The sequence below is a fragment of the Myotis yumanensis genome, unplaced genomic scaffold, assembly GCF_028538775.1.
Source record: "Myotis yumanensis isolate MYYU_CA2020_CCGP unplaced genomic scaffold, mMyoYum1.0.hap1 SCAF_14, whole genome shotgun sequence".
Classification (NCBI taxonomy): domain Eukaryota; kingdom Metazoa; phylum Chordata; class Mammalia; order Chiroptera; family Vespertilionidae; genus Myotis; species Myotis yumanensis.
In genome coordinates, this window is record NW_027223765.1 from 7,073,178 (window position 1) to 7,144,599 (window position 71,422).

The 71,422-nt window shown below is 45.7% G+C and overlaps 2 protein-coding genes and 2 pseudogenes across 7 annotated transcripts in view; 2 read left to right on the forward strand and 2 right to left on the reverse strand.

Annotated features, from left to right (window-relative positions):
• Positions 1-8,704: 8,704 nt before the first annotated feature.
• On the reverse strand, positions 8,705-9,215 carry LOC138992326 (DAZ-associated protein 2 pseudogene; annotated as a pseudogene).
• An 819-nt stretch (positions 9,216-10,034) lies between these two features.
• Positions 10,035-29,964, forward strand: CX3CR1 (C-X3-C motif chemokine receptor 1). Of its 3 annotated transcripts, none has more exons than XM_070391569.1 (2): positions 10,035-10,079; positions 26,996-29,964. In XM_070391569.1, exon 2 carries the CDS (start codon positions 27,005-27,007, stop codon positions 28,073-28,075), a length of 1,071 nt encoding a protein of 356 aa, XP_070247670.1. In that variant the 5' UTR covers positions 10,035-10,079; positions 26,996-27,004; the 3' UTR covers positions 28,076-29,964. The 3 variants fall into 3 exon arrangements, with proteins under 3 accessions (XP_070247670.1, XP_070247668.1, XP_070247671.1); XM_070391567.1 differs by lacking the exon at positions 10,035-10,079 and adding an exon at positions 17,175-17,257; XM_070391570.1 differs by lacking the exon at positions 10,035-10,079 and adding an exon at positions 24,811-24,818.
• A 26,609-nt stretch (positions 29,965-56,573) lies between these two features.
• On the reverse strand, positions 56,574-59,243 carry LOC138992594 (mitochondrial import inner membrane translocase subunit Tim17-B pseudogene; annotated as a pseudogene).
• A 7,132-nt stretch (positions 59,244-66,375) lies between these two features.
• XIRP1 (xin actin binding repeat containing 1) overlaps positions 66,376-71,422 on the forward strand; it is an 8,997-nt gene continuing 3,950 nt past the window's right edge. Inside the window, exons 1-2 of one of the 4 annotated variants that reach the window (XR_011468125.1) lie at positions 66,376-66,500; positions 69,361-69,396. Coding sequence is in view for 3 of the 4 variants with exons in the window: in XM_070391571.1 (XP_070247672.1) it covers positions 69,425-71,422 (1,998 nt within the window). In the remaining variant the exon portion in view is untranslated. Of the gene's footprint in view, positions 66,501-69,360 lie in introns of all 4 variants that reach the window. The other 3 variants (XM_070391571.1, XM_070391572.1, XM_070391573.1) reach the window with 3 other exon arrangements.

The window sequence follows — 71,422 nt, forward strand, 5'->3', positions numbered from 1 at the left end:
TCTTCCACTTTCCCTAAAAAAAAAAAAAAAAAAAAAAAAAAAAAAATCAATGGAAAAATATCAGGTGAGGAATAACAACAACAAAATAATAATAATAAAATAAAAAATTTATTTCACATGGATAACCAGTTTGGCCAGCATAATTTATTAAATGGTCCAGTTGTTCAAAGCAAGCAAACAAACCACTCAATACCAAATGGCAGTTAAAAGGAGCAAACTATTGATACACATCATAAGTGGGATGAATTTCTGAAGAATTGGGCTAAGTGGAAAGAAAAAAAGATAAAGCCAATCCCAAATATTTACATACTGTATGATTCCATATATATAACATTCTAGGGCAGGGGTGGGCAACCCCTGGCACGCGTGCCAAACATGGCACGCCAGTAACTTTTGCTGGCACGCGAAACCCTCTCTTATAATCTTCCATTTACATTTTTTTCTTTTTTTTTTTTTTTTTTTTTTTTATTAAATCTTTATTGTTCAGATTATTACATTAGTTACTCTTTTTTCCCACCATAACTCCCCTCCACCCAGTTCCAACCCCACCCTCTGCCCTCACTCCCCACCCACTGTCCTCATCCATAGGTGCACGATTGTTGTCTAATCTCTTCATTCACCCCCACACCCCATTCTCCCCCTCCCCCCAAGAATAGTCAGTCCATTCCCTTTCTATGTCCCTGATTCTATTACAATCACCAGTTCATCAGATTATTTATTCACTTGATTTTTAGATTCACTTGTTGATAGATGTGTATTTGTTGTTCATAATTTGTATCTTTACCTTTTTCTTCTTCTTCCTCTTCTTACAGGATACCTTTCAGCATTTCATATAATACTGGTTTGGTGGTGATGAACTCCTTTAGCTTTTTCTTATCTGTGAAGCTCTTTATCTGGCCTTCACTTCTGAATGATAGCTTTGCTGGATAAAGTAGTCTTGGTTGTAGGTTCTTGGTATTCATCACTTTGAATATTTCTTGCCATTCCCTTCTGGCCTGCAAAGTTTCTGTTGAGAAATCAGCTGACAGTCGTATGGGTACTCCCTTGTAGGTAACTGATTTTCTTTCTCTTGCTGCTTTTAGGATTCTCTCTTTGTCTTTTGCTCTTGGCATTTTAATGATGATGTGTCTTGGTGTGGTCCTCTTTGGATTCCTTTTGTTTGGGGTTCTCTGCGCTTCCTGGACTTGGAAGTCTATTCCTTTCACCAGGTAGGGGAAGTTTTCTGTCATTATTTCTTCAAATAGGTTTTCAATATCTTGCTCTCTCTCATCTTCTGGCACCCCTATAATTCGGATGTTGGTACGCTTGAAGCTGTCCCAGAGGCTCCTTACACTATCTTCATATTTTCGGATTCTTTTTTCATTTTGCTTTTCCGGTTGGGTGTTTTTTGCTTCTTCGTATTTCAAATCTTTGACTTGATCCTTGCGACCCTCTGGTCTGCTGTTGGGAGTCTGTATAATATTCTTTATTTCAGTCAGTGTATGCTTAATTTCTAGTTGGTCCTTTATCACAACATCGAGGGTCTCATTAGATTTCTTGAGGATCTCACTACATTTATCGGCGGTCTTACCAGTCTTTTCGAGGGCTTCTAAACAGTTCTTTAAAGACCTTAAAAGTGTGGTTTTGAACTCTATATCCAACAGTTTGCTTTCCTCCAATTCTGTCGTTTGTGTCCTGTTTCTTTGTCTCGGCATTTTTTTATGCTTCGCTGTGTCGATAGAGTGCCTTTCTGTGCTAAGTGTCCCAATTACCTAAGGTAGACACTCTTGGTGCACCCCCTTGTGGGCTTTGTGCACAGTCTTGTTGTGGTTAAGCCTTGATTGTTGTAGTTATCACTGTGAGGAATTGACCTCCAGGTCAATTGGCTGTGAGAATCAGCTGTGTCTGCGGTGGGAGAACTTCTGTGCTGGAGACACCCCTCTGGGGCTAGACTTGCTTCGATGGGGCTTTGGTGCTCACTGAGTCTGCCTCCTGAGTGTGTCTTTTATGGTTCCACGGAGCTTAAAGCTGGATGGTCCCACTCTGACCTCTGGGCTTCCTGGCTCCTGGATCTCTAGGGAGGTGCTAATCTAGCCTTTGCCTGAGGCTATCCAGCAAAAGCCTCCCTGCAGGGCTTGGGCGGGGCGGGTCCCACTGGATCAACAGGGCGGGGTTAGCAATTATGGCTGCTCTCAGTCTTGCCCTCAGAGGCTCTGCTTCTCAGTGTCCCAGTAGTCGCTGCAAGCCCCACGGAGAGAAAGCTGCCCTAGGGTTCTGAGCGATGCCAGACAGTCCCGCTTCTCCCGTATGAGTCTGGGTCCTTAGAGACTCGCCCGGAACTGGAGCTCAGAGCCTGAGACTCCCTCCCGATTGAAAACAACCACGCCCTCAGCCTCCAGCCCGCTCCACATGCACTCCGAACCTTAGTATTTTACTTCAGCACTGCGTCTCCTCTGAGCCTCGGTATGCTTTTCTCTTTCCTCCTAGTTGTAGAACATCCACTCAGCCAGCTTTCCTGTGGTTCTGGATGATGTCCGTTCCGTCTTTTAGTTGTATTTTTGAAGTGGTTGTTCGAGGCAGCAAACTCCCGTGTTTACCTATGCCGCCATCTTGGTTTCTCCCTCTACATTTTTTTCTTAATATTGACTTTTTTGTTTTTCAGATAAATTCAGTGTAGGTGCATCTGAGATAAATAAATAATTTTACATAACAAATTATCTTAAAGACCACAGACATGGTTTGACGAGAGAGGGGAAGAGCAATTTCTATGCCTCTGCCTTAACTCTCCCTGCCTTCCTAGATCCGACCAGTGTTTTGGTTTCATCCACATACGCTTGTGAATCTTTGTTCTCAGTGATGAATTTTGTTTAAGTCTCATAATGGGAGTAGCCTGACGGATGAAAGTAGTAGCTTGTGCATATCTCTGAAGGTCACGAAATATAAACCTGATGTAGAATCTCTGTCATCAGTGATGCAGCAGCAAAAGTCCCACTGATAATATCAAACGGAGTCATAAAGTTTTCTGTTGGACTATCAGTGTACATGTGTACATTAAAAAATAAATGTATTTTTCATCATCATATACTGTGTTTTTGTCGCTCGAATGAATTTTATTATTTCTTCAAGGTTCTTCACATACGTACATCTTAAGAGATATCAAGTAGGTGTAACATGTCCTCAAAAAATTAGGGTTGGCATGCAGAAGAATTTTGAGTCAGAGATTTTGCTGGTTTTGGCACGCACTCACAAAAAGGTTGCCCACCCCTGTTCTAGGGTATGAGTCTAAAAAGCAACATTACAGGCCATTATGGTGATAGAATTGCTCTGTATCCTGACGGTATCAGTGTCAATACCTGGGTTGTAAACATATTCTATAATTTTGCAAGACACTTATTGGGGGACAGTAGGTAAAGGGTACATCTGATCTCTTTGTATTATTACCTAAAATCCATGTAAATCTATGATTATCTCAAAATAAAAAGGTTAATTTAAGCAAACAAACACCAATATTAATTTGTTTCTCATACACCAAAACAACCAGTTGTATTATTTAAAATGTCTCCACTTATTTGAGTATTACTGCTAGGAAATCTTTTCATACAGGTAGCATTTTGTTCTATTTCTTCTGACAGAACCTTTGCCCATTTTTCTATTCAGTTGCCTTTTTCTTATTGACATAGAGGAACTCTTTATATCATGGACATTATTGCATTGTATATGCTGTCTATATGGCCCTAAGATGAAAGCTGATTTTCAAATTCTATTCATCAAATTTCAAAAATCTCAGCAAGTGAATTTTGTTTCATCAATGTAGGCCCAGATATGTGAGGTCTGCACTAACATAAGCCCCAGTGGGGTGCACAGACCACCTTAACTTTGCTTGATCACTGCACTTGAATCCTAGAGAAGGCAAGTAACTGACTCAGATCTGAACTACAATCTATCTAATACCAACCCCATGAAATATTATTTTTAATGTGTTATATTATTTTTAATACCACTTACGCTAACTGCATATACAGGTGTTTGCATAGGATCAACATTGTTCTTATAAATAATACTGACCATAGCTAATTTATTGGCCAATCCAAGTAAATACTACATACGTTATCACATACATTCATTGTCCCGTTTAATCCTCACCAAAACTCTTAAGAAATGGGGACATTATAATTATTTCCATTTTGAGAATGAGGAAACAAGTTTAAATCAGTTAAATAACTTGTCCAAGGTCACAGAGCTAATAAGTGGCAAGATTGGCTCAAAGCCAGCTGCCTGAGCACCAGAACTCTATGAAAATGTTAGGTTTCAGGAGATACTGGGGGACTTGCTACAGATCAGAACTCTTAATGAACAAAAATTGGTTCAAGGTCACATATCCAGAAGGAGGTGAAATTGCAATTAAATCTTGGTTTGCGCCGTAGCCGGTTTGGCTCAGTGGATAGAGCGTCGGCCTGCGGACTCAAGGGTCCCGGGTTCCATTCCGGTCAACGGCATGTACCTTGGTTGCGGGCACATCCCCAGTGGGGAGTGTGCAGGAGGCAGATGATCGATGTTTCTCTCTCATCGATGTTTCTAACTCTCTATACCTCTCCCTTCCTCTCTGTAAAAAAATCAATAAAATGTATTTTTTAAAAAAATCTTGGTTTGCTGTGATGGGGACAAGGGACTCCACCTTGAGCCTGTTGTTTCTTTTTGAACAGAACTCTCATTCTAACCAACTGTTTTATAACTAAGTCTTATCTCAACACTCTTACCAAAACACTATGCCCACTACTTGGTGTGGACTGGGCATTTTGTCCAGCTCTGATAACTGCCAGGAGGTGGGAAATTCAAAGAAGGGATAATTACAAAGTCCTTCACATGAGCAAGAGAGATACAGAAATTTCTAACGTCAGCAGGTTTGTTGAAAACCTCAAAATAATTTTATTTCCAGATAACGTCAGAGCAGAAACAAAAATAGCTATCTGATCTATGAAACACATAAAGGTTAATTCATGCACTTTCCCTCGGGGGAGGAGAGGTGGTATATAGGGGATTTTAAACTTATAAATAATTTTTATCCCAGTAATATATGCAAAAAACTGAACAGTGGTAAACATTTATAATAAAATATAGCTGTTTCTTGTCCCCAAAGACCAGACTTGGACTGGCTGACGACAGTCCCTCTGAGACTGCCCTTGGTGAGGTGGAAGGCACGAAGTGTGGGAACCGACCAGGCCTGGATTCTAGTCCCACTTGGGTACTTACCACATGGGTGACCTTGGGCAAGTGGCTTTCCCTCCGGAAATGGTGTTATGCTCCATAATGAATGTGTGACTGTGGGCCCTCTGGGACTGTGATGGGGAATGATGATAAAGTGACTGAGTGCCTAGCTCAGGGAGGGTGCTGAGCAAATAGCCACTTCTCCTCTAATTGTGCAGGCAATCGGACAGCAAATCCTTGCTGGGAATTGAAGGTGGTGGCATTGGCGGTGGGTGGACACAGTTCCCTCCCTCATGATGTTTCAGTGTAGTGGGAAGGCAGGCAAGAAGGTGGTGATGAAGTGTGATCGCCTCTATGAAGAGGAAATAATGAAACCATACTCACGTGTGAGCACCTCTGGCATGTGACTGAAACCTGTGCAAGTGGGTCAGTCTCTGAGGGCCGTGGTTTCAATATGATAATGTCTAGAGCTGCCCTGTCCAATACAGTCACCCTGGTCACATGTGGCTATATTTGAAGTATGGCTAGTCTCAATAGCAATGTGATGTAAGTGCAAAATACTTACCAGATTTTAAAACCATTAGTATGAAAAAGGAAATGTAAAATCTCAATAATTTTTGTGTTAATTCAATGTTGAGATGATAATTTGGAAGCATTGGGTTTAATAAAATTGGGAAGCCCTTTATAAGGTCCAAAAATGACTACTCAGTTCCAAAGCCTGAGGGTCTGAATTAAATGTTCCATTTAAGCTTTTTTTTAAAAAATATGTTTTTATTGATTTTAGAGAGAGGAAGGGAGAGGGATAGATAGAAACATCAATGAGAGAGATATATCGATGGGCTGTCTCCTGCACGCCCCTTACTGGGGATCAAGCCTGCCACCCCAGGCATGTGCCCTGACCGGGAACCAAACCAGTGAAGCTCACAGGCCAATAGGCTGAAGATCAAATGAACCCCTGACTATGGTATGTCTGGCACAGGGCCAGGACCTTGCTGCCTGCCTGTCTCAGTCCAAGTCTGGACCAGCAGTTCCTGTGACAACCACACAGGGGCGCCCCAAAGCTTCCATTGAGGAAACAGTTCCTCTAACCAACAACCCGTCATTCCAATTTGCTTTGCCTGCTGCTCAACCAGAGCCTGGAGGAAAACCCTTTAGGAAGGAGTGATGGCTGCCCACCCTGAGTCTACCCAGAAGGCATCTGCTCTAGGTTTGGTAACCTGGAGAGAAACAGTGGACACTTCAGATAGGTAAATTTCTGACTTGGGGTGGTCTACCTGCCCAACTGCTGATTGGCCTCAAGTTATTCTTCTGATTTCCCTGGGCTTCCATTTCCTCACTAAAAGGAAGCTGGTGGGAGTGCCTATAAACCATAGTCTGAGCTGCACATGCATGTCAAGACTTACCTATCCATTTCTCTCACCTCCCAGCTCCTGACAACCATCATTCTACTCCTGTTTCTCTGAGTTCCATATTTTTAGATTCCACATATAAGTGAGATCATACAGTGTTTGTCTTTCACACATTTCACATATGAATCACACAGATGGATTTCACTTACATTAAAAACACACACTTGCTTGTCTGGTGTGGCTCAGTGGTTGAGATTCGACCTATGAACCAAGAGGTCATGATTATTTCCCAGCAGGACACATGCCTGGGTTGCAGGCTCAATCCCCAGTGGGGGGCATGCAGGAGGCAGTGATCAATGATTCTCTCTCATCAGTGATGTTTCTATCTCTCCCTCTCTGAAATCAATAAAAGTATATTTTAAAAAAATCACACATACTAATGAGCCCACACAGGTGAGTTTTAGAATATGACCCCATTAACCCAGTTTAGGAATTATTGGGAGCCATGAGTGGCTGCATCAGACACTTGGACAATAAATGTAACCAATTTTTTATCTGACAACTCTCCTTAAATTTGGCTCTAAAGTCATCAGGCTTATGAAATACACCCTCCTCCTTGCCCCCCCCCCCCCACACACATTTTAAACAAACTGTTGTTTATAGTTTGTATTGCTATCCTTTGTTCACATAAGCTGTTTTTCTGGCACCAAGCAAATTTGGGTTTGGTTCATGTATAAAGAGACAGCCTATGAGGAGGGTCCAAAAGGCACCCTCCACTTAAGCCTGAGAAGATGCAAAACCATAAATAACGGGATCTATGCTTTGGTCACAGACGGGGTTTCAGAGGATCCTTGTGAAAGACAAGTTAAAGATGACAAGTGGGGACAAGTGCAAGAAGAGAAGGAAATTAGTCTGACTGGCTTTCTGTTCTGCACCACTGATTCACTGGAGATTGGTGGGAGGGCATGGAAGATGGGTTGGGCGTGGGAAGTGGGACAAAAGATGGAAAAGAAAAGGCAGACAACTAATGCATTTCACTTATAACAAGCAATAGAAATCAAAGACTTAAAGATTAAAGGCCAATCAGAATAATTTGGCAACTTTAATTCTTAGGAAGATCAAAGTTCCCTCCAAACCTAATTTGATGTTTTATTACTAAAAGCAAAGGCCAGTGTGGTACAGTATTACTCCAGAGGAATTAAAGGAAGATCTTTAGGGCTGTCTCACCCACATTCATTTTATGAATGGATACCTTCCCTACCTCAAAATGCTTTAGGGAGTGCTGGGGTCCAACCCCAGCAGGTCCAGGGGTCCCCAAAGGTGTGGACGGAGTCGGCGAAGAAGGAATGACATGGAGACTGGGTTCAGTTCATCAGCATAGCGAGGTTCTCCCTCCAGGATCTCCAGCCAAGTTCTGGAGCCAGGTTCTGTCCAGGATCTTTTGCCATGTTCTCTCCCTAGGTTCTGTCTCTAGGTTCTGTCTAGGTTCTGTATAGGATCTCCAGCCAAGTCCTGTCTCTAGGCTCTGTCTCTAGGTTCTGTGTCTAGGTTCTGTCTAGGATCTCCAGCCAAGTCCTATCTCTAGGTTCTGAGTCCTGTTGTCTTGTTACATCTGTATTTATACCAGCTGATTCCAATCCTATCAATCTCTATTCTAAAGGTTAGGGCGTTTCTTATTCCAGGGAGTAAAGATTATGTAGCTTAAGCGTGATTGTTCTTAGTTAAAGTGATTAACTACCCACCTGGCACTTAGTTAAGGGGTTTTATTCCCTCCCTAACTTCAGGGAAAAATCCCTACCTGGGAAAACAACCTTTCTCATAGAGGTGACCTTGGTTAAAACACATAGCGCTAAGGGGAGCAAACATATTAAGAACAGTATGCCATATACTCCAGGTTCCTTGAAACATATGCTGTGCAGATGTTTCTTCTCTGCAGCGACTATGTCAAGCAGCAAGGATGGACCGGCTCCCGGCAAGGGAGGTACTGCTACCATTACATGGTTCCTTATTAAGTTTGAAAAGTGCCTGAAAGTTTGGGCACCAGACAGACACCCCAACAGCATGTGTCTTAAACTGCAACTTCAGGTTAATTTGACTAAAGCAGTTACATTGTGAGAAGTGCTGAAGGTCTGTGATGTCTTTCCTGGTACAGAAGTGGCCTTGCTTCTTCATCAGCTGGTGTAGCCACCATCTGTACCACCCATGAAGAAGTTCTCCTTCCGCTGAGTTACGAGGACATTGGCTCCCTGCATGACTGCAAGCTGAGCAGCATTGGGAGGGCATCCAGGGGGTGGAGGAGGAATGTTGCCAGCAGTTGCCGCAGCTCCAAATCTGGCACCTGCATCATACCCGCCTTCCACCAGCACAGGTGGTTGAACAGGTGGATAGATGGGGCCAACTGGATAATAAGCCATGGGGATTGTGGAGCCTAAAGGTCCAACAGCCACAGACTGGGCCATGGGAAGATACAGTGAGGCGCCAGGAAACGCTGCTGACATGGTGGGGATGGTGGCAGCCTCTGGGTGCACAAAGCTTGGACAATGGAGCTCTGAATAGGCAGATGGAGCATCCGTATAGGGTGGAGCCTGAGGGAGATGCAAGGCCGGAGGGTACACTGGATTCCCAGGAGGCTGCACAGGGTAGGTTGGCTGCATTGGATATTGACCTTTGCTGTTCATGGTGGCTGCGAGTCTGGTTCGGCTTAGCGTAGTGAATGGTTATTTTTTTCATCCTCTTCCTGTTCATAGTCATGTGCTGGTTCGTTCTCTAGCGTTACCAGATGCCAAGTCTGTAATGGAGTTTTGATTGCTATTGGCCCATTCGTACTGGAGCCTCAGGCTGGCTGACAGTGAGGCTCAACCCCAAACACAGCATGCAGGCTTTCGTGTAGGTGCTGATCACACAAAGCACAAGTAGCAGACATCACTTCAGCAGGGTTTGGTGCCTGCCAATGTCTCCCTGGGGATATGCTGCTTGTGAAGCTTATTGGGTCCTGCTCTGTTGTTGTCTGAAGCTGGCCACTGGGTATATTGGTTCTGGGACTCTTGGGAGGGACTGGGTGCAGGTCAATGTCAGATGCTGTCTGTGCCAAGCCCTGAGCAACCTGTTTGGAGCTACCGGTATCAGCGATCCACAACTTGTGGTCCTGGGTGTGTATGGAAAGGACCAAGCTGGGCACCAAGGTCTGCTTTTACCAGCCCTAGGTCCAGGAATAGGTCAGGCAAAGATTCAAAGCACCCAGAGATCTGCTTCTGCCTACAGGCTTTCTAGTAGTTTCAGTCACGTAATCAGCCTCTAGCTATATGTCCTCAGCAGAACATAAGCTCCACAGGTATTCCAATGGGTGAGGCTATTGCTTCTCCCCAGGCTAATGCTGGATGAATGGGAAAGGTCTGCTTGAGGAAGATGGTTTCTGCAATATGGGGGAATGACTCAGCACGGGATCCCAGCTGCTGACTCTTAGCTCTCTCCCCAGAACCACCAACTGCAGACTCTCCTCACACAGCTCTAGAGCACTACTCTGCCTTCCCTCTTCTGGAGTCTAAGGTGAGTGGCTGCAAATGCAATTTTTCGTGTTGGCTCTTGAAGAGGTTACCTTGGTTTCTAGTCATCTCTCCCTGGCAGATAGAAACCCCGCTGCTTTTCACAGCCAGATATTATGCAGGCACCTTTCCCAGTTCTGGTGCTCTGGGCTAAAGAACCCAGCTTGGGGTTTAGACCTCAGGCTTCTCAGAGGGAACCCCCTGCAGCTGAAATATACCACTGGACCTTCAGCTGCTGCCTGTGGGAGCCCAGCCAGCCCTCTAGCCTCCGCACTTCCTAGCAGTCTCAACTTGGGTTCCTCTAAGTTCTTGTGTTGTGGGCGGCAGGAAAGGCACCAGGTGTTAGACTGGTGAGGCCAGACTGGAACTGGGTTCAGCATTCTCGTTACTTGAGCTAGGAAAGAATTCAGAGCCAAGACTCAAACTATAAGAGAACATTTATTTATAAATCACAGAGGTATGCCCTAGCTCAGTGGTCGGCAAACTCACTAGTTAACAGAGCCAAACATCAACAGTACAACGATTGAAATTTCTTTTGAGAGTCAAATTTTTTAAACTTAAACTATATAGGTAGGTACATTGTTGTTAACTTAATTAGGGTACTCCTAAGGCTTAGGAAGAGCCACACTCAAGGGGCCAATGAGCCACATGTGGCTCTCGAGCTGCAGTTTGCCAACCATGGCCCTAGATGATTTGGCTCAATAAACAGAGCATCGGCCTGTGGACTAAAGGGCCCCAGGTTCGATTCCGGCCAAGGGCACCGATCCCCAGTAGGGGGTGTGTAGGAGGCAGCCGATCAATGATTTTCTCTCATCATTGATGTTTCTATCTCTCTCTCTCCCTCTCCCTTCCTCTCTAAAATCAATAAAATGTATTTAAAAAATAAATAAATAAAATAAAATCACAGAGGTAGAAGAAGTAATTCGTAGAAGAAATGGGCTGAGGAAACAAGTGATAGAGGCAAAGGAAGGGCCCTTGGATCTTGGGAGTGAGGAAGGTAATGGTGACACCTGGGGGGTGTGGAAGGGGAAGGGAAAGGTGCGGGCTTCCCCCCCCCCCCCCCCCAGCATACTGGGTCCTCTGGCCTAAGGGTGTTAAGGGTGGGGATTTTAGGGGAGGTCCCAGGAGAATATCTCAATAGAATTTCTCAGCAGCTTTCCAAATGCATCCTTTCAGGTTTAGGGTCTCCACTGATTGATTGGTGGGCACCAGGTAGGGATGACTATTCAATTCGGCTGGTCCTGAGGTCAGCTGTGGCATCACTTGTCTGTTTTTCAGGGCCTGGAGCTGAAATACAACTGGGGCCTAATTTTTATCTCTAGGGAAGAAAGGTCAGGAGGTCCAAACCACATAACCGGCGATAAACTAAGGGAGTAAAGGTCACCCTGAGGATGAGGTTCCACCTTACAGTTGTTCTTTGCTAGGCACCCAGGTCTTTCCATCATGGTGACCTTCTGTATATGGCCCATCGTCCTTGCTCTGCTCAAGTCTGTCTAACTGTGAAGTATGGTAGCAATCATCTCAGGTAGAAACTATAGTTTAACTTTAACCTGCTGTTTGGTTTCTGTACTTATTTGCTTGCTAAAATAATAGAGAAGTTATTTTGATGTTCTGAATTATATAAATCATCCCATTCAATTAAATACCCTATTGATTGTAATGTGAATATCCCATTGGTTGTGGTCATACTGGTCTTAGAAAGCACATTCTTCTGTACCTGGGAAGGACAGCACAATTACCCCAAGGTCAGAGGGCTCCTGTTGACTCAGTGGTTCCAAGACCCGAGGGCTCTAGATAATGTGTTTCTGTCAACTCAGTGATCCGGGAGACCCAAAACTATAATTTAGATAACATGCTTAGGTCTGCTTCTGTAAACTGCTTTTTGCAAACCAAGTTCCTCATTCCAAACCCTGGGATGTAATCAATACCTTTGTGATCTTTGCCTATAAAATCTGATGTTGGGGCTAGGGAGGAAACTATGAGATTTGGAAGAGCGAAATGCCCCCTCATAGTCCCGGATTAGCAATAAAAGTAACTCTTTAATTCGACTTCTTGAGGCGTCCTTGTGTGATTCGCAGGGTACATTACAACAACTGCCTACCACACTTAGTTATAAGGTTTCTCTCCAGCTAGTCTTAAGTTGGTTATTCAGGAAGATTTTTCTATATTTTAGTTGTAATTCCTGTTTGGTCCTGGGAAAAGGTCAGTGTAGCTTCTACCTAATCTGCTGCCATCTTGGTCAGTAAGTCTTTTTAGACATTACATCTTTAATTGCCTCTTATGAAATTTCAACAACATGGACATGGTGTCTATCTGTTAATGTTCTGCATGTATAACTGTATTTTAGATGTAAAGCACAAAACCCACTTTTTATCCTCCTTGGAGGCAATGTCACCCCCACTGAGAATGAAACCTAGATGCTAACTTCAAATCCTGGCTCTGCCCACTTATGAGCCTTGTGCAAGTTATATAACCTCTCCTCTCCTCAGTTTCCTCACCTGTAAAATGAGGATAATAATGTTACCTACTTCTGGGGTCATCAGGTTACATGAGTTCATGTGCATTGAGAACTTGGAACATTGCCTAGCACATGGCCTTGCTGCCTAAAAGTTTGCTGTGGTCATCCCCAAAGCTCTGTAGCATAGAGTGGGAATATCTTAGCCTGGCATTCAAAGCATAGTCATCTTCTTACTCTTTGCCATGTCTCTCTCACAAAGCTTTACCCAAACCAAGTCTTCACCTGCCTTGTAGGTCTGTGCCCATTACTGCCAGGCTGGTCCCACCATCCTCATAGCCTGTCCACCATGGCTTTAACCTCGAAACCAGCCTAACACATCTTCATCCCACCACCCAGGAGAAACCAGGCCATCATTGGTAGTTACTGTTTCAATGGCAAGAGAAACTGAGGATGGTAAAGAATTCATAAACAAGTGTAGGGGAGGAAAAATAATTGTTCCCCCTCGTGGGCTCTTGCCAGTTTTCCCGGGGATTCCATATGCAGGTTCTGAGCAAACGAGGTGTCTCAGAGGTTCCACCTGAATCACCAGAAACTGTAGGGGAGGAAAAATCATTTTCTCTCTTCTTAGTTCTTCTTGGCTGAGACCCCATCATAAAAGACAGATTAAAAAAGAGAAAAACAGGTTATGATGCCCAGGAAAAAATACTCCTGGAGATGGCTTAGAATTCAGGCTTAAATACCAGCATAATGGGGAAAGGGCGAAAGGGCAGGGGAGAGTAAAAGATTTTTAGGGAAGCTGAATGGGCCCTTAGAAGAATAGTTGGGAGGGTTGTCTGGGTGTGGTGTCTTTCTGATGTCTCCTGTTACAAGAGGCAGTCTTCATTGTTGATGAAACTCCCTGGGAGGGGATTTATGATAATGAGGTCCTTTTGGAGGAAATGGCCTTCAGGCAGATAGTAGTTTAGAGAAGGCCTCTCCCTGTATTTGCTGTTTTTTAAGTGCCTACAGCTCAAAATCATTACGCAGTGGCATATTTTGGAGGTGGCATGTTCTGTTTCACTTCCTAAGGAACAGCTCAGACAAAGGGTGAGGCCAGAGGGGCTGGGGAAATGAGGAATGAAGCCTGGCCAGCACCCAGAGTGAGAGGACTGGGGAGGGGTAGACAGGGGTCCAGGGAAGAAAAGGTCCCCAGGGCAGAGCCAGGGATGCTTTTACCGAGGCCTAAGGAGGTATGGCAGGATTAGGAAGGTTGGGTGTGCCATCAAAGCAAAGCTTCAGCTGCTCTATTTCTTAGGCTGGAGTTTGCAGTCTGAGGATTGAGGTCATGTCTCCCTCAGCGCCAAAGACCGGGCTTGTTATAAAATGCGCGTTGCCCAAGCCCGGAGTTCCTCTCTCATCATGCAGCCTTCTTCCCATGCAGGTGTCTGTCTGGGCCCCGTGTCACCCTGTGGGTTTCGAGAGAAAAGGGAACCTGCACAAATAGGCTGCTGGCTGGGCGAGAGTCATCAAGTCCTGTCTTCCGCCAGGCTTATTTGTTAGCTTCCAAGGAGAGGAAAATGGAACCCCAGCCCCGCTAGCCCCATGAGGTAGGAAGGGAAATGCCTGCAGGAGGAGCTGGGTGTGCTTAGAGTGTGGAGCTCCAAGGGGCGGGATCTCACCAAGGCCATGCTCACAAGCCGGGGACTTGAACTTTAGTGAGCAGAACCCTTGGAGGGTTAAGTCAGCAGTTTGGGTTCTAGAAAGAGCTCTCTGGCTTTGGGATGGAGAACAGTCAGTGGGGTAAATGAAGGTGTGAAGGACATGGATGACCATTGGGGGGCATACAGACCCCATTGGACACAGAGACGGGGGAGTCAGATCACAGATGGTCACTGACACAGAGTAGATATTGTCTGGGGAGAGTGTGTGATGGGAGGAGAGAAAGTCTTGGCTGGATCCCAGAAAGGAGCACTCAGGGAAGTAGGAGTTGGGTTGCAGGCAGGGAAAGGGGCCTAACATTGAGACCAATGACAGACAAAGAGAGAAAACCAATGGTGGGCTTCTCCCAATGCCAGCAGGTCACGGAGCCTGTGGCACTGCAGTCCCAGCCCGCAGGACTGAGGAGGAGGCACAGTGGGGTGCACACAGTACACCCCTGACCTCAGGAGGCCACAGCAACCAGAGCTGAGGTGGTGCTGGGGTGCAGGCTGTGAGGTGGGCAGGGAGGAGCCAGAAAAGGCCTTGGAGGAATCATGACATTTAATCAACATGCACTGAGCGTCTCCCAAGGCCAAACCCTGGCTAAATCCTGGGATAGGGATGGACCAGAAGTAGAGTTTGCTTTGAGCATGAGCCAGCCAGGTAAGGACGTGATGGGAAGGCGGTGAGGCCCTCATGCTTGAGATCTGTGCTGTCCTCTGACAGCTGGCTGGGGCAGGGGGCAGGTGCCGGAAGCCGGTCCATCCTTGCTGCTTGACACAGTCGCTGCAGGAAAGAAACATCTGCACAGCATATGTTTCAATGGACCTGGCATATATAGCATACTGTTCTTAATATGTTTGCTCCCTTTAGCGCCATGTGTTTTAACCAAGGTCACCTCTCCGAGAAAGGTTGTTTCCCCAGGTGGGGATCTTTCCCTGAGGTTAGGGAGGGGATACAACCCCCTAATTAAGTGCCAGGCGGGTAGTTAAGCTACATAATCTTTACTCCCTGGAATGGAGATAAGAAACGCCCTAACCTTTGTAATAGAAATTGACAGGATTAAAATCGGCTGTTATAAATACGGATGTAACAAGACAATAAACATCAGATCCTCATCAGTTCCTAACCAGAACTCCGACCAGAATTTTGGCTGGAGATCCTGGCTATAGGTCCTGGCTAGGCTGCTGATCAACTGAAGGCTGTCTTCGTGTCATTCCTTCTTCGCCGATTCCGTCCACACATTTGGGGACCCCTGGACCCGCTGGGATTGGACCCCAGCAACTGGCGCCCATCGTGGGGCATGAACCCACGACCCTGGGATTAAGAGTCCCATGCTCTACCGACTTTGGCCTCCGAGAAAGGTTGTTTCCCCAGGTAGGAATTTTTATATGCTGGGGGTCCAAGCCCAGCAGGTCCAGGGGTCCCCAAAGGCGTGGACGGAGTCAGCGAAGAAGGAATGACACGGAGACAGCCCTCAGCTGATCAGCACAGCAAGGTTCTCCCGCCAGACCCTGCAGCCATGCTCTCTTGCCAGGCTCTCCAGCCAGACTCTGCAGGCTCTCCAGCCAGGCTCAGTCACCAGGCTCCAGTCAGGCTCTCCTGCCATGCTCCATCTAGGCTATCCTGCCAGGTTCCATGTCCTGCTGTCTTGCCACATCTGTACTTATACCAGTTGATTCCTATCCTATCAATCTCCACTCCAAAGGCTAGGGTGTTTCCTATCTCCATTCCAGGGAGCAAAGACCATGTAGCCCAAGTGTGACTGTTCCCAGTTAAAGTGACCAACCACCCGCTGGGGACCCCTGGACCCGCTGGGATTGGACCCCAGCAACTGGCGCCCATCGTGGGGCACGAACCCACGACCCTGGGATTAAGAGTCCCATGCTCTACCGACTTTGGCCTCCGAGAAAGGTTGTTTCCCCAGGTAGGAATTTTTATATGCTGGGGGTCCAAGCCCAGCAGGTCCAGGGGTCCCCAAAGGCGTGGACGGAGTCAGCCAGTGACCAACTGGCACCTAGTTAAGGGGTTTCACTCCCTCCCCAACTTCAGGGAAAAACTCCCACCTGGGGAAACAACCCCCCTCGCAGAGGCGACCCCGGTCAAAACACACAGCGCCAAGAGGGGGAGCAAACACATCAAGAACAGCACGCTATACACGCAAGGTCCCCCGAAACACACGCTGCGCAGATGCCTCCTCCCCGCAGCGACTGCGCCAAGCAGCAAGGATGGACCGGCTCCCAGCAGGCAGGGTGTGCCCTGGAGGATCGGGTCCCAGCTGGGCACCCCATCCAGCTGGAGCAGTGAAATAACGCTGAAAGGAGCCTGGCCAGTTTGCTTTATCATGTATGTAACTTGGGATAACTTGACAGAAGGGTTTAAGGATCCACTACATGCCTTGAAGGAAGGAGGTGCAGAAAAACATAATTATTAAGTATGTACCAGATGCCAGGCACTCATTAGGTGCTTTCTGTGCCAACGCTTCTCAAATTCAATGCTTTCACCAATCTCTGAAGAATTTCAGAGTCGGATTCTGAGTAGGTCTAGGGTGAGGTGCTGTGTTTCTAATAAGCTCCCCACTGTAGCTCATTTAATCTGCACCCCAATGCTGTCCAGTGAATACAATGGGCTCCCTTTCATGGGCAGAAAAGCTGATGTTTTGTGGGTTTTCTCAGCTTGCCTAAAAGTGTGCCATTAAAGAGAGTTGCACTATCCCTGCCCTCCACCCATGTTTGGGTAAAAAACACAGCCCCCAAATCATCACTTCCTCCAGCCCCCTCTTGGTCTGCCCCAGGAGGCTCGGGTCTTCTACATCTGTGAGTTCTAATCATTTTGTGGTCAACTAGCCTCCAGCCTGGAGCTTCTGAGCCTGCTTGCAGCAGTATTTAAAGATAATCTACCTCACAGGAAACCAGACACTATTGGCTAACTTTGCAAATAAAGATGCCCTCAGAGGGAGAGAAAGGGAAATGCTCTCTGACAGAGTCTACGTGGAACAGGGTGGCTGATTGGCACGTTCAGAGGTTCCCTTTCCAAGCCCAGCCCAGGTAGGAGCAGAGGACTCGATCAGCACCTGTGGGCACGCGGGGCGGACACTGTGGTCAGAGGTCAAAGTGGGGAAATGATGCTGGTTTTCTTCACATGCCAACAAGGGAGACCATTAATTTGAGGATGTTCTAGCCTAAATGTGGGGAGCAGTGACTGACTAGATCCGTGGTCGGCAAACTGTGGCTCTTTGGCCCCTTGAGTGTGGCTCTTCCTACGCCTTAGGAGTACCCTAATTAAGTTAATAACAATGTACCTACCTATATAGTTTAAGTTTAAAAAATTTGGCTCTCAAAAGAAATTTCAATCGTTGTACTGTTGATATTTGGCTCTGTTGACTAATGAGTTTGCTGACCACTGGATTAGATCAATTATGATACACTCAACATGATAGAATATGATCAGAAGCATTAGTGAGGGCCTGGAGAAATGCTCCATGATTTGACATTAACTTTTTTTTTTTAAAAGAAAGCATCATTTAAAAGTGCACCTGAATGATATTGTAGAATTATTGTTAACTTTTTAAGGTGAGAAATAGTATTAAAGGTGTTTTTTTTAAAGGAGTCCTTATTCTTTTAGAGACACACTTAACTGTGTATGGGTGAAATGCTATGATGTCTGAATTTATTTCTAAACAATACAGCAGGGAATAGATTACATATTGACCATAGGTGCTCATTGTTGAAGCTGGGTGATGAGTGCATGGGGTTCTCTCTGCTTTTATGTATGTTTGAAAATTTTATAGTAAAAGTGAAATTTTATAATGAAAATAGCACCTACATTTTAACTATACTAGTAAGTGTAAATATACTTAATATGAATATACAAATATAAAATATGCATAAAGATTGTATTTAAGAAGGTAAAAGCTAGTTGTGGTTGAATCTGGGAAGTTAAATTGTAGATAGTTTGTGGGGTTTTTCCCCTTTAATTTCCATGCTTTTTTGTGCAGCTACACTTTTATAAAGAGTACCTATTGCATTTATCATGAAGACAGTTTTAATTAATAAATTGCTGGCACAGTATTGCTATACACTGTTATAATCAGTGTGAGGACACTCAAGTTCACAAGGTTTGTGTCATTGGAAAACGCTGTCTTCAGAAAGAAATTATGAGTGGACACAGCTGGATTTCTCCTCGCTCTCAGGCTGACCTGGCTCTTCCTCATGCCCTTGGGAAGGGAGCACCTACTGTGTGTCAGTCACATGCTAGCCATACTCCCCATCCCACCCTCCCCTGTCACTCTCCCCATGTCACAGATGGATGTGTGTGTTGGGGGGGCGGGGGGGCGGTGCGGTAAGACAGCTTAGCTTTGGGATGAAGCCCTGGCTCTGTACTTGACCTTGCTAAGCCTCAAGTCCTGCTTTTAAAATAGAGATGGACTGTGAGTTGATAATCAGTTGTGAGTTTATAATTATTGAAGTCGGGTTATGGGTCCATGTTGAGTATCTGTGAGGATTAAGATATAGTATATAAAGTTCTGACCCCACTTCCTGGCCCATATTTGGTGCTCAAAAAACAATATATGTTGTCATTATGGGAAAATGAGGCTAAGAAAGTTTGTGTACTTCAAGATCACTGGCTACTTTCAGATGAGGTTGTGAGGGACAGGAGAGGAAGGGACAAGCCAGAGCTGACCCAGTACAGGACCACCTTCCTTTCCCTTCCTCATTCCCACACTAAATCCCCCCCCCACCCCCTGAGCTCCCCATTCTACCCTGGCTGGGCTTTGGAAAGGCGGCAGTGTCAGAGGCCCTGGCCTCAAAGAACAGACTTCCTGAGACATTCGGCTGTCCCCTCTCCAGCCCAGCCTCTGACCTGGAATGTAGTCTTCAGCTGCCTGTTTCCATCAGGTTCAAGCTTTGTCCCCTTGATGATGTTCAGAACCAGCATCTGCAGTGGCTGAGCTGGACAGAGAGGGGAATGTCTGCTGTCCCATAGCGGGTCACAGCTATGAGCCAGGTGGCACAGGCCAGGTCTTCACTGACTTTTCCAAGGACTTGCTCTGATTCCCAGCAGCACAATTCAGGGATCCTGAGTCTGCCCAGGAGTGCCAAGAGAAGCCTGAGGCTTCCAGTCCGATCCTGATCCCGCCTGCCCACCTTGGGGGCTCAGAACATGCTGGCCACCAAAGAGCTGGAGTCCTCATGGCTCTCTGGACACAGTGGGTGCTTCAACCACCTCATTGTTGGGTCTAGCCAAAGTGCAGCTATTTTTGTCTTTTGAGTTTCAGAAGGGAGAAAACCCATAGCACATCTCTTTAAATATCTTCCCAGACCCTTTTGGCCTTTTCCTTAAACCGATGTTTATTATGAAACATACACTCAAAGAACAGTGTGCACATTAATAAATTATTACAAATTGATCTCCAGGCAGTGGGAAGAACTGGGCCAGCTGCCCAGCAGCCTCCCTCTGTCTCTTCCTGACCACCTTGCCCACCGTCCCAGAAGTCACTGTCATCCTGACTTTTATGGTCTTTATTTCCTTGCTTGTTCTCATACTTTTATCACTCAGATGTCCCTCCCTCCCTAAACAATATGGATTATCACTGGGATCTGGGACTTTGGGCTGCCTCCTCCCCTTTTTGTATGTGGATTCATGCAGTAGTCTGCCTTTTGGTCTGTATTTTAAAAATGTACCTATGTTGAAGGAGATGTAGATGCATATAGAAAAATGTTGATGGCAGCATTGTTCACGTGGTCTGAGACTGAGAGCCCTCCCACCCCCAGAGTGCTCAGACAGTAGCATGATGACAAGCATGGAGCACTCACACAGTGGCATCCTGCACAGCAATGAGGACAGATCATAGTCTCAGCAGTAGCATGAATGAAACACTTCCAGAAATGCTGAGATGAATTTACAGATAAACGCAAAACCGATCCTGATCTGCAAGGCAGTATCGCCTACAACTCACTGACACAATTTCTATTTCCATGAGCAAGAATCATGGCATTGCTCTCAGCTGGTTACAACTTAGTAGTAAATTAGATCAACCAATGAAAGGCGGAAGTGGCTCTGGAGGGGGTACTAGGTAGGACACCAGCAATTTTTTTTTGGTGGGGGGGCCTATTTCAAAGTCGTTTATAATTTGTCCTTATAGTTCCTTAGCATGGAATTTGAGACTCTTCTGCCTACTTGGTCTTGGCTGTCTCTGCATCCTTGTTGGAGCCTATATTTAGACTAAACCAAACTTCCCTGAGTGCTCTGAGGATAAGCCAGCCCAGTCTAACCCTACACACACACCTCTTAGAATGTAGGGAGAGTTAAGGCTGAGAAGGTAGAAGAGGGGCAGATGGAGGGGCCTTGAATTCAACACATTTTACCCCTTGCACCCCAGCCCCTGTGCAAGAAGATGAGTGGATCTCTTCTCCTGCAGTGAGTTGACTTCAGCCCACTTTTATATGGGGCCAAACACAGAGCCCAAGGCAAAACCAGCAACAGGAGGAAACAGTGCCTGAGGTGAGGGCCCTGTGCTGGGTGAGCCACCCCTTTGCAGAACCTGCCTTGTTCTAGGTTTGACATGCCTTCCCTCTCTTTTCTTCTTCAAAGTACCTTAAGGTTTTTATCTCCCTCTGCCAAAGGAAACTAAAATGTTGAAAAGAAATGCTTCATGAATTTAGAAAATAGTTGAGGAAGAGGTGGAATTGTTTATTAATTATTAATTAAGTCAATGTCTATTAAGTATCTTTACCATATGATAGTGTGAGCACAAGTAACAATTAAAAATATGACACTTACTTCTCCCTGTTGATGGGGAGCTGGGTGCAAAAGGTGAATTTTAAAGGGATTAAGAAGTACAAATTGGCAGTTACAAAACAATCCCGGGGATGTAAAGTACAGCATAGTAAATACAATCAATTATATTTTATTAAGACCGCTTTACTTTAAACAAATTTCACTATACTTTTTTTTTAAATATTTTTTTATTGATTTTTTACAGAGAGGAAGGGAGAGGGATAGAGAGTTAGAAACATCGATGAGAGAGAAACATCGACCAGCTGCCTCCTGCACACCTCCTACTGGGGATGTGCCTGCAACCAAGGTACATGCCCTTGACCGGAATCGAACCTGGGACCTCTCAGTCCGCAGGCCGACGCTCTATCCACTGAGCCAAACCGGTTTGGCAAATTTCACTATACTTTAATTAATATTCTCTGGACCTTAATTTAAAATTTTGTTTCTGTTTTTTCAATTACAGTTGGTCCTCATGTCCTTCTGTTTCTAGTATATCCCCTTGCACGCTTTCTGCCTAGCCTTGGACCCAGGAAAGCTCCCCAGGCTCAGATCCTCAGTACTTTTGGCTCCAAATCACCTCGCCCCCCTCATTTCCATCTTTATCCTTGCCTACCTGGAAGACCCTCCCAGCCATTAAGACTGAACTTACATGGGCCAATTCTTGGGCTTCCCATAACTTTTTAAATATTCTGTCATGAAAAAATTAAACCTCACAATAGTTTTTTTTAACATTAGACTGCAACTCAAACTCGGTCTTCACTCAAGAGCCTAGGAAGCCATAAACAGAGACCAAGGAGGTTAAAAAACAAACAAAGAAGATGCACTGGAGCTAGCAAACAATGAGCAAGACTTGAAACCAAAGGAAAGAGGGGATGAAGCTTCTTTTTGTTTATAACCTGAAAGGGACATTGGATAGAAGAAGAAAATAGATTTGGGCACTAATAAGGGAGGAAGTGCAGGAAAGGGAAGCTGATTGGAAACGGTGGGTAATGATTAAAAAGAAAAAAAAAAGTTAAAAAAAAATAGTGGGCTTGAGAAAAGGAAGTGGACCAGAGGAAGTAGAACAAGCTGGGTGGGGAGTAAGCGGGTGATTTTTTTTCAAAGCAGGCCCTTCAAAATTCATTTCTACAGGGGTCTGAAATCCACATGCATTCAAAACTCAGCTTCTAGGTTCAGCTCAAACTCTCCCGGCTCAACATCTTTTAGTCAAACCTTGACATAATGGAAGAGAAGGTAAGGACCCTTGAGAAGAGTCCAGACTAGTATTATTGTTGCTGGCTTCTGCCCTAGGCTGTGCAGTGCAGACTTGGTTGACAATGTCTGCATGAACTTCACCTTGGTGTGCACCTTTCCACTTGCAGCGCTGCCAGTAGAAACCCAGCTGAGTGAACACTGCAAAGGCTTACTTACCTCATTGGATACTCGAGTCCTCAGGGGCCAGGAAAGCCAGTGTTCAGCCTAAGTAGAAGCTAATTAGGCTCCTGATAGCCCCTTGACCTCCCCTGAAGACCACCCCCAAGGATTGATCCTACTCCCGTTTGCTGCCAGGAGGCCCTATCTTCAGTCTCATTTCCCAATCCTGGACCCAGAAAGAAACGGTCCACCCAGCTTGGGCCCACCCTCCCTAAAAAAGTCCCTTGATTAAGCTATTAACTTCAATGGAATAATTCAGTGATGGAGAAGCCCTACCTGCTGCCAGATTTCTGAGTCAGATTTCTGATGTAAATGATGTCCCCACATGATCCGGGGCTGTTGTCTAACAAGACTGGGTTTGAACTGGCTCGAGTGCTAAGACAGACTTCAAATCCCCTTCCCAACCAAGTAAAACCCTGGACCACCCCGGAATCACACAGTTGAGGCAGCAGCTGGGCCTTGACATTTGCACAGAAGAAAGAACTGGAATTGCTCCTTCTGGTGTCTATCCCATGATCAGACATGTTCAATAGCCATGAATTAAATATGTTGAGATGAGACCATATTTTCTAAGTTTTTGGAGATATGGTGGGCCTGTACTTTTCTACTGGGGCTCTGCCTTGGAAGGCTAATGTGTCTCTTCTTTCACTTCTCTAGGCCTTTCATTCATTCACTTATTCACTCATTTATTCACCCATTCATTCATTTATTCACCCATTCGTTCATTCGACACACCACAGGCCACTAAGCTCCTAGAGTTCAAGGGCCCCTGGCCCATGATCAGAAAGGACACTTGTGTACACTGTGAGCACCTCTGGGAAAAAGGCAGTTAAAGGCCTGCTGTTGCCATTATTCACATGGAATGATGGAATGAAGGTCTAGGATACAATATTAATCTTCTATAAATATTCCTGTACATTTGCTCTGTGCTAGAGCTCTTCCTGTTGAACAGTGGTCAACAGAGCTGAAGAGAACACCCACTGTTCTTCTCTTAGGAACACCTAGTTTTGGGTTGGGGAAAGGGCTGTATGCAAAGTTGGAAAAAACACTGAGACTGGCCACATGTGGGCCCGAACTGCAGCCCTGCCACATGCCAGCTGTGTGGCCTCAAATAAGTCGCTCACCTCTCTGAGTGCATCTACGTGCCCATAAAATAGAGATAATTCTTTATAGTACCATTAATTGAGCATGTACAACATGCTACTATTATTATATTAGGCTATGAGGAGCTCATTGAAAGCTTTGTTTCTCTGTTCCTTTCTCTGTATCATGATGCACAACTGCTCATAGCAGGGGACTTCAACGTGCTGAGTGAGCACCTACTATGTGCATAGCACTGTGCAAGTGCTGAGGCAGAGCAGTGGGAGACTGGGACAATTCTGGGGTCTTTGCTGGTAATGCTGAGCCACCAGGGAGCTGAACCCTCTCACCTGGATGGACCTCTGGACAGCAGGTAGTGGTCCCAAGCTGGAATGATGCCCGCTAATCAGCCATTTTACTTGCAATAGGCAATGAGGCCAACAGCCAGGCAAAATCATCCCTCCCAGAGCATATCTGAAATTGTGTTCCATCTTGAGGATAAATTGCCACCCTATTGCATTCTGTTTTTATCAAAGTCTTTGTCTTCATGAGCTCTTTGCTGTTGAGATGACAAGCCCCTTCAGGGCTGAAACTGTGCCTGGCTGATCTCTCCAAGTGTCCCCTGCCATGCAGAGCTCAATGCCTGTAGGACTTCATATGTATTTGTAGAATGGATGTTGAACTTCTCCAACCAGGACCACCCTGGTGTATTTGGCATCTCAATGCCAATTAGGAAAAATATCCCTGTGTGTGACAGCCCTGAACCGGGGCACCCAGCAAGGTGAGGGGCTGGATTTGAACCTCCTTGTCACTCAGCCTGGAAGTCAGTTGTTTATTTCTAACCACCTCTACCATCTCGACACTCTTCTCCCATCCTTTCATCAGGAATATGCCTGGAGCCATTCAGCAGGGCAATGAATTAAAAGTAGGACTTTCCCTTCAGAATTGCAGAGAGGACTAAGTAGATAATGATGTGGAGTATTCAGAAAGGAGCCTGCAAGCTTAGTAAAAGCTCAGTAAAGCTCGGCTTCCTCCCTCTTCTCTCCTCTATCCCCCCCCCCCCCCCCCCCCCACACACAAGAAAAATCTGAAAAGGAAACATTTTTTATTTTAGGGGGAAAACAATAAACCTTTACAGACCAAATTTTCATAATGCCTAGGATGGGAGTGAAATATGAGAGTCCACAGACAGCCTGGGTGACTCCAAAGGTTGTCCAAAGTGCTTCTGCTTCCTCACACATTTATTAAGTGCCTGCTGTATGCTACGCACTGTGCCAGGTGCTCGCTTCAAAACAGCGCTGTGAGCAGGCATGAGAATGTACCCCAATCTTGCAGGTGAGGAATGTGAGGCCCAGAGGTTCCACGTTCACCCAAGGTCACTGGGCCAGAGAGGGGAGGCATGGGATGCAATCTTGTGACATTTGTGTGGTTCTAAAATGGTTGCATATCAGCCATTTTATATGGTTCAATTTAAATATTATTAACGGCACCGCCAGAGGTTCCTTTCTGAGAAAAGGGCACTGCAGCCTAAAGCAAGGAAAGTGTAGGCTTTTTCTAGGTTTGAGAACTCCATCCCAGCCTGAGACAGCCCGGGCCAGAGCCTTGGCCTACTTAGTTCTCGCAGAGTCTGGGTCAGGTGCAGAGATGGGCCTAGACATAAGGCAGAGGCTGGGAGGGAGCAGCAAAGTCCTGGCTGGGTGGGTCCTCACCCTGGCAGAAGCACCATCTTAGTGAAACCAGCATGAAAAGGAAGCAGTGGGGGTGTGGAAACTCCCTTGGTTAAAGAAGTGTAAGCTTTGCTTTTAGTTGTGGTGGGGAGGGAGGCAATGACAACCAGGAGGTGTGCCTGGTTACCACAAAATACTTTGTGATATCACAGATAGGTTTCTGAGGTACCTATCTGTGATATCACAAAGAAAAGCAGGAGACCTCAGGGACCAGGGCACAAGGGCTCCTCTTGGGGCCTCTGGAGAGTGAGGAGTGAGTCCTGGCTGAGAGGGGGAGGAGAGGGACAATAAGGGAGAAGTGTGACTTCCCAACCTGCTCAGAAGGGTCTTCTCTTTCCACTTTTGTTCAGGAGGAAACAGGAAGTAAGAAGAGTGGGGAAAGCTAGGCCAAAGTGTGGGGCTGGTAATTATCAAGTTAATTAGCCACTCAGGCCCAGTGCAGCATGCTAATAAGCAGTCCTCCATAGTGGATCAAGCAGCACTTTTATGGTGACACCTCCTCTTCTCTAGGAGCGGTTGGATGACCTACCATGTGGGTTTGCTCAGAAGTGAGGGATTTCCGATACAGGAGGCTTTCAGGGCTAAAACTGGAAAAATCCTGGGCAAACCAAGACAAGGTAGTCACCATAGAGCATGTGAATCTATGTCTTATCTCTTAAGGGAAGGAAGGACTTGTTGGTTCTGAGAGGAAAAGGAAAAACCTGACTCCCAAAAACAGAAGTGAGGGCTGTTGGGTATGGGTCTGCTCAGGGCTCTGGAGGGTGTCTGAGACCTCTTTCTGCAGTCTCAGCTTCCTGCAAGAGACATTAGGGTCCAGAGGGTAGAGGAGGAGGGAATAAGTGAAGGGAGCAGAGAATTGCTTTAGGAAGTTGGGACTAGAAGTGTGAATTATGACTGCACCCCTGCACCATCCCACCCCCTCATTTCCCTGCCAATGGCCCTCTCTCCCCCATCCACACAATGATAAAGCTAGCTACTTTTGGAGAAACTTTTAAAAATACATTTTTTTTAAAGGTTTGGCCTGGCTGGTGTTGCTCAGTGGTTGAGTATCAACCCATGAACCAAGTCATTGGTTCGATTCCCAGTCAGGGCACATGACTGGTTTCACACTCCATCTCCAGCAAGGGGCATGCAGGAGGTAGCCAGCCAATTGATGATGCTTCTCTCTCATCAATGTTTCTATTTCTCTATCCTCCCCTCTTCTCTCTCTAAAAATAAATTAAAAAACATATTATTTTAAAAGTATATTTTATTGATTTTTTACAGAGAGGAAGGGAGAGAGATAGAGAGCTAGAAACATCGATGAGAGAGAAACATCGATCAGCTGCCTCCTGCACATCTCCCACTGGGGATGTGCCCGCAACCCAGGTACATGCCCTTGACCGGAATCGAACCTGGGACCTTTCAGTCCGCAGGCCAACGCTCTATCCACTGAGCCAAACCGGTTTCGGCTAAAAAAACATATTTTTAAAAAGAAAAAGTAAAAAAGGTTTGTCTTGTGCTTCAAAAAACTTAGATTCAAATGCTAGCTGACTCACTGACTGGCTAGCCTTGGGCCAGTCACTGTTAGAGACCTGACTTCCTCTAATGTGAAAGGAATCAGTTACAGCCTCAACAGAGACAGCCTTGGCGACAATGAGACGACATGTCTGACATTGAAAAATGTATTGTTTAGGCACCAACCAATATTTGTTGCTTCCAGTCACCTATGTATGGGGACAGACAGAATTCTGACTTTGTCACTCTGAGAACTCATGCTGTTCCTTGTTTTCCTTTCTGATCCAGACCCTCACCATGCCTACCTCCTTCCCTGAATCAATTTCAGAAGACTTTCAGTATGATGAGAGTGCTGAAGCCTGTCATATAGGAGATATCGTGGCCTTTGGAACTACCTTCCTGCCCATAGCATACTCCCTTGTCTTTGCCTTTGGCCTGGTGGGAAATTTGCTGGTGGTGTTTTCCCTCATCCATAGTCAGAAGTCCAAGAGTATCACCGACATCTATCTCCTGAACCTGGCCTTGTCCGATCTGCTTTTTGTAGCCACCTTGCCTTTCTGGATTCACTATCAGGTAAGGGAACAAGGCTTTCACAATGCCACATGCAAACTCACTACTGCCTTCTTCTTCATTGGCTTTTTTGGAGGCATATTCTTTATCACCATCATCAGCATCGATAGGTACCTGGCCATTGTCCTGGCTGCCAACTCCATGAACAACCGGACAGTGCAGCATGGTGTCACCATCAGTCTCGGCGTCTGGGCAGCAGCCATCTTGGTAGCAGCACCCCAGTTCATGTTCACAAAGCTTACGGAAAACCAGTGCTTCGGGGACTACCCTGAGGTCCTGCGGGACATCTGGCCTGTGCTCCGCAACACGGAAGCAAACATTCTTGGCTTCCTGCTCCCTTTGCTCATTATGAGTTATTGTTACTTCAGAATCATGCAGACACTGTTTTCCTGCAAGAACAACAAGAAAGCTAAAGCCATTAAACTGATATTTCTGGTGGTCATCATGTTTTTCCTCTTCTGGACACCCTACCACGTTATGATTTTCTTAGAGACACTCAATCTCTACAACTTCTTTCCCAAATGTGACACGAAGCGGGATCTGAAATTGGCGCTCAATGTGACTGAGACAATTGCATTTATCCACTGTTGTCTCAATCCTTTTATCTATGCATTCGCTGGAGAGAAATTCAGAAGATACCTTTACCACCTGTATAGGAAATGCCTGGCTGTCCTATGTGGCAGATCCGCTCATGTAGGCTTCTCCTCTTCTGAATCACAAAGGAGCAGGAGGGAAAGTGTTCTGAGCAGCAACTTGACTCACTACACCAGCGATGGAGATGCGTCCATGAATCTCTGAAGAGATCCCCAAAGCCTTGTCCCTCCAGAGAGCCTGGAGCTCTGGATTCGGATACTGAAAAATGAGGACAAAATTTTTTGTTGTTTCTTACGTGCAAGAAATGATGGCCCCAGTGCCCCCCCTCCCCAAACCCCTAAGGTGTTTTTGAGAATTGTTCTTAAAACTTGAATGATTGAGGATAGGCATGTCTCCTACTGCAAACGTCAGAACTTTTTTGTTTACAAATGACAAAAATTTGACTCAAACTAGCTTAGGTAAAAAGGAGGTGGTAAGTATTGTTCACACTGTGGCACTGACAAGGTGGTGACTGAGCCCTCAGAGTGCATGGGACCGGGGTTTGAATCAAGCCAGAATTTCCTCTCTCTGATTCTCAAATCTTTGAGTGGCAACTGAGCTTCCAGACTCACATAGCACAGCTTTGTCATCAGAAAGGGACTGAGACCCATTCCTCCTTTTCTGGTCTCAAGGTCAAAATTCCTAGGGAAGGGCTCTGATTGGCCAAGTTTGTATCAGATGCCTATCCTTACATCAGTTGCTGGTATTCATGAAGTAGATAATATAGCAGTTTCCCATCCAATCTTATGGCTAGCGATTCATGGAGATGTATTTCCAAGAAGCTGGAGAGGTAGGTGCTGTTTTGATCAGACAGAACAAGAGCTGCCCACCAACTTTATCATGTGTCTAGCCTAGCCTCTCCTCCAGTCACACCAACCAGTACACATTACTAGCCGCCTCTTCAATAAAACCCTTCTCTCATGTCCCCAAACCTACAAAGGTTCCCCATTGCCAACTGCTTCAAGTCCAAACTCAAATACTTGGCCTCTGAAACCCTCCAAGAGATTCCTTATTGCCTCCCCTTTTCAAAGGACTCCACCCACCCTGTCATGTAGATTTCTTCTATCTGGCTTCATGTATCTCCACCTGCTTCTGGGCCCAGGAGAATAGAAAGAACCCTGGCCCAAAATGAAAAGGGTTTTCAATCCCAACTCTCTATCACTTGCCCATTGGGTGGCCTAGGACAACTGAGCTTCAGTTTCCTCATCTGTACAATGAAGATAATGGCACTTTTCACATTGGTAGCATTGTTTCCGGTATGAAGAACCAGCCACCAACTGTTGCAGGTCCCAACACTCGTCTGGTTCCCAGACTACAACTTGCTCCCCACCTGGCACCGTGTGTAAGTGATGGTGTTGGCAGAGCCAGGAGGAGCCTGCAGGTCCGATGCATGCTCTAGCCCAGACACAGAGAAGGCTGGTTCCTAGAGTGACATTCTGTGGATGCTCTTGGATGTACGGATCAATAACCTGCCCTGACCCAGCCCTCCAGACTGCCTTGAAGATTCCCTCCCAATCATCTTGTGGCAAACTCCTGCCCACCTGGAGATAACCCCATCATTCATGCCACTGCCAACCTGGAGAGCCAGGGTCACAGGAGTGGCTTTCTTTATCAGTTAACATTTGGGATGATCTAAAACTTTAAAGCTTGAAAAATAGCTATAATGATGCTAAGAAAATGTCATCTGTAATCCGACCATGCAGTATTGTCATTTGCCCGTCCAGATCTTGTTCATATCCTCGTTGCAATCACAATGTACAGACAGTTTTGTAATCTGCGTTTCTTCTCTTAACATGAGGTCACATATTGCTCTCTGTTCCTCCATAGTTTTGTGATGATCATTTTAGAAGACTGCCAGGATGTGCCCTCATTAAAGGCATCTGACTCGTTACTGTATTTCTGGTACCTCCTTGACAGTCAGTATGTTTGTTTAACCAATGAGAGGATGAATCATGTCCCGTCAAGATCCTGTACCATAATTTACTCCCCATTGCTTTGTTGATAAAAATTTCACTTATTTCCAATATTTACCAAATATAAACATGTGTAATTTCCTTTCTCCTCTTCAGTTATTTCCTTTGGATAAATCCACACCATGGGGGATAACTGGGTCAAAGGGCATGGGAATTTTTTAGCTACTGACACATAACATATGAAAGAACATCACAAAACCTTTATTAAGCATATTTTCTATGCAATATGTGAGCTTGGATCCAGAGTTGTTCCAAAAATGCATGAGGCCCAGCTTCTGCCCTCAGTGCTTAAGCAGTGCTTAACATTAAAGTGCAGAACAGAGAACTGAACAAATTATAATTTGCATTAATTGGTAACACAAGGGCAGGGACTTGTGACTGACTGTGTAAGGGCAAGGGGTGCTCCAAGCAAAAAGGAAGGGATGGCATTCTAAGGCAAGTGAGTGGCATATGTAAAGGACATGAGTGAGAGCATGGGGCCCTTAAGAGAAAAGGCATGGAAGCAGAGTGGGTGGTGGGAAACTTCTGGAGAGTTGGCTCAAACAACCAGTGGAGGGGACTGTTCTTAGGTGTTCAAAGTTGTTCCATTATTACATGATCCTCATTCCAGCTATTGAATCATGAAACTTTTCATTAAATTTTAACTTATATTTTATATTTGAAAGTTGCTAAGAGAATAGATTTTAAGTTATCACCCCCCCGCCAAAAAAGTTATAACTATGTGAAGTGATGGATGTGTTAACTAACCTTATTGTGGTGATCATTTTGCAATACATACATGTATAAGATCACTACATTGTACTTAAACTTATACGTTGTCGTGTGTCAATTATGTCTCTGGAAAAAAAAAAAAGCAGAGATCATAGGTAGGCAATGAAAATTCCCCAGAAAGGAGGTCTGCAGGTAAATGATGTTGGCAGGAAGCGGATATCTGCCCTCCAGAATTCAGTTTATCAGAATCAATCTACCCAATGATGGCAGGTGCAGCCTGGGTGGTGCAGCCTCTGGCGATAGCTGTTCTGTGACATCAGTAATATCTCTAATGAAAGATGGTCAACCTACTCAGAACAAAGGATACCAGAGGCTTAGAGGCAAGTGCTATCGGTGGCCTGCAGCAGGATCTGGGTGATGGACGGAGCCTTAGGCCAGAGTGAGTACTGTAGAAGGATGACCACATCCTAGGGCTGCCCCAGCACTTGGGGGAAATGCCAAGTCTCTTCCAAAATCCCACTCACTTTAGGCTTATTCTATGCTCATTAAGTGACCATCTAAGGGAGAAGTCAGCTTCCCAGGGACCTTACCACCAATAAACATCAAGATATTCATGCTTTGGGTTAGGGGAAGAGCCCATTGCCCCTTAGGATCCACTGCATCTGGAGTGTGTATAGGATCCAGTGGGCTATCCATTCATCTCCCTGAGCACCCAGGGAGAGAATTCACAGATGGTATCCCTTTAGGCCCTCAAATTCAGGCAGTCTGTTCCTAATTTTCTTCTCTGTCTGTATCCCACTCTTCTGGCCTATGGGGACCACTTCAGTTTCAACATGACTTGTAATACTGTTGGCTTAACTGCTGAGCTAGCAACCACATTTTGGGCTACCCAAAAGGAATATTACCTGAGAGCAAGTGAGAGAAGTAGGTCTTAGAAAATTTAGAAATACCTGGTTTCTTTTCGAGACTCCCTCCATCCATAGAAGGGCAGAACTGTTTTCTCAAAGATACGTGGAGCTATGTTTCCATGTCTGTTGTTTGAGGCACGTTGTTAGGCAACAGCCAGAGTTCCTCCACAAATGCCCTAGACAGCTCTAGAAACCACAAAACAGGCTTGGCAGGAAAATCACTCTTACACCATAGTTCCTCATTTATTTAGGTAGAAACAAAAATAAATTTTCACTTGCATTTAGTTGAATACTAGGTAAGATTGTTCTGTTTTCATTGTGTTTATTTTATATTCTTTATATCTTTCTTTGGATTATAAAAGAGATGCACAGTCATAGAAAATACCAAAAAAAAGAGAAAGAAAGTAATACAAATTTTAGATTATATAATACTAGAGGCCCGATGCATGAAATTTGTGCAAGAGTAGGCCTTTCTTACCCCAGCTGCCAGTATTGGCTTCCCTCTGGCACTCAGGACTCGGGCTTCCCTCCCAGAGGGAGGCCCCGCCCACCCGCCGCAGCCCGCCAGTTGGTGGTCTGGGCCCCCCTCTTTAGGGCAATCGTGGAGCCCCCAATTGATCGCCTCGCTGGCTGGTGGCGTGGGCCTCCCTCTGCGGGGGGATCATGGGGCGACGATGGCTGGGCCCCTGACCAATCACATGGCACCCGCCTTGGCTGGCCTGGCGCCAGTGGGTGTCATAGTGTGGTCCTGGATGATGGTCCGATGACCTTTCCGCTCTTCAGCCGTTTGGTCGTTTGGTCAATTTGCATATTATGCATTTATTATATAGAATTCCACCTCTCAGAGATAACTGTTGTTGAATATTGAGTTTTTCTACCAGGTCTTTCTCTGCTGATTGAATTGTTTATTAAAAAAATTGAGATCCAGCCCTAACAGGTTTGGCTCAGTGTATAGAGCGTCGGCCTGCGGACTCAAGGGTCCCAGGTTCGATTCCAGTCAAGGGCATGTACCTTGGCTGCAGGCACATTCCCAGTAGGGGGTGTGCAGGAGGCAGCTGATCAATGTTTCTAACTCTCTATCCCTCTCCCTTCCTCTCTATAAAAAATCAATAAAATATATTTTTATTTATTTATTTTTTATTTTAAATATATTTTATTGATTTTCTACAGAGGGGAAGGGAGAGGAATAGAGAGTTAGAAACATCGATGAGAGAGAAACATCGTTCAGCTGCCTCCTGCACACCCCCTACTGGGGGTGTGCCCGCAACCAAGGTACATGCCCTTGACCGTAATCGAACCTGGGACCCTTCAGTCCGCAGGTGGATGCTCTATCCACTGAGCCAAGCCGGTTAGAGCAATAAAATATATTTTTTAAAAAAGGAAGTCCTAGAATGTACTCTTTCAGACACTACAAAATATGTTATTAAAAAAAATTGAGATCCTAACTTACATACAGTTATTATATCTTGTTTTGTCACTTAATACTATGGCATCAATGTTTCCCCATATGTTAAACTCAAACATGGTTTTCTAATTTTTTAACATAATTTTTTATTTTTGAAAGTATTACATATGTCCCCTTTCCTCCCCTCCGCCCCCCATTGACCCCGTCCAGCCTGCCCCTACCTCAGACCCTCACCATCCCATTGTCTGTGTCCATGGGCCATGCATATATTGATTACCTCCCACCCACTCACTTTCCCCTGTCTTCCCTCCCAGATTCTGCACTCTGTTCCATGCTTCTATGTCTCTGGATTCACTCTGTTCATCAGTTAATTTTGTTACTTAGATTCCACATTTGAGTGAGATCATGTGATACTTGTCTTTCTCTGACTGACTTATTTCACTTAGTATGATACTCTCTAGGTTCCTCCATGCTGTCTCAAAGGGTAAAAGATTCTTCTTTTTTACTGCTGCATAGTATTCAATGGTGTAAGTGTACTATAGCTTTTTTATCCACTCCTCTACTGATGGGCACTTGGGCTGTTTCCAGATCTTAGCTATTGTAAATTGTGCTGCAATGAACACAGGGGTGCATACATTCTTTCTGATTGGTGTTTCGGGTTTCTCAGGATATATTCCTAGAAGTGGGATCATTGGGTCAAAAGCAGTTCCATATTTAATTTTTTGAGGAACCCCCATACTGTTTTCCATAATGGTTGTACCAGTCTGCATTCCCACCAGCAATGAACTAGAGTTCCATCTTTTCTACATCCTCGCCAGCACTTGTCATTTGTTGATTTGTTGATGGTAGCCATTCTGATAGGTGTGAGGTGATACTTCATTGTTGTTTTAATTTGCATCTCTCTGATGATTAGTGACTTTGAGCATTTTTTCATATGTCTCTTGGCCATCTGTATGTCCACTTTAGAGAAGTGTCTATTTAGGTCCTTTGCCCATTTTTTTTTCTTTGCCCTTTTTTAATTGGATTGTTTGTCTTCCTTTTGTTAATTTGTATGAATTTCTTATATATTCAAACATGATTTTTAATGGCTTCATAGGAGTCCATGTTGACTTTTTCTAGACAAGTCCCTACGAATGGACTCCCAGTTTTTTACTCTTATGCACCAAATATTTGCACATATCTTTGTGTAAGAGGAATTACTAGATAAATGTATTTAAGCATCTGTGTGTGTCTTGCTCGCTACTGCAAAATTACTTTTCAGAAAGACGATGCTGTGTTGCCAACACTCTAGGAATTCTCCAATCTTCTTATTCTTTTTGGTCAGGATATTGTGGGCTTTTGTTATCCTATGAAATACCAGCTACTGAATTCAAGAAAGGGAAGAGAAGCGGAATTTCATTCTTGAGAGGGGTGGCAAGGCTGCATTTTAGCAAGAGAGAAGAAAAGATAGGGGGATTTTTAAAAAGTGGCCAATAACATCACAAAATAAGTTATTTTAAGGAACAGAGACTGCATTTAGGGGATGCAGGAGAGGTCATATGAGCCATACAAAACCTGGTGGGAAGGAGAGCATAGGGAGTTATTATTTAACTGGAGGCCTGGTGCACAATATTCGTGCACTGGGGGCAGGGGGTCCCCCAGCCAGGCCTGCGCCTTCTTACAGTCCGGGACCCCTCGGGATAGCCGGCAGTCAGACATGCCTCTTGCAGTCTGGGGCTCCCGCAGTCTAGGACCCCTCGCTCCTTACTGCCCACCTGCAGCGGAGGCGGGAGAGGCTCCTGCTACCTACCGCTGCTGCGCTCGCCAGCTGTGAGCCCAGCTTCTGGCTGAGTGGTACCCCCCTGTGGGAGTGCACTGACCACCAGGGGGCAGCTCCTGCATTGAGCATTTGCCCCCTGGTGGTCAATGTACATCATAGCGACTGGTTGTTCCACCATTCAGTTGATTTGCATATTAGGGTTTTATTATATAGGATGGGGACAATTTCAGTTTTGTAATATGAAAAAAATTATGGAGATGGATGGTGGGGATGGTTATACCATAATATTAATGTACTTAAAACTATTGAACTGTATACTTAAAAATGGTTAAGATGGTAAATTCTATATTTATATTATATATATTATATATTATATATATTTTATCATAATAAAAAAGTTGGGGTGGGGACAACAAAATCTAGGAAGAGAAGGAGACAGTGATACTGACTTTGGGGAGGGAGGATTGTCTTAGAGGGAAAAGAAGTAAAGATGAACAGGGCACCCACTAAGTCCTGTGCAATTTGCATGCTTAAAAAAGTTCACTTCTATACAAAATGTAAACAATCTGCAAAAGGCAACACAGATAGAATTCATTCAAGGTTTCACACAGTTGATTTCAGGAAGGCCGGCTTTCAATGCATCATCCACCATCATTTTGGATATACTTGGATACAGCTGTCTCAGTATAATGTAGAGCTCATTACCTGCAAAATGAAAGAATGAAAAACAAGCATGAGCAACTTAATTTCAATCTCTAGTAAATTCTTTTTGGTCACATTTCACAAATTATTTATACCTTATATGAAAGTGAATTTATTAGAAATCCAAACCACTTATGGACACCCTATATCTTGGACTTTTGCTATTGGAAGTGATGCTCCAATCAGCAAGGAACTCCATTAGTACCAATTCTAAAAACTCCTTGGCATATGCAGGTAACCCCTTCTTAGGGCAGGAGGCTGGCCATCTGCCAAGCTGGGAAGTCTCTTATCAAAAGGTTAATTTACACATCCATTGGGAATGGATAAGTGCCCATTTCAAAGCACATTGAGAAATAGAAGGAACCAGAGAAGAATTTCCACAAGCTCCCATCACCACATCTTCCCACTACCACATCTTCCCATCTACGTGCAGCTGTGCCCACACACTCCTGGTCTGATGAAAGAGTAGTCCCTGCTCTTGTTTAAAGCCAACCCTCCAAAAATACAAAATAAATAAATGAAGAGAGAAAGGAAGAAAGAAAGAAAGAAAGCCAACCCTCCATTGTGTGCTAGATCCTAGCCATTCTGCCTCCCAAGATTGTATTTCTGTTTTTATCCCCTCTCTGCTGCATCATTCCCAGTTAACATACAAGGAGGCCAGAATACTTCCCATTTTTAGAACTCCCCTCTTGATTCCATATCTCTTCCAGTTTTTGTCCCGAGTCTGTACTCTGTTTAGAGAAACCCAAAAGAGTTGTCTCCAATTCTTGGTCTCCATTCTCTTGAAGCAATTCACTTTATCTCTTGGTGCCTAGGTTTTCTCAGGTATAAACTAGACATAACACTGGTACATAGTGTTAAGGTTCCTGCTCCTTCAGGTCATCTGAGAAGCAGATGCCAAGATGGGCAGGGATTCAGCCGTGGGCAAACTACGGCCCGCGGGCCGGATCCGGCCCGTTTGAAATGAATAAAACTAAAAAAAAAAAAGACTGTACCCTTTTATGTAATGATGTTTACTTTGAATTTATATTAGTTCACACAGACACTCCATCCATGCTTTTGTTCCGGCCCTCCGGTCCAGTTTAAGAACCCATTGTGGCCCTCGAGTCAAAAAGTTTGCCCACCCCTGGATTAGATAATCCAGTGCTGTGTTAGAATAAACACCCCTGAGGAAAATGGGAGGGGACTGGGAGAGCCTTCATACCACCATGCAGGTGTGACCCCGGTGCTGGAGAGAGGGAAGGACAATTTTGGTAAGGTCACTGGGTGTCATAGAGCCAAAGTCACTGCCAGAGGAGTCTCACATCTTTGGGGAATGGACCTGCCCCAGTGTTCCTGCCACACTCTTCACTGGAGGGGGTGTCACCTTGGAGCACAGTGGTCTGATGAGTGTGCCTTCCAACGCCACCACAGCTGTCAGAAGAACTTACAGATTTGCTTAATTCCAGAAGAAGTACTTGGAATCTACCTGGATTGATATTGAGCCTCCACAAACATTGTCTTCAACATCCTGTCCTCTGGGTCCACCTTCCTTCTTCCCATCTTCCATCATCCGCTCAATGGCCACGCTATTTTTATTCTTTTTTTTCCTCTTCTCTCTTTTTCCTTTCTCTTTAGAGTCCCTTCCCAGATCTGCCCTCTAAACACAATCCCCAGCCAGAAAGGCTGCAGGGAGATGGGGTAGGGCTCAGACAGACCTAATGTGAGCAGGGAAGGCTGGGACTCACTGCCCACACTCCACCTGCTCCTCAATGCAGGTGGTCCACACAGGAGGCTGCCCCCAGGATTGCGGCCACATTCCCAGCTTGCAGGACTTGCACCTGGGCCTGTCAACTAGACAGTGAAGTTTTATCAATCAGCATTCAGCCTACTCCTGTCAGCCAAGAAGAGAGGGAAGCTGGGACCGATTGATACCCCCAACCTCCTCCCTACACAGTGATCTATTTCAGTTCCCATGTAGTCATCAGTGCCATCAATCCCCATTGTCAAAGGGAAGCTGAAAAAGCCAATACTTCTCCTTTGGGGTGAGTTGCAAAATTCTTCCTCAGTTCTCAGCATTATAAATCCTGTTTTTACTTTCACAGCTACATGCAAAAATCCAAATAGCATCTTTCTAAAACTGAAAGAAAAAAGAAGCCACTGCTTATTCTGATACGAGTCCCCAAGGCCCTCAGAGGAGAGAACTAGGAGAGGCTGATTCAGCAGAGTCACCTCTGTGCTTGATGGGACACTATGGGTGCTCTCTTCCTGCTATCAATGGGGTATGTAGCGAAGAGATGAGAAAGCACCCAGCTTTTCAGGAGGAGGAAGTTCAGGCACATATCCCCAGTGGATAGCTAGCTCTCTAGAATGTGCTGGATGACCCCAGAGCTGAATTTGATGGGCTCTTATTTCTCTCTCTCTCTCTCTCTCTCTCTCTCCAATAATAAAAACATATTAAAAACAACAGCATCAATGCACATGTGGACCAGCCCCTCCTCAATACCAAACCACCTGTCACTTGCCTTTTACCATAACTCCTCTCCCTAATACCACATCTGAAAAACATACAGGAGCTCCAGAGGATACAGCCTGGTGCAAATCCTTGCTCTTTCACCCACCAGCTATGAGACTTAGGCCAACTCTTAACATTTGGGACTCAAGTTTCTTCCTCCATAAAATGAGATTGACAATAACAGCTCACCTCCTAGTGCTGTAAGACTTAAATGAATTACTCTTTGTGAAGTTCTCAGACCTGGACCAGTCAGGTAACCAACATCCCCTGACTATTAGTTGTAGGGCTGGTGGTGGTTGTTATTAGATATGTCATACCAGCAGAAAGTGACCAGGTTGGGATTTGAGTGCAATACCAGGTTACCACTCAGCCAGACTCTTTCTACGAAGCTGGGGTTTTTTGTTTGTTTGTTTTGGTTAATCCTCACCTGAGGACATTTCTCCATTGATTTAAAAAAAATGTATTTTTATTGATTTCAGAGAGGAAGGGGGAGAGAGAGAGAGAGATAGAAACATCAATGATGAGAGAGTATCATTGATTGGCTGCCTCTTGTATGCCCTCTACTGGGGACTGAGCCTGCAACCCAGGAATGTGCCCTTGACTGGAATCAAATCCAGGACCTTTCAGTCCGCAGGCTGGCGCTCTATCCATTGAGCCAAACCAACTAGGGCTCCATTGATTTTTTAGAGAGAGTGGAAGGAAGTGGGAGAGACACACAGAGAGAAACATTGAAGTCAGAAAGACAGTGACTAGTTGCCTCCTGCACGTCCCCTAACCAGGGCCAGCCTGAAAACGAGGTATGTGCCCCTGACCAGAATCAAACCCGGGACCTTTCAGTCCACAGGCCAACATTCTAGCCACTGAGTCAAACAAGCTAGGGAGCACGTGAAATGGGCTGGCAACTGAGGGCGCTGTTGTTTTTTTCAGTCGGGAGGGAGATAGAAGCTCCCGCTTGCTCTGAACTTCAGTTCTGGGCAAGACTCTGGGGACCCAGACTCTGGGGAGAAACTGGACTGTTTGGCATCGGGCCAGAATGCAAGGGAGGCTTTCTCTCAGAGGTGCTCGCAGCGATCATTGTTCCTGCATGGGGCCACAGGACACAGAGACCTGGGGACCTCTCCAGTGCAGGGCTGTCTGGCAGCCATTGCTGTTTGCTCTGCCCTGGTGATTCCCTGAGACCCCACCCCACCCAATTTATAACCCCACCCAAGCTGTGCCCAGTGGCTTTTGCATATGAATGGCCTGTCCTTTTGCAGCCTAAAACCTAACAAACTGCAGCTGGGTCAGAGAACTCCAGAGCTTCCAAAAGAAGGCCCAAGGCCTGGCAGCAGCAGCCGGCCTTGCTTCACATCTGGGCCTCATCTGGGCACCTCCAAACCCCAAAGAGGAGGAATCTGCAGATCTCTCTGTAGCTCCTGCTGGGTGGCCTCAGGCAGTGGCTGACATTGCACCTCCTTGGAGATCCAAGAGCCAGTGTACCCAGTGGTCAGTGTGAGACCATACCAGATTACAACTCTTTACATCCATAAGGACACACAAGAGGCAGACTCAGTGAGCACCAAAGCCCCACTGCAGCAAGTCCTGCCCCATAAGGGTGTCTCCAGCATAGCAGTTCTTCCATTGTAGACATAGCTGGTCCTCACAGCCAATTGGCCTGGAGGTCAATTCCTCCCAGTGATACAACAGCAATCAAGGCTTAACTATAACAAGACTGTGCACACAGCCCACAAAGGGGTGCACCAAGTGTCCACCTCAGGTGATTGTGGAGGCTGAGCCACTGGGCCCTATAGGACACCTAGCACACAAGGTCACTCTATCAACACAGGGAAGCAGCCAAAATGCAGAGATAAGGAAACATGTCACAAATGAAAGAAATGGAGGAAAGCAAACTACTGGATATAGAGTTCAAAACCACAGTTATAAGGTCACTCAAGAATCTTCTAGAAACCTCTGAGAAATTTAGTGAGACCCTCAAGGATATGAAAAAGGACCAATTAGAAATTAAGCATACACTGGCTGAAATAAAGAATAATATACAGAGATTCAATAGCAGACTAGAGGATCCCAAGAATCAAGTCAAAGATTTGAAATATGAAGAAGCAAAAAACACCCAACTGGTGGGTTTTTTTTTTTTTTTTTGCAAAAAGAAAAAAGAATCCAAAAATATGAAGATAGTGTAAGGAGCCTCTGGGACAACTTCAAGCATACCAGCATCCGAATTATGGGGGTGCCAGAAGAAGAGAGAGAGCAAGATATTGAAAACCTATTTGAAGAAATAATGACATAAAACTTCCCCTACCTGGTGAAACAAATAGACTTACAAGTCCAGGAAGCATAGAGAACCCCAAACATGAGGAATCCAAAGAGGACCACACCAAGACACATCATAATTAAAATGCCAAGGGCAAAACACAAAGAGAGATTCTTAAAAGCAGCAAGAGAAAATAGTTATCTACAAGGGAGTACCCATATGACTGTCAGCTGATCTCTCAACAGAAACTATGCATGTAATGCTGAAGGGTATTATTCTTTAAGAAGAGGAAGAAGAAAAAGGTAAAGATAAAAATTATGAACAACAAAGGAACAACAAATACATATCTATCAACAAGTGAATCTAAAAATCGAATGAATGAAAAATCTGATGAACAGAATAAACTGGTGAATAGAATAGAATCAGCGGCATAGAAAGGGAGTGGACTGACAATTCTCAGGGGGAAAAGGATATGGGGGTGCGGGAAGAGATTGGACAAAAATCTTACACCTATGGACGAGGACAGTCGGGGCGGGGTAAGAGTGGGGTGGGAACCGGGTGGAGGGGAGTTATGGGCAGAAAAAGAGGAACAACTGTAATAATCTGAACAATAAAGATTTATTAATAAAAATTTTTTAAAAAGTCTTATCCCAGTCAGTATGGTATGAATGAGTCTGTAAAGCCTGAAGCTGCAGCAGCCTTTTTGTCACCATGAAGGCAGCCAGCCCTCAGAAGAAGTTGGATATGGGCAAAAAGAAAGAGCAGAGAAAATAGAGAAATAGAACTAGAGCTCTTGTCAAACCATATCTGAAGCCCACATACCTTTAGTGTTTATATTTACAGTTTAAGTTGGTATGAGTCAGATTTGTTGTTACTTGCTTCTGATACAATTGAAAGGTCCATTTTGCAACCTAATTTTGAGGTCCCTGTGGGATGTCTAAGTGGTGCTGCCAGTTGCCCATTTTTCTAAGCCATAGAGTCAGTGTTTCTCTTATCAATATGTATACTCTTTATATTTTAAAATGATTAATCATAAATTTGCCAAATATTTTGGTCCAATTTCTGTTTTCATTTTTATTTTATCATGGATGTTGACATCCAAATGCTTTTAACTTTTATTCAGATAAGTCTACTCATTACTTCCTTTCTGAATTCTCTTATGTCAGAAAATCAGGAAGGATTTTTATATACTCTAAGCCAGCCGTGGGCAAACTACGGCCCGCAGGCCGCATCCGGCCCGTTTGAAATGAATAAAACTAAAAAAAAAAAACAACCGTACCCTTTTATGTAATGATGTTTACTTTGAATTTATATTAGTTCACACAAACACTCCATCCATGCTTTTGTTCCCGCCCTCCGGTCCAGTTTAAGAACCCATTGTGGCCCTCGAGTCAAAAAGTTTGCCCACCCCTGCTCTAAGCTGTCCAGAGTTCTGATGTACTCCAGTGGGAAACCCATCATATTCCACCCCTCTGACCAAAGAGGTTGGTCATGGGAAACACCTGTTCCAAGATGGCTCAATGAGAGTCTATTTCAGGACATTTGTTGGGAAGAAAGCTCTTGCTCTCTCTCTCTGTTTAGGAGCCCTGACTGGTGGGATGGAGATCTAGATGTGTTCATCACTGTTTTACTAAACATCACTGTTTATCATTCGGGAAGAGTCTGCAGAGAATAAAACCAACACAAAGAAAAGCAGAAGCAAAAGATGTTGAAAGAGAGACTGGATTCTGATGACATAGCTTAATAAGTTGGGTCCCATCACACCCAAACTTCTGGGCTTTTCATTACATAAGCCAGTGAATTCCCTTTGTATATTTACTTCAGTTTGGTTTTAATTTTCATCACTTGTAACCAGAAGAATTGGGCAATACAGGTCATAGAACATAATCTCACCCCGAGATAGCGCTTCTCTTTCAGACTAGAACTTTCCAAACCACCTTTGCCTCAGAGTGCTTTGTCCAAGCTGCACACACACACATACATACATCCTCAGAAGGGCTTTGTCTACTTGGAACACTGTCATTGTCTAGTCCAGCTCAGCTCTCTGATGGTCTCCTGATGAGTGTTACTTGGAGAGGGATTAAGAAGGACAGCATGACAGAGGATGCAAGGAGGAAAGGATCTAGTAGAGTAAAAAAAGGTCCATTTCTCCTACCCAAATCTTAGTCTTGTCTCAGCCTCTGACTCACTGTTGTGACTCTCCGTCAAATACATCAGCCTTCAAACCTTTGTTTTTCCTATGACTTGGCATGTTTCTTAATCTCTCTGTTCTTCCAGCATTCTTAAAAGTATATCCACAAGATATATATATATATATATATATATATATATATATATATATATATATATAATGTTGGTTTTATGCATATCTATGAGAAAGAGAGAGATTTCTTGTAAGGAATTGGTTCATGTATTTGTAGGGACTGGCAAGTCTGAAACTTGCAGGGCAGGCTAGAAATATAATTCCTTTTCTTCAGAGGACCTCAGTGTTCTCTCTTAAGGCCTTCAGCTGATTGGATGAGGCTCACCCACATTATGGAGGGTAATCTGCTTTACTCAAAGTCTACTAATTTAAATGTTACTAGCATATAAAAGATCTTCAAAGCAACTGGACTAAACAACTGGCTGCTGTAGCCTAGCCAAGTTGACATACAAAATTAACCATCACAGCCCTTGCTGGTTTGGCTCAATGGATAGAATGTTGGCCTGCGGACTGAGGGGGTCCCAGGTTCAATTCAGGCCAAGGGCACATGCCTGGGTTGCGGACTTGATCCCCAGTGGGGGACATGCAGGAGGCAGCCAATCAATGATTCTCTCTCATCATTGATGTTTCTATCTCTCTTTCCCTCTCCCTTCCTCTCTAAAATCAATAAAATATATTTTAAAAAATAAATGAAAGTACCCACTTAAAAAAAAAATTAACCATCACAGCATGCAAGGAATTGTAGACATTCCAATACAGATTGGTTGATTTGAAGTGAATTCAGTGTATCTCCAGTAGTCCTATGGATTTCTTTGAAGTTTAGCATTCTAATTCTTCAGTAATTAATAACATAGCAATTTACAGTTGCTAGAGCCCTTTTGTATATGGTGTTCCTTTGCAGAAGTCTGGGTGTCTGGGGTGTGGCAGGCAGAATTATTAGCCTCATTTTACAAAAAAAAACATGAGGTTTAGTACGAGCCAAACCCATAAACCAGCGGTTCTCAACCTGTGGGTCGCAACCCCTTTGAGGGTAGAACAACCCTTTCACAGGGGTCGCCTAAGACCATCGGAAAACACATATATAATTACATATTGTTTTTGTGATTAATCACTATGCTTTAATTATGTTCAATTTGTAACAATGAAAATACATCCTGCATATCAGATATTTACATTATGATTCATAACAGTAGCAAAATTACAGTTATGAAGTAGCAACGAAAATAATTTTATAGTTGGGGTTCACCACAACATGAAGAACTGTATTAAAGGGTCGCAGCATTAGGGAGGTTGAGAACCACTGCCATAAACAGTTCACTCCAGTCTTCCGTGGCCAGTGCTCTGACCATGGTGGGCACAGGGGAGTACCGAATCCCCCTTGATTCCAGTAAAGAAGGTTGGATATTTGGTGTATGGCCAACTCCCTTATTACCTTGCCTCTTGTACTATTTTAATAATTACCCCACTTCTAAAGATTACTTAATTAATTTTAGTTTTCCTGTTGTTATCCTCTGTCCTTTGCTGTGGAGGCCTTGACATGGCCCAGGTGGTCTCCAAGGCCCAGAAACTTAGCCTCTTTCCTGCCCAGAGATCCTTTATCTGACCTGCTGACCGTATAAGCAGGGGTCACAGGCCCAAATGCCAATAAGGGCCAGGTAAGTAACTTATGGGAGTAAGGAAGCTGATGGGGCCGTCAGCACACTGAAGTAGGCATGTCCCATCATCAGATGGCAACTGTGGCTCATTTTTAGGACACAGTGGCTTTGGGGAGCTCAGAACCTGTGTTTCCAAACATTTTAATATCTGGAAATAGGGATTTTTATAAGTGAAATCTCCTGATGTCAATTGGCAGCCAATTCAAATAGTTTAAAAAAACAAACAAACAAACAAAAGACTGTCAGGGGGAAAAAAAAACCCACTGTGAAGTCCAAATAAAACACATCTTCAGATAATCAACCATGCCCAATGGTTAGAAAGTAAAATAGTCTGAGTTTGAGTCCCGTCAAGGGCATGTACCTTGGTTGCAGGCTCCTCCCCAGCCGAGCTCTGGTCAGGGCTCTTTCAGGAGGCAACCAATCGATGTGTTTCTCTCACATCAATGCTTCTCTCTGTCTTTCCCTTGCTCTTCTCCTCTCCCTAAAAATCAATGGAAAAGTATCCTTGGGTGAGGCCAAGGATAAAAAAAATAAAAAAAGAAAGAAAGTAAAATAAAAGCTGCCCTCCCATGACTAGCTTGGGACATGTACTATCTGTCCACTCATGAAGGAGGGAAGCAAGAAGACTACATTTGCCTGTTTCTTGAATACAAGATAAGAGGGGGGTCTTCCACTGGAGATTCAGAGGCAAAGAAAATGGGCACATGGCTCCCCAACATTTCCACCAGCCCCTCCATGGCAGAGAGGGCCTAAGTGTTGCCCACCTAAGAAAGGTGTTCATCTCTGGCTATGCCCAACCTCCTCAGAGTCAGAGAAGTGGAAGCACCAAGAAGCTTCATTAACTGCATAAAAGAGACCAACAAGCCCTAACTGGTTTAGCTCCATGGATAGAGCGTCAGCCTGCAGACTGAAGGGTCCCAGGTTCGATTCTGGTCAAGGGCACATGCCTGGGCTGCAGGCTGGATTCCCAGTGGCGGACGTGCAGGGGCAACCATTCAATGATTCTCTCTCATCATTGATGTTTCTCTTTCTCCCTCTCCCTTCCTCTCTGAAATAAATAAAAATATTTTTTTTTAAAAGAGAGAGACCAACAACAAACAAGTGATAACATTTGTGGGACACCCGCTATCTCCCTGAATGCGCACTCATAGAATCTGTGACAAGAGACTGGTTACAAAGGGTGCATCTGGCAAGGGGACACGTGGCTGAGGCAGGGATGAGAAGAAGACTTACTTTCAGCCCAGCCTCTTTTGTACTCTTTGAATTTCTTATTAAGAATATTCATTTACTTTTCAATGAAGAAATGTGTTAAATAAATCATCTATATATTTAAAATGTGTTTTTTAAAATTCCCTATCATTATAAGACTCCAAGTGTTGCCCCCCAAAAATGTCTCTTCTGGATTGAGTATTATTATAATTATATACATTGAATCAAAATTACATATTTATATGTCTTGATAAATAGTGAACACAGGAAATAATGATTGGGAATACACCATAGTGAAAGAGAAGGTGTGTTTTTTCCTAATTAGCTCACTGTCCATGGATGAATATGACTTATTGCTAAAATAAGATAGAGTTTGGCAATAATTCTATTTCTTTTTTTATTATTCATACAAATAAAAATATGGGAATGGAAGGGTTTTCTTGTTTGTTTGTTTTTAAAATAACGACACTCAATTTTTGAAACCCTCTCCAGGTGAAATGCCAAAAATCACATGATAATCCATTATCATAAAAATATATTCTAAGGATCTGTCAGCTGCTAAGTCCATTAGCTCCTTCTTCAATTTTGCTGAAAGCAAAATTAGCTGGTTCCCCTCGGAAAACAGGAAACAATTACACAAGATCTCATACTCTTCCTAACCTCTGAAGATGGTTAGCATTCTCATAAGACTCTTATCTTCCAGTTTCTTTCCAGGATCTGTAAACATTTCAGCTGCTTCCTCACCCTTCCCAAGGCCTGATCCCTCTTCCTTCTCTGATGGCCACATTCCTAATTGCAGGTCATTAATTCCATCACCATTTGGTGACCACTGTGACCCCAGCTCTCACTTCTTAGCAGTTCTTCATTTCCTCTCTGGGATGAGTGCTGAGTCTACTACCCTACAGTTGTCTATCAAGAACATCCTTAGCCATCCAGTTTCTCTAGTATATCAATCACTATTGATGCCTTTTCTCCCAGGTTGTGGAACCTCACCCAGAAAGGCACATTGGTAATCATCACTTGAGCAACTGCTCAAGTTGTTCCAAGCAGGAGTCTTTGCATCTGGAAGCAAGGACACCTCACCAAACCAGCCTCACTAACCCAGGCGGAGAGGGGTGAGCAGCAACCCTGCAGTGTCCCCCACTATGGGGTGTGTTCCTCTCACTTCTCAGCTGAAGGAGACGCCCATGCTGCTGGGGTCTCAGTGGGTATACAGCCTTTAGCAGGAAACAACCACTCCCACCCTCAGCCCCTTTTTATGAAATGTAAACCCAGACCTTTCAAAGCGGAAGGCATTGCCTTGCAGTGTCACTGGGTAAGCTGTCAGTACTTCCTAAGGTCAACAGGGTTTTTGTTGCTCATTTTTCTCCATCACAAGTTCAGTGTTCCTCACATGCCCAGCACTTGTCTGCTGTGAGTTATATTTCCTGCCTAAAGAGAGAGAAAAGTTTGAGAACACAGGTGTCCCCCTCCCACCCCTCAGGGCCCCTTCCTTGCAGAGAGTGCTCTGTTCCTTCTCCATTCCTAGACCAGAGCTCCCCCTCGCAACCTGAGGTGCCCCCTGGATAAGCATTTATTTTACATAATTACTCATATGCATCCCACACAGTTTGAAGCCTGAAGATGATCTTCTGGGAGCTCACCATCTACTGGGGAAGCCATGAAAAATGACCTGTATCTGGTGTGTCATGCGTTACATCAGAACTAGCACAGCACAGGGGACTCCACTAGCCTCCCTGGGAAGAAGGCCAGAGGACATGAGGGGAAGAAGAGGTGCTGGCCTTTAAGAGCTGACCCAAAGACATTATAGATAAGATAAAATTGATTTCTAAAAAGTGCTCCATAGGAAGACAATAAAAAGAAAACAGAAACAAAAAGAGAGAAAAACATAAAACAAAAAATAAAATAGTAGACCTAAGTCCTGACATATAGATATTACATTAAATGAAAATAATCTACATAAATGAATTAAAATACAGAGATTGACAGAAGGGATTTTGTTTTATTTTTTAAAACATATTTTTATTGATTTCAGAGAGGAAGGGAGAGGGAGAGGGAGAGAGAGAGAGAAACATCAATGATGAGAGAGAATCATTGGTTGGCTGCCTCCTGCACACCCACTACTGGGGATCAAGCCTGCAACCCAGGCATAGTCCTGGGAATGGAACTGTGACCTCCTGGTCCATAGGTCAATGCTCAACAACTGAGCCACACCAGCTGGGTGACAGAAGGGATTTTAAAATATGACCAAACCTGCCGAAACCGGTTTGGCTCAGTGGATAGAGCGTTGGCCTGCGGACTGAAGGGTCCCAGGTTCGATTCCGGTCAAGGGCATGTACTGGGTTGCAGGCACATCCCCGGTAGGAGATGTGCAGGAGGCAGCTGATCGATGGTTCTCTCTCATTGACGTTTCTAACTCTCTATCTCTCTCCCTTCCTCTCTGTAAAAAATCAATAAAATATATTAAAAAAAAATATATGGCCAAACCACCCGGCCAGCATAGCTCAGTGGTGAGCATCGACTGATGAACCAGGAGGTCACTGTTCCATTTCCAGTCAGGACACATGCCCAGGTTGCCGACTCGATCCCCAGTGGGGGGTGTGCAGGAGGCAGCCGGTCAATGGTTCTCTCTCATTATTGGTGTTTCTATCTCTCTTTCCCTCTCCTTTCCTCTCTGAAATAAATAAAAATGTATTTTAAAAAATATGACCAAACTATATGCTGTCTACAAGAAATTCACTTCAAGTCTAACCTAAATCTCACACCTTCTACAAAAACTAACTCCAAATATGTCACAAACCTAAATGTAAAACAGGTATAACATTTTTAGAAGGAACAAAAAAGTCCAGGATAATATGTTCAGGATCGAAGACTAGGCAAAAAGTTCTCAGATGTGACACCAAAAATACAATCCAATCCATAAAATGAAAAATCAATGCATTGAACATCTTTAAAATTTTGTTCTGCGAAAGAGTCTGTAAAAAGGATAGAAAGACAAGCTACAGCATGGGAGAAAATATTTGCAAACTGCATATCCAACAAAGGACTAATATCAATAATGTATTTTTTTCAATAATGTATTTTTAAAAACTTTCAAAACTTAACAGTAAAAAAACCAGACATACTCGAAAATGGGCAAAACATGTAAAGAGACAGTGCACCGAAGAAGATACAAAGAAGGCAAACAAGCACATGAAATTATGTTCTACATTGTTAGCCATTAGGAAAATGTGATGCTACTATGCACAACAAGATACTATTGTACAGCTATCAGAATGGCCAAAATAAAAATAGTGACACCACCAAATGCTGACAAGGATGTGGAGAAACTGGATCACCCACATATTGCTGGTGGCACAGACACTCTGGAAAACAGTTTGCAATTTCTTTAAAAACTAAACATGCAACTACCATATGGCCCACTAGTTGTACTCTTGGGAATTTAGCCCAGAGAAATGAAAACTTATGTTCACACAAAATACTTGTGTACCAATGTTTATAGCAGTTTCATTTGTAATAGCCCAAAACTAGAAACAACCCAGATATTTTTCAACAGATAAATTAAACTCTGTTACATCAATACCATGGAATACTACCCAGCAATAAAAATAAATGAGCTATTGATAGTTCAATGCAACCTGGATGACACTCCAGAGAATTATGCTGAGCATAAAAAACAAACCAACAAAAAACCAATACCAAAAGGCCACATACTCTATGGTTCCATCTATAATAATAAAAGCATAATATGCTAATTAGACTGGACGTCCTTCCTGACGACCTTCTGGACGAAGCCAGGGCTGCGAGGGGAGCCTGGGTCCCAGATGCCAGAGGGAAGCCGGTGCTGGCAGCTGGGGGAAGGAAGGCCTACTCTTGCACGAATTTCGTGCATCAGGCCTCTAGTTATATAATAACATTCTAAAAATGACAAAATAACAGAGATGGGTAACAGATTGGTGGTTGCTGAGGTTGGGGCAGGGGTGTGGCACTTAAAGGGCAACATTAGGAACCCTTGTGGTAATGAAAAGACTTCACAGGTTGACTCTGTTAATATCAGTCTCTGGTTTTGACATTGTACCATGGTGTGTGAGATGTTGCCATTTGGGGAAACTAGGTAAATGTACATGGGATCTTTCTGGATTATGTTTTACAACTGCATGTGAATACGCCTTTACCTCCAAATAAAGACTTTAACTAAAAAATAACGTAAAAGAAAACTGACAAAAAATTGTATATAAAGCATTACATTTTTTAAATGCCTCTTGACACCACTTCCCCTTTTGCACCATAACTCAATTTCTCTGTTCTCCTTCACAGAAAAACTCTTTATAAAAAGGTTTCTTCTTTGCTTACTGACTCCAATTCCTTTCTTTCCATTCTCTATTAAATGCACTACAATCAAGCTTTTGCTTACATGGTTCACCAAAATAGCTCTGGCCAAGGCCATTTGCAACATTGCTAACCTCTCTGATCAATCCTCAGTTCTCTATAAACAGCATTTGACACAATTGATCAACTTCCTCCTCCTGGACACACTCTTTGCCTTGTTTCCAGAACTCCTCCTTCTCTCCGTGTTTCTCTTATTTCACTGGATGCTCTTCTGAAGTCTCCTTTTGTCTGGTTCCACATCTCCCCGTCCCCTAACGTTTCAGCATCCCTGGGCTCAGTCCTGGATCTTTCCACTGTTCTGTCTCTGTTCACTCCCTAGGTGTTCAACCAGGCTCATGGATTTAAGTAATATTCATCTGCTGACAACTCTGAAATTTATATTCCCCGCCTGGACATCTCTCCTGTAGACTTGTATGTCCAATTGTTTCCCTAACATCTCCCTCCATTTGTATATTAGTAAATACCTCAAAGTAACATGGATAAAGCTGACCTCCTGACTTCCACTCAAGGATGAAGGCATCTTAATCCTTCTAATTGCCTAGAGCCCTAACCTTCGACCATCCTGGACTCCTCTCTTTCTCTCACTCTTCATACTTAATTCATCAGCAAATTTTTCCCACTGTACCATTAAACTATGTCAAGAGTCCAACACTGTGTCACATAGCTTTTGAAAGCCATGCCCATTTGGTATGAAGTCAGTGGGCTTCCCTCCTCTCTGTGGGTAATTGGGCTTCCATCTTCCTCTTAGGCAGAGGTCTGTCTGAATCCCTGGACTCAGCCAGGGACCTGCTTCCTGCTTCTGGATCCTTGGTGGCACTGGCCAACCTGCACCAGGAACTGCCTACCTGGCTGTCTACCTCCCCGTCTCCTTTCATCTCTGTTCTTCTGGCTTCAGAGGTGGTTCAGGGATTACATGGGACTCAACCTGGGCCAACTATTCAGAAAAGGGCCCTATCTTCCCCCCAGGAGTTTGCTTGGCTGACAGAACTAAATCTAGAGATGCCTGTGGCCATATTTGTGAAGATCTTACTTCACATGCTGGTTGGTTAGCACTTATTACCAGGGCCAAGGAATTCCTGATGGCAGTGTTGGAATTCCTGGATCCAGCTTAGCCTGAAGCCTGACTAGACCCTGGACTTTTCACTTTTATGTGAGCAATAAATTCTTTCCCATCCCTATAGTTTGAATTTAGTTTCTACTCTTTGCAACTAATCCACTCCCTCTCACCTCTTGCTCCAGAAATTTGTCTAGGCATTTTCAATGACTGATAGAATCAAGTTGTTGGTCCTGGGCCATCAGCACACAGACCTTCTCAACACATGTTGCAGCTGGAAAACTCTTAATATCAGAGGTCCAGGTTGTAATGAGGCAGCACCTATTTTCAGAATCTGCATGCTGTTATTTCTAAGTGGGCTATTCATTTATTCAGCCAATTATTGGAAAGCCTACCATGTGCCACATACATCTCTAGATGTTGGGGACACATCAGTGAACAAAGCAAGCAGACCTTCTTGCCTTCATGTAGCTTACATTCCAATGGGAGATATTGAAAATAAATATAATAAGAAATTATTAACATAGTATAAGCAGAGCTAATATTCAACAGGTATGAACTAGTAATCCAGAGCAGCTGAAATATTTCTGTCCCTCTGCCCTAAGGCCCAGGTGTCCCCTAGCTTCCCGGGCCCTTCCTGAGAACACCACCTTCTCCCTAGATCTCTCTATGATCCAGCAACTAAAGGGTAAATGCTCAGCCCAGCAGGGTCTCTATATAATCAATATCTTATTCCATACTCTATAGTTGTAGATTAGGTTAGTAAGTATTTTGAGTACCTACTAAGAAAATGGTAAGTGCTATGGGAGAGAAAAATTGAGCAAGATAATGGGGTAAGAACTTTTCTTTTTTATAGCCAAACAATATTCCATTGTAGGAATATACTGCATTTTGTTTATCCACTCATCAGTAAATGGAGTTTTGGGTTGTTTTCACTTTTTGGCTGTTATGAATATTATTTTTATAAACATCTGTATACAAATATTTATTTGACATATGTTTTTATTTCTCCTGGGTATATACCCAGAAGTGGAATTGCTGGATCAAATGGTAACTATGTGTTTAACTTTTTACCAAATCTCCAGACTGTTTTCCAAAGTGGCTGCACCATTTTACACACCCACCAGCAATGTTTGAAGCTCTTACTTCACATGCTTGTTAGCACTTATTACCTCATTGTTATATTCTAGTCATCTTGTGGGTGTGAAGTGTTACAGCACTGTGGTTTTGATTTCTACTTCCCTGATAACTAGTGATGTTGAGCATTTTTTCATGTGCTTGGTGGCCATTTGTATATCTTCTTGGGAGAAATATCTATTCAAATCCTTCTCCTATTTTTAAAGTAGTTTGTCTTTTTATTACTGAGTTATAGACATTCTTTATATATCCTAGATTTGCAAATATTTTCTTTCCATTCTATGAACTATCTTTTCAATTTATATTGATAAAATTCGATTTATCTTTTTCTTCTGTTGCCTATACTTTTGGTGTCATAGCAAAGAATCTGTTGCCAAATCCAGGGTCAGATTTATACCTATGTTTTATTTTTTTAAAAAATAATTCTTTATTCTTGAAAGTATTACATATATCCCTCTTTACTCCCTATTGACCCCCTCCAGGCTAATCCTGCCCCCCGCCTTCACCACCCTATTGTCTGTGTCCATGGGCCATGCATATATGCACACAAGGTCTTTGGTTCTTTACCTCCCACCCGTCTACCCTGCCCTGCCTTCCCTCTGAGATTCTGCACTCTGTTCCATGCTCCCATGTCTCTGGAGCCACTCCATTCATCAGTTTATTTTATTACTTAGATTCCACATTTGAGTGAGATCATGTGATACTTGTCCTTCTCTGACTGACTTATTTCATTTAGCATGATACTTCTTCAAGTCCCTCCATGCTATCTCAAAGGGTAAGAGATTCTTCTTTTTTACTGCTGCATAGTAGTCCATGGTATAAATGTACCACAGCTTCTTTATCCACTCATCTACTGATGGGCACTTGGGCTGTTTCTAGATATTAGCTATTGTAAATTATGCTGCTATGAACATAGGGGTGCATGCATTCTTTCTGATTGATATTTCAGGTTTCTTGCGGTATATTCCTAGAAGTGGGATCATTGGGTCAAATGGCAGTTCCATATTTAATTTTTTGAGGAACCCCCATACTGTTTTCTATAATGGCTGTACTAGTCTGTATTCCCACCAGCAGTGAACTGGGATTCCCTTTATAGTTTTGGCTTTTACATTTAGGTCTTTGACCCATTTTGATTTAATTTTTGTACATGGTGTAAGATAGGGGTTCCAGCTTCATTCTTTGACATGTGGCTATCCTGTTGTCTCAACTACATTTGTTAAAAACATTATCCTTTCCCATTGAAGGGTCTTGGCATCCTTGTCAAAAGTCAATTAACCATAGATATATGAATTTCATCTGTATCTCATTGATCTACATGTCTATCCTGATGCCACATTACCTTATTATCTCTATAGTAAGTTTTGAAATTGAAAAGTGTGAGTTCTCCAAATTTTTTTTTCAGGATTGTTTTGGCTATTGTGGATTCCTTGAGTTTCCATATAAATTTTAGGATCAACTTGTCAATTTCAAACAAAAAAAAAAAAGCAGCTAGTTGCAACTCCAATAGGGACTACATTAAATCTATAGATCAATTTGGGGAGTATTGCTATCATAGCAATATTCAACTTTCTGAACTATGAACACAGATGTTTTTCCATTTATGTAGATCTTTCATTTCTTTCAACTATGTTTTGTAACTTTCAGAATATATTTCAGGAATCTTCACTTCCTTTGTTAAATTTCTCCCCAAGTGTTTTATTTGGTTGATGCTATTATAAATGAAATTGTTTTCATTTCATTTTTGTATTGTCCATTACAAGTGTATAGAAACACGATTAATTTTTATATATTTATCTCATATCCTGTCACCTTGGTAAGCTCATTAATTAGTTCTAATAGTTTTTAGTAGATTTCTCAAGATTTTTCTAGATACAAGAACATATCCACAAATATAGTTTTACTCCCTTTCCAATCTGAATGCCTTTTATTTCACCTTTTTATGTTTTAATAAATCCCGCTGGCTGCCTTGTTGAGAATACCCTAAATCAGGGTGAGAGTGGGGCAAGAGTCAGGTGAGAAAGATGGTGCCTTAGGCCAGGTGGTAGCAGAAAAGAGGTCACAGAGTGGTCTGGGGTGTTTCCCTTTTGTTCTTTTTTCCTTTATTTCTTTTTTGTCTTGTGGGCCATCTTGTGATGTGTTTTACTCTTTCAACCAACAACAGAGCCAGTACTAACATTCTTAAAGTCCTTATTAAGCAGTTCTGCATGAAGGAAGCAGACGCCAGACAGGAGACTAGAGAAACCCAGACTGTACATGTCCCATTTCTGTAAGAACAGATCCTGTAAGCCTGGCCGGACTGAAGGCCTATCTCTGAGAGGAAAAGAGAAGTGTCTGTCACTAGGTCTCGGAAATGCTGCAACCCTCAGCAGTCAGCTAAACATAACACAGGCCGGGGGTGGAGGGGGGGCGCTTAATGCTCTGGGTACAGTAGGTAATTCAGGCTTCTCCAGTGAACAGTGATTCCAAGGCACCAGCTCCTTCACCTTGGGGAAACTAGCCTAACCAGACTTCCTCAGGAACCCATTTCTCCCTGAAGGTAGCAATACAGGAAAACACTCCATAAGCACCACCGCCCTGTTCGTGAAAGGACCAAGCCAGACATGATCTCTCCCTCCTGGTGAGCAGCACCCCAGCATTCTAGTCTAGACTGGGTTTAGAGCAGTGGTTCTCAACCTTGGCTGCACATTAGAATCACCTGGGAATCTTTTTTAAATCCTGATTTTTGGGCCTCATCCTCCGGAAATTCTGTTTCTTTGTTACTAATGTTGTGGCCTCACCCCATAACAAAGAAACAGAATTTCCGGAGAATGAGGCCCAGAAATCAGGATTTAAAAAAGATTCCCAGGTGATTCTAATGTGCAGCCAAGGTTGAGAACCACTGTCTTAATAGAATATTCAGCAGTTTTCCAGGAATGTCCTTTCAGGGTTGTGGTCTCCACTAACTGATTGGCCGGCATCAGGGCAGGAGGTCATTATTCCATGCAGCTGGTCCTGAGGTCAACCAGGACTGGTTTTGCTGCTTTTCTGGAACTTTCCTGTTATCTCTAGGGAGGAAAGGTCAGGGGGTCCAAACCGCATGCCCAGCGATCTGCTAGGGGAGGAAAAGTTGCCCTGTAGGCAAGGTCCCATCCTACAATTGATTGTCCATTGCTAGGCTCCTGGGGCTTTCCACGTTGGTGACCTTCTGTATTCTGACCCATTGACCTTGCTCTGCTCACGTCTGTCTAACTGCCTACAGCACTTAAGTTCCTGACTTTCCTGTTCTAGTTACAACCTGAGGCACGAACTCTTCTTGCATCCTTGAGTTCTGTCCATACACAGACCACCGCCAAAGGAACTGTGACTAAGGCAGAGGGAAGGACACACTCTTCAACAAATACAATTGATTGTTATAGTTGGGGAAAATTGAGACAGATTCCTGCCTCATACTGTAAAAAATAAAAAATAAAAAAATCCAGAAGGATTAAAAAATGATGTTATAAAAAGAAGTTAAAAAATACATATCCCTTCCTTCCCTCATTTCTGAACCAGTTAGTTTTCTATTCCTTTCCCCCTTCATCTCCTTCCCTCCCCATTCCTTCCCTCCCCTTCTCTTGGAAGTAGTAGTGACCACAAAGGTAGCAGCAGATGGCTTTGGGAACCAAGGAGGCAATCAGAGTGGTAGAGAAATTACTTATAGACAGAGATACTGAATACATAAATTACCACATGGAGATAATGAGAGCCAGCTTTCTTGATGATAGAGAAGAAATTTACATATAAAGAATAGGGAGAGGCTAAAAATAATCCTGAAGTATTAGATTGGAATTGGAGTGCCAACTCATGGGCCTTTAAAAAATAGACAGATACATGATAGATGATATAGAAATAGTTATAATTGTATATAGGGTCCACACACACAGACATACATGTATGTGTACATGCATAGATGTTCTACATCTGTACACCAAGAAAGCCTATAATTGATGACATCTCAGAAGCAATAAGAAACCAAGTGCCCAGATTTTAGCTTCCAAATATCATTCTTCACTCCAGGACTCCTTGGAGAAATAGTAGATTCCAAGGTTGAGGCAGAGAATTTACAAGATGAACTTGGAACATTTTCTTGTACCAGAAAGTAAAGAAGTGTGTGTGTGTGTAAATTATTTGGGACATACCTAAAAGAAACAGGAGCCAGTTTTGGTGAGGCTCTCTCATAGGCCAAATCTGGAATGATTTGATATAAAAATAAATAGTGATAATAATGGATTAAATCCATTGAATAAAATAAGAATCCATGAACCTACACCACTATAAATAAGTGAAGGAAAAGGGAAATCTCTTCCTTATAGTAGAATGCCAACTAATAAATGTAGTGGACCAAGAGATCTAGATTAGCGTCACCAGCTGTAAAATGGGTCAACATCCCTGATGCGATGTTAGAAAACAGCACCACTTCCATATATTCCTCCCAGAAATGCATGTCTGAGTCCTGTCCTGAGGCTGAGCTACATCCTACAGAATGAAAGGCCTTTACTCTTTAAAACTTTTTTTTTTTTTGTGGCATTTCAAAACTGGTTTTAAATACTCATCAGGGCAAACAGGAAGGGTCTAGGGCAGGGGTGGGCAAACTTTTTGACTCGAGGGCCACAATGGGTTCTTAAACTGGACCGGAGGGCCGGAACAAAAGCATGGATGGAGTGTTTGTGTGAACTAATATAAATTCAAAGTAAACATCATTACATAAAAGGGTACGGTCTTTTTTTTTTAGTTTTATTCATTTCAAACGGGCCGGATCCGGCCCGCGGGCCGTAGTTTGCCCACGGCTGGTCTAGGGTAAGAGTTTGTTACATTTGAGTATGGGGTGGGGCTGGGGTGCCCTGAGAGAAGGGCAGCTGGGGTGCCCCACCCCACCCTGGGACAAGGGAACAGAGAGTGGAGGCCCTCTCTGGAGGGTCCCAGGGCCAACTGGGAGCCAGCCCTCCCTTCGAGGTAGATCATCGGGGAGGGAACCAAAGAGGAACTCCCACGATGGTGGTGACAGGCGGTCACTTCCTCAGTGGTAGCTGGGATAGCCGAAGGCCGGGGTCCCTTCCTTAGAGGGCAGCTGGTTGGGATCCTCCAGGAATGGGGGTGCGTTGCGGAACTGCTGGGCAGTATAGCGAGTGAGGAGGATGCCAACACCCTCGATGAGGGCCAACAGGGTGCCCCCCATCATGGCTGAGCCCATCATGGCCAATGGGCCACTGCGGGCAGCCAGCACAGCCCCGGTCAACGCTCCACTGGTGATGGAATTCCAGGGATCCTCCTTGCCCCACACATGCACCAGGCCACAGTCGATGGTGGAGAACAGCCCCCCCCACACACACACACTGCGAAGCTACCTCCAATCTGAGGGGCTCGGATCCTCACAGCATTGGTACTACCTCTCAATCGGTGCCAAATTCCCAGGGCTCCCAAGCGTACTCCTCCATGGCGCTGGCGTCCAGCCTCGCAGTCCGGCTAAGGCCCGGCTGTGCTCTTTAAAACTTTTAAGGTCATGAAGACAGGAAGAGACTAGGGATTGTTCCAGATTGAAGGAGACTAAAGAGATATGATTAAGTGCAAAGTGTAATGCTGGACCAAAAGGGAAAGGGACATTGTTGGGAATAGTGGGTGAAATCTGAATAGAGTTTTCGGATCAAATGTCAGTGTTATGCCAATGCTGACTTCTGATTTCCTTATTTGGAGGTTTATATGCTGGTTGTGTAGGAGAGTATCCTTGGTTTGGGAATATGCACAACTGAAGATTTTGAGAGTTTGGGGCATTGCTAAGAATGAGGTGGCTATTTGACATCCACAGGAGATGTTAGATGGGCAGTTAAATACATAAGTCTTAAGATCAGAGGAGAGAAGTTAGGGCTGTAGATATTACAGACTGTCTTTTAAAAGGAGTCCGTGAACAATGTAGTCAAGACAAGTAGTTCTGAGTCCTGAAGATTCCAGTGTTAAGAGTGCACATGCCGGAGCACTATCTCAATTCGTTGAGGTTCTGCTTCCCGGCATATGTCGACAGTTTGGCTCAAATAAACTCACAAAATTCTTAAAAAAAAAAAAAAAAGAGTGGACATGCCTGGCCATTGTGGCTTAGTGATCTGAGCATTGTCCCCTCGACCAGAAGGTCCCCTTGTTGATTCCTGGTCAGGACACATGCCTGGGTTGCAGGCTCGGTCCCTAATTGGGGTGGGGGGGGGGGGGTGTGAAGCAGTCATTGATCCCTCTCCCTCTCCCTCTCCCTCTCCCTCTCCCTCTCCCTTATTCTCTATCTAGAAAAAATAAAATAAAAATATATTTTTTCAAAAGTGGGTGAGGGTGGACAGTTGAAGGGGAACTGCAATGGAGAGTGAGATGGAGCCACCAGTGAAGTCTAAAGCAAACCAGAAGAGTGTTAGAATGCAGGAAGCCAAGCCATGACTGTTCAAGAAAGGCGGGGCTCTGATCACCTGTGTCCCACATAAGAGGAGGCCTTAGAATTGACCACTGAATTTAGTTATAACGTGGTCACTATTGATCCTGAAAAGACTTGTTTGGATGGAATGGTGGGGACAAAATCTTGATTAAGAGGGAGTGGTAAATGAAGAATCAGAGACAACAAGTATAGGCAAGGTTTTCAAGTTTACCTGCAAAGGAAGGAAGGGAGAAAGGTAGTAACTGGAGGGGGAAGCAGAGGACTGTTGTGTTTGAAGATGTGAAAAATATCAGCATGATTGGTTGCATGCTGACGGGAATGATGCAGTAGAGGAGGAAAAGATGATGCAGGAGAAAGGGAGAAAGTGGTGAAGCTATGTCCTTAAGGAGAGAGGGGATGGGATCTAGGGCAGAGGGAAAGGAGCTGGCTTCGCTAAGAGTGGAGACAATTACTCAGTAGTAATAGGGAGGAGGGAGAGCACATGGACAGTGAATCAGGGCCTTGGGTTGACATGGTGGTTCGCTTCTGAGACTTCTCTCCTGACTCTTGGGTCTATCCTCAGGAAAATCCAGGTAATCCGCTGAGGCTGAGGACTAGGGAGGCTGGATTGGAATTCCTGAAAGAGTGGTAAAGATAGAAATTATTGTGTAGGGGAGGAAGGGAGTGAGTGGAATAGGGAAAAGAAAGATGATTACTGAGCAGTACTTTGGGCCGATTGAGGTTTCAGTTGTCATGGACTTGGAGAGACACCAGTCAGCACTTTGGAACTTTCGGTTCCCCGAAACCTGTTTTTCTCCATTTGTTCATCTTGGTTCTTCTCAGTTTTGTTGTGGATTTTGCAGATATGTCTAGTGGTTAGTGGTTGACCGCTCATGTTTGCAGTGAAGGGTCGGGTTAATGCTGTTGGTAACTGAAGACACAATCGTCAAATGGAAAGACCCTCTATATGCTGAATGGACTAAATGGAAAACCACCCACAACGAGACACTTCACGGTCTAGTTTCGGAACCAGGAATGTAGAGGCAATCTTCACACCTTGCGAACCCGCAGTTTCATTGCTAGCTTTACCCAGTGGCCAGATAAGTTTCTCTTGAACGAGTACAAAAAACATTTTACGTAAATGTTAAAGGCACATTTTAAAATTAGATACTCATTGCATTTTGAAGTTATTTATTACATGTCCTTACGAGCTAATATCTTTTTAAAGTATGATACTTTGTAAAATACTGTGTAATATGAAGCGCTCGCAATCCGGCAGCAGTGGGTTAAGAGTTGCTGGCGTTAAAAACTAAATGGTGCCGAAACCGGTTTGGCTCAGTGGATAGAGCGTCGGCCTGCGGACTGAAAGGTCCCGGGTTTGATTCCGGTCAAGGGCATGTACCTGGGTTGCGGGCACATCCCCCGTGGGAGATGTGCAGGAGGCAGCTGATCGATGTTTCTCTCTCATCGATGTTTCTAACTCTCTATCTCTCTCCCTTCCTCTCTGTAAAAAATCAATAAAATATATTAAAAAAATAAAAATAAAAAATAAATGGTAACAGTAGTAAAGTTGTCCCCTGCAAAGGAAAGAATGTTATCAGCAGCCCTGAGCTAGAAGACAAAAATCAAGCCTTCGACGATAAAGCAATCTAGACCCAGTTTCCTGGCCAATACAGCATGAGGGCAGCATGAACAAACCTTTCATAATACGTAGGATGTACTCTAACAAAATAAGGAAAGAACTAAAGAAAGCAAAGGGCAAGAAAAAGTAAGTCCATCTGAGGAGAACAATGAAGAGAAAATCAAGGGTAGAGTTTAATTTCTCTTAATCACACATTTTCCTAAGCTTTGAATGTCTACCTTGTGCTTTTATCACTTTTACAGCCATTTTTGTTTAAATGACTGCTTACCTCTCAGATCAGCAAACTCTGGAACATTATAACTTCTCCCCTTTCTCTTGCCACACAGCTTGAAGTGTTGGGGAAAAATGCGCTTAATTCCTTATTAATTTTTTGCAGCAAACTGCATCCTCTCTCATATTGCCAAGAGTGTTTATAACTATTTTTAACGGTTTCATTGCTCATCATTGCTCCATACATAAAATACCTCTTTATTGCAAAAGCTCTTTCCATTCTAATTTATTTTTCAGGAAGAGTTCATGGGTGATGTAATTTTCAAGTCCCTGTGTTTCTGAAAACATCTATGACTTGCACAATCTGATAATTATGTGCTATAATTGCTAAGGTTACACATTTTATCCCTTTGATCCCCAGTGTGACCTTCCCCAGTTTAAAAACACAAATTCTCGCCCTAGTCAGTTTGGCTCAGTGGATTGATCATCAGCCTGCAGACTGAAAGGTCCCAGGTTCGATTCCGGTCAAGGGCACATGCCTGCGTTGCGGGCTTGGTCCCCAGTTGGGGGCGTGTAGGAGGCAGCTGGTCAATGATTCTCATTTGATGTTTCTATCTCTCTCTCCCCCTCTCACCCTCTCCCTTCCTCTCTGAAATCAATAAAAATATATTTAAAACAAAACAAACAAAAGAACACAACTTCTGTAATACTTAAAAAGCAATGGAAAAGCAGACAAATTTCCCTAATTAAATTCCATTTACAAAAACAAGCAGCCGCACAATTTGGCCTATGGGCCATAGTTTGCGAACCCCTGATCTTGAACATTGTTTATTCCATAGTAAATAGTCAATAAATATTTGTTGAGTGCATTTCTGCCTCCAAGATGGCTTGCTTGCGCTCATGGCTAGCGAGTTCACGCTGGCTGTGGCTGGAAGATTAGGCAGCACAAGGGCTGGGAGTCTTAGTTCATCGTCACATAGTCTCTCCACAAGCTGCTTGGGCTTCCTCACAGCATGGTGACTGGTTCCAGTGTCCTCAGAGGACCAGATGGAAGCTGTATTGCCTTTCTGACCCAGTCTCAGAAGTCGTAAAGTAACCTTCACTAAAGCCACAATTCAGCCTGCCTGTGTTCTAGGGAATGACACATGGACTCCTTTCCTTCAATCGGAGGAATGTCAAAGTCACAGTATAAGGAGTACATAGGGGATGGCCATCTTTGGAAAATATGTCCAGTTTGTTCCATGAATAAGCAGATACAGCACTTAGTGGTGCACCCAGTATTGAGATCAAAGTTCTGTTCAGTACCGTTGTGTAAGGAAGAAGGGTCATAGGTCACACATTCTAGAAAGGTTCCCCTGCAACTCGAAGAATATAATGAAGCTTTGGAGCTTAGAGGGATTATTGATAGGATAATTCCGTTATTTCTGTTACCTGCTTCTTTAAATAAATTGTAGGCTCCAGGAGAATATCTTATCTTTGGTGTTTAGTCCAGAGCCCAGCCCATAGTAGCTGTGCAAAGCATTCTTTTAGATTAAATACATGAAGGGATGAAATGTGCTTGATCTAGCGAGATGAAGTGTCACTTGAGGAGGTGCTGCCCCCTTCTGGGCACTGGGAACATTCCAACACCGGTTCCTGCGGGCCTTGGGAGCTATATGCACCCGCCTCTTGCCTGAAGCTGCTGTGAGTTCCCTGGGCGCTTTCCTGAAGAATTATTCATTTGTTTTTTTTAACAACAACCCTGACTCTTATATTGATTCCCATTTGGCCGTGAGATCTGTGAGGACCAGAGGAATTATTTACCAGCATCATCTCTTCCTGTCCACTCTACACTCAAGTCACACCATCCACACGTCTGTGCCTGTGCCCACTCTCTTCCCTCTTCTGCTCATGGCCAAAGCACTCATCCCCATTGTATAGACAGGAAAACTGAGGCTCAGTGAGCTGACATAACTTGTCCAAGGTTGTAGAGCTGGGCAGTGGTGGAACTGGGGTTCCAAAGGAGGATTGTCTGAAACCAGCTCTTTTCACTGCTCCATGTCATCCAAGCTCTGTTGCAAGCCTCAGTTTCCCCAGGTGTAAAATGGAGAACTGCGGGTGCTTCCTGCCCTGACTTTCCCTACCTCGTATTTCTTGATTCTGAGATGCTCTGAGGCTCTCTGGTGGTGACCTGGGGGAACTGAGCATAGCTTCCTAGCACCTCCAAGTTGGCCACTTGATAGAAAATGCTTAGGCCAAGCTCTTGGCTGACTGGGTGACTGTTGTAAGTGAGCAAGCATGGTCTCCTTCCCTCTCTCAACTGCTCCAGTTTCCATTCTGTATTAGTTTTCCATTGCAGTTTAGCAAGATACCACACATTTAGTGACTCAGACAACACTCATTTATTAGCCCACAGTTCTAAAGTCAGAGAAGCCCAGCATGGCAGGCTGGGTTCTCTGCTCAGGGCATCAAGAGGCTGAAACTAGGCTGAGTCCTCATCTGGAAACTGAAGCAAAATCCTTTCTCATGCTCATTCGGGTTGGTGACAGAATTCAGTTCCTAGGTTTAGGACCCATTACCTTGCTAGTTGTCAGCCAGGGGCCTGCATTCCTCATCGGTGATGGTGTCACATCCTCCTGGTGTCCTCTTCAGCCACCAGCTGGAGGAAACTCCACTGTTAAAAGTTTCACCTGATGGGGCCAGGCCCACCAAGATGAGCTCCTTATTTTAAGATCAACTGGAAAGCACATGTCTAAATCTTCAAAGCAACCACATGATACAGACTCATTATCATCACAGATGGGACAACCTAATGTAGCAAATGCTGCCAGTGCCCCATATCCCTTCTCACCGCTCAGGGGCTACCTGCAGCTTCAGTGGACACTCCCTGTACGACCCACAGTTCATTGCATCTCAAACACTTGCCTCCCTCTCACTGCGGGGCAGGTTGAAGTGTGGGGGAGTTAGTGTTTCCAGGGAATAGCGCTCAACTGGTCGGGTGAGGGTTGGTGGATAAACACCCCAGTTTCCTCATCCAGGCCAGGCATGTTCTACACCAGCTTTCAGAGAGTCCCTTGGGGGTGGAACCCCAGTTGCCCACAGAAGTCATCTACTTTTCCTCCCTCCCAACTCACTTATCCCCTCCCTCACCACATTCTTCTCCTCCCAGTTAAATCACGTTGCTACTGGAAGATCCCAAACGAAGACCGTAGGGTGCAGAGAGCTGGAAGACGCTCAGCAGTCATATAAATAGGGAGACAGGCTGGTGATTAGGTTTCAGGCAGTCTGACACCAGATCCCACACTCAAACCCCAAGCTCTGCTGCCTCTCATGCACCAGTCACAACCCTCCCGTGGGAGGAGGCAGAGCTCTTCCGCCCACGGTCCGCCCTGTGAGCTGACCTGGAGCAGAAAATCCCTTCTCTGGGTTCCGATGAGTATATCAAGAGGCTCAGCGGGCCTGTCTCTTACAGGCCTGGAACAGACCCAGCCTGGCGTGGCCAGAGCTGTCCCTTGGCACCAGTGTCTACTTCCTGGCTAGAGGGAAGCCAGGACTGCCAGCCAGCGCCTTGAAGGGCACTCATCTTCGAACCCAGAGGACACACTGGGATCTGGGACCTGGAGAAGGGGGTGGCCAGGATCCAGGGAAAAACTTACTGAATTTACCCAGCTAGTGTACCAGGCACTATTCTAAATGCTGTGTGTGCATGTGCGTGCGTGCGTAATAAATATATATTCCTCACAACAACCCTTTGAGACATGCATAATTATTATTCCCATTTTAAAGATGAGGAAACTGAGAAACAGAGAGGGTAAGTAACTAGCCAGGCTCACAGAGCATAGTCGGTCTCACAGGTCGTCTGCTCTTAATCACTCCTGCCTTTCCTAAAAATTCAGGTGAGTCTGTGGCCAGCTACTCACCCTGAGCTCCAAGTTTAAGTGCCAGTTCTTCAGGGGGACAGACATGAACTTCTGAACAATCCCCAACTTTGGTGGAACCCCACTTGGAGGGAGGGGCTGGCAGGGGAAGGCCCCCAGGACCGAGAAGCAGGAGGCCAGAAGGAGGGACAGTGATCTCTGGAAAACAACCCCCTTCCCTCCCCCGGGTCCCCTCTGCCTTCTCATCAGCACAGCCATTCGGCCTCAGTGCATTTATTTATTTCCAGCCTCGTTCCCACAGAAATTTGAGGGATAGATGCACGGTGTCTCCACCAAAGATACTCCGATAAGTCATGCCTGGCTTATGCCTTACGGGCCTTGTAACTGACACCTTGATGATGTGATACCATTAGACCGTTGCATGTGGGTTGACCAACCCCCCTGGTTTTCTTAGAGCCTCCCCAGTTCTAAAGCAGAAAGGTCCCTGTTCTAAACCCCTCAGAGATGGGCAACAGGGACAGTTGGTCACCCTCATCACACAGGATACAGGCCACAGAGTCTACTTGTACAAGACTAACAGTGTAGCCCAGAGCTTCCTAACAGCCACGGCAAAGAGGGACATGCCTTCTGTTTGAGACAATCGTACTGTGCAATAGGACTTTCCACAAGGATGGAAACGTGTTGCACTGTCCAGTGTGATAGTTACTAAGTGTGTGTCTCTATGGAACACTTAAAATGTGCCTAGTGTGATGAAGGAACTGGATTTTCAATTTTATTTCATTTTCACCTGTTTAGTCGCATGTGGCTAGTGGGGGCTGTATTAAGCAGCGCAGTTGAATTAGATGGAAATGAACATGGGGGTCAGGCAAAGCCCCTTTCTTAGTATCGAGGCCTGAGAAACTTCTACCAAGAGTTATCACACTTGGGGTGAATACAAACGTGGGTTCCACAGGGTGTTTTTCTCTTTTAAAATTATTTTTCAATTACAGTTTACATTCAGTATTGCTGTTTCAGATGTACAGCATCATGGTTAGATAATCGGGTACTAAATTTACAGAGTGGTCCCGATATTTCCAGTACCCACTCTCTTTTCACACATAGGTGACAGTAGCAGGCTTTTCTCTAGCGTGTGTGCTAAGCACGCTCATAAAACCTTTTAATGTCTTAATTCATTCAATTCTCAAAACCACTAGAGCAGGCAGGCACTTTGGGCATCCCCGGGGCAGAGGCTCCTCTTGCCCTGGCCTGAAAGGGAATTAACGTTTTCCTGACGGTGGGGAGCCAGGAGCCTGGGGAGCAGGCAGAAAGGTAGAAAATAGCAGGGGAAACAGGAAGGGGCAGGAGACCTGGGCGAGGGTTTCCTGGCTGCCCCTCTCTCCACCCGCAGGCCAGTGCGACAGGACCGAGGTTGACTCAGTGGAAAAAGTGAGCAGTGCCTGGTATCACTCCCTGGCACCAGAGGGCACTGGGCATGTCAGAAGGAAGGCCCTGCTCTGCCAGGTAGCAGAAGGCACCTGCACAGCCTCAGACTGCAGCCTGGTCAGAATGCCACCTCCGCCTGCGCTCTGTATGGTCCCCAGCACCCCTCACCACACTGGCCCCTTCGTGACCTAAATGCCAGGATCTCTGCTAAGCTCCTCAGGCTCTGTCTGGGCAGCAAAGAAGGGGCCACTGTGACCCACCCCTCCTTTGTGACCAGAAGCTGATGACTCCAGGGTCAGAAATAACCCCACAGTCAGCTCCCTGCGGCCACCCTTCTCCTCCCCTCCATTCCCAGAAAACCTGGGCCCTGAGTCAGAGGGAGAGCCCAAAAGTAAACAAGGACCCAGATAATCTGCCATGAAAACCACAGAACCCATCTGTGGAATTCTTTGATAAATCAGAGGCCTCACAAAGAGCCGAGGCCTGGAAATTCAGATGCCTTTTCCCAGAATCCAGCTGTGCTCAGGGCTGTGCAGGCCTGAACAGCGGGGCCTGGGGAGGAATGGATGGAGAGAGGAATCTTTAGAGCAGAAGGGTTGGGGAGAAGGGAACAGAGGAGGAGGGGCCGGGCCTGCCCCGGAACCTCCAGTCTCCAGGCACCCGACAAACAGCCATCAGGAGTGGTCAGAGGCCAGACCACAGTAGGGAGGTGGGGGGCTCACAGGGCTAGGGGGCAGGTCTGTCCAGGTGTCAGATGCCCCCCCCTTATTCATTTTCTCAAAATAGTCTGGGACACCGGCACCCACCCTGCGGCTGAGTCATGGAGCCCCGTCCTCAGATCAGACTTGGATGAATGAAGCTTTGCCCTCACTGCTCCTCCCCTCCCCTCCAGAAAGGACATGTAACCGATTCCCCAGGATGGAAGAGTGACTTCCACAAGCCCTAAAAATAACTGAACCACTTCATACTCCGAACTTAGCCTCTCCCGCCCGCTCCCCTCCACCCCCACCCCAGCCAGCAAGATAAAGGCAGCTGCTGGGTCTGGCAGGGGAGACAGAGACCTGGAGCCAGGGCAGCGAGAAGGTACCTCACAGATCCAGCCAAGTAGAACCAGCCCGAGCTAGAAGTTTGAGAGGAAGGACAGACCCTTGGGCCGCACCTGCCACAGACCCCAAGTACCCACCAGCCAAGTGGGACCGGCAGGTGAGTAGCCTGCCCTTTGTCTTTCAGGGCAGGGCTGGCTGGCCAGCTGGGGTCCACTTTGGACCCTCAGGATGGCTCTCAGGACAGCATGCATTAGGGGTGGCAGAAAGAGGTTGAGGGGCTGTATATCTGCATGTAAGTGAGTGCAGGGGTCTCTGATATAAAGATTCCATGAGGACCTCCCTTAATGAGGAAGTGAAGGGAGAATTGACATGAGCCCCATGGGAGCTCTCAGAGTGGTGGCCACAGGCCTGGGCCAACAGAAGGGACAAGTTCTTGCCAGTCTGATAAAAATCCAGAAAGGCATTCAGGAGGAAGTGGCCTGTAGTTGCACTATTTAAAATACAGGTGTGGAGCTCCCTGGGCTTCAGGGCTTCCTCCCAGGAAGGCCCAGTGTCGGGAGGAAAGGGGGAGAGGAGAGGTGGGAGGGCACTCGGGTGGAGGGTGGGAAGCAGGTCCTACTCCGCATTGCTAGACAAGCCTGGTGCCCAGCTGTTGTGGGTGGAAGTCCTGGGCTATCTGGCCTCAGGAATGTCCCCAGGGCTCGCCTGTGCCCGGCTCCCCACATATGACCTAGACTCTGCCCCAGGCCATCATCCTGCCCAGGGGGAACACCCTGGGGGCAGATCTGGGGAGCAGCACAAAGTGGGAGACAAGATCTGAGTCTGCCAGAGTGGAGACTTGTAGAGGGACTGAGCCAAGGAGGGGCACACCGGGAACAGAGGTGGGGTCACCCTGAGGGGTTGGCCAGCCCTAGGAGGCCAAGCTCTGGGACACTGCTGGGGGCTCAGCCTGCACACTAAGTCTGGTCCCAATTCTGAATTCTGCCCTCCCCAAACCCCATCCTTGCCTTCTAGAAACGTAAGCTCCAGGCGGGGGCAGGCATGGGAAAGCCAAGGGTTCTGGAAACCTGCTTCAGGCCCTGCACTGCTTTGTGGAGCCTACCGGGACAGCACCTTTCCCTTCTTTGGGCCTCAGTTTCCCTGTCTGAACCCACAACAGCTGGACACAGAGCTTGTCCTCAGCGTCAGTGACCTCTGGAGGTCTTCAGGGCTGACATCCCTGGACTCCGTGATTCTAACCGTATGGGACCATAGCAGGGATTCTGGAGATTCCTGGGGGTGGAGGTGGTAGCCTTGCACAAGACATCTGCTCAGGCCACACTGGTGGTGATGGGATGGGGAAGAGGTGGGGACAGGCACCGTTTGCCTTTGGCAGGGGGTCCTCATTAGAACTCAAAGAGACCCCAGAATGTGTGGTGAGACTCATGTGGCAGGTTTCAGAGTCTGAATTCCTCAGGGTTCTGATGACTTTGGTGGACAAGATGGGGTCGGGGGGTGGCAAGTAGGTCTCCGTCCCCCCCCCCCCCCCCGAGATAGCCATGAAGAGGAAACCTTGCCCCCACCTGTGGCCACTGTCCCTGAACCTCCAATCAGCCCCATGCCCCTTTGTCCATGAAGAGTTTCAGGCCCCAGCACTGGTCAGCCTGCAGGCCAGGGGCCTGACACCAGCTAAGGGGGCAGGGGCAGGGATCCCAGGCAAGATAAGGGGATGAGATGGGCCAAGGTCCCCAGGGTCCCACTGGCTGAGCCTGAGCCTCCATCTGGAGCCCATGGCTGCCGTGCTGAGGCTAGGACCTCAGCTATATTTAGCATCGAGTGTGGAGCAGAGCCATGGGTCAGGGGCAGTAGAAGGGGCACATGCTTCTCATTCTTTTCATATGGGCCTCTGGGGACTGTTAGCACACCTGTCACAATACAGATAAGACACAGAGGACAAAGACCAGAGAAGGGCTTGAGGGGTGGGAGGCCATGGAGGGGGGCAGGGGTGAGCTGGAAGGAGGAAACGCCATGGTGAAACCTGATTGACCTAGGTGAGAAAGGAGAGGACCACGGAGCTGGATTCGGGCTCATTGTACACAGTTGGTACTGAGTCTCCATGAGCAAGGGGCAGGGCTGTCTCTGCAGAGGGTCCCACTGCCCACCTCCCCTGTGGGTGTCACCCTCACTCTCCTAGGGGTGTCTGCTGGGGAACAGAGGGGCACTACAACCGATAGGAAAGTTTTACACCCTCTACCCTCTTAATCTCTTGGGAGCCAGACCCCAAAAGGGTCCAGGAACCCCAGGCCAGCACTTCCTGTTATTCATTCACCACGATTTGATCCCTTCTGGGCCTCAATTTCCTATTCTTTAATTATGAATGGTTGGGCCTGAAGACCCTCGAGATCCCCCTAGCTCAGACCTCTGAGTCTTGGGTATAGCACAGAAACCCCTACCTGGGACTCAGGATCTGGCTCTGCCTACCCATGAGATACCTGGTGAGCCTCTACATGGGCTGTGGGACCCCTGGGCCTGGGAAAGGATGGGCAGTGAGTTGAAAGCCTAGGTAGAAGTTGGGCAAGACTCTCAGTGAAAGTGGCAAGCGCGCCCTCTGGTGTTATGGAAGAGAATTCTCCTCTATGGGAAATACCCAGGCACTTGTTTAGGGACCTGCCTCTCTCTTCTGGGATCCCATAAACAGGATTTCCTCAGGCCACTCACCTGGGACTCCACCGGGGAAAACTGATTTTGGTAAAGGAAGGTGAGGATGGGGCCTGTCCAGTTTGCCAGCTGGAGGTCTGAACACCCTTTGTGGGGCTGAAGGACAGAGCTTCATGGCCAGCAATGTCTTGCTTGCTCGGGTGATTGATTCTTGGGAAGCCTGGACCCACCTTGGTAGATGGGTCCATATGCCCTAAGTTTAAGATTTGTAACACACCACGCATGCAGGTGGCAGAGTGAGACCCAAGTGAAGTCTGGAGAGGCCATGTCACCACAGCCCTGCGCTGACCCTGCGTCCTGCTCCCTCCCATTTCTCCCAGCAGCCAGCCCCCCTCCCACCTAAGGCCCCAGCCCATCCTCATCGCTGCCCTTCTCTTCAGAAGGATGTCCAACACCCAGATGCAGGTGGCCCCCGCACCCACCATCCCGATGGCCACCGCAGAGGACCTGCCCCTCCCGCCGCCGCCAGCCCTGGAGGATCTGCCGCTGCCACCACCCAAGGAGTCCTTCTCCAAGTTCCACCAGCAACGGCAAGCCAACGAGCTCCGCCGCCTCTACAGGCACATCCACCCTGAGCTCCGCAAGAACCTGGCCGAGGCCGTGGCTGAGGACCTGGCTGAGGTCCTGGGTTCTGAGGAGCCCACCGAGGGTGATGTCCAGTGCATGCGCTGGATCTTCGAGAACTGGCGGCTGGACGCCATTGGGGACCATGAGAAGCCAGCTGCCAAGGAGCCGGTGCCCAGCGGTGACGTCCAGGCCACTTCCCGCAAGTTTGAGGAAGGCTCCTTTGCCAACAGCATAGACCAGGAGCCAGCCGGACCTCCGCCATCTGGAGCGGACGTTCGTGCAGCCCGCCGGCTGTTTGAGACAAAGCCGCTGGCTGAGCTGACGGGTCAGGCCGAGGCACCGGAGGCAACAGTGAAGGAGCCTGCAGCCAGCGGAGATGTCCAGGGTACCAGGATGCTCTTTGAGACTCGGCCGCTGGACCGCCTGGGCTCCCGTCCCTCCATCCAGGAGCAGAGTCCCTTGGAGCTGCGCTCGGAGATCCAGGAGCTGAAAGGCGATGTGAAGAAGACCGTGAAGCTGTTCCAAACGGAGCCGCTGTGTGCCATCCAGGACGCAGAAGGCGCCATCCACGAGGTCAAGGCCGTATGCCGGGAGGAGATCCAAAGCAATGCAGTGAGGACAGCTCGTTGGCTCTTCGAGACCCAACCTCTGGATGCCATCAACCGGGACCCCAGCCAGGTGCGGGTGATCCGGGGGATCTCCCTGGAGGAGGGGGCCCGGCCGGATGTCAGCTCGACTCGCTGGATCTTTGAGACACAGCCCCTGGATGCCATCCGGGAGATCCTGGTGGACGAGAAGGACTTCCAACCATCCCCAGACCTTCTCCCTCCTGGTCCAGATGTTCAGCAGCAGCGGCATCTGTTTGAGACCCGGGCGCTAGACACTCTAAAGGGGGAAGAGGAGGCTGGGGGAGAGGCCCCGCCCAAAGAGGAGGTAGTCCCTGGTGATGTCCGCTCCACCCTGTGGCTATTTGAGATGAAGCCCCTGGACACTCCCAGAGACAAGGTCCAAGTGGGTCACCTGCAGCGGGTGGGTCCCGGGAAGGGAGAGGGGCTCATGTGTGCGCATCTATCCAGTGATAGCTTCTCAGCACTATCCCTCTCTCCAACTGCCCCCCAGAAGGAGGGGGTGAAGGGGGACGTGAAGACTTTCAAGAACCTGTTTGAGACCCTTCCCCTGGACAGCATCGGGCAGGGTGAGCCTTCTACCCCCAGAAATGTGAGTGAAGTGGAAGGAACCAATTCTGCTGGGCAGTCCCAGGACACAGGGTCCCCAGTGTATGCCATGCAGGATGGCAAAGGCCACCTCCATGCCCTGACCTCTGTCAGCAGAGAGCAAGTAGTCGGAGGTGATGTGCAGGGCTACAGGTGGATGTTTGAGACACAGCCTCTAGACCAGCTGGGCCGAAACCCCAGTACCGTCGACGTGGTGCGGGGCATCACCCGGCAGGAAGTGGTGGCTGGAGACGTGCGCACTGCCCGGTGGCTCTTTGAGACCCAGCCCCTGGAAGTAATCCACCAGCGGGAGCGGCAGGAACGACAGGAAGCAGAAGGAAGGAGTCAGGCCGGGCCCCAGCCTGAGGCACCCCTCAAGGGTGACGTGCAGACCATCCGGTGGTTATTTGAGACGTTCCCAATGAGTGAGTTGGCAGAGAAGCAGGGGTCAGAGGTCCCAGATCCCACAGCTAAGGCCGAGGCACAGTCCTGCACCTGGATGTTCGTGCCCCAACCCCTGGACAGGCGGGAAGGCTCCAGGGACCAACACCTGCAGGTTAGCCAGGTCCGGGCTGGAAAAGGACAGACAGACAGACATGTC

Bases quoted from the DNA above. Each gene is read 5' to 3' on its own strand.
- CX3CR1 (XM_070391569.1), top strand. From the start codon at position 27,005: ATGCCTACCTCCTTCCCTGAATCAATTTCAGAAGACTTTCAGTATGAT.